This window comes from Triticum dicoccoides, chromosome 1A (assembly GCF_002162155.2).
Source record: "Triticum dicoccoides isolate Atlit2015 ecotype Zavitan chromosome 1A, WEW_v2.0, whole genome shotgun sequence".
NCBI lineage: Eukaryota > Viridiplantae > Streptophyta > Magnoliopsida > Poales > Poaceae > Triticum > Triticum dicoccoides.
Window position 1 is genome coordinate 496,118,299 of NC_041380.1, and position 72,089 is coordinate 496,190,387.

At 44.2% G+C, this 72,089-nt stretch overlaps 1 protein-coding gene and 1 non-coding gene across 2 annotated transcripts; one reads left to right on the forward strand and one right to left on the reverse strand.

Annotated features, from left to right (window-relative positions):
• Positions 1–43,317: 43,317 nt before the first annotated feature.
• LOC119282363 (kinesin-like protein KIN-10C) lies at positions 43,318–47,000 on the forward strand. The gene is made up of 13 exons (XM_037562615.1): positions 43,318–43,641; positions 43,856–44,021; positions 44,124–44,324; positions 44,421–44,592; positions 44,679–44,884; positions 44,956–45,260; positions 45,347–45,432; positions 45,744–45,958; positions 46,043–46,089; positions 46,205–46,226; positions 46,312–46,380; positions 46,468–46,506; positions 46,615–47,000. The coding sequence occupies exons 1-13, from the start codon at positions 43,466–43,468 to the stop codon at positions 46,657–46,659; spliced, it is 1,749 nt and encodes a 582-aa protein (XP_037418512.1). The 5' UTR covers positions 43,318–43,465; the 3' UTR covers positions 46,660–47,000.
• A 478-nt stretch (positions 47,001–47,478) lies between these two features.
• On the reverse strand, positions 47,479–47,551 carry TRNAK-CUU. The gene has a single exon. It is a non-coding gene; the product is annotated as a tRNA-Lys (tRNA).
• Between the last annotated feature and the right edge of the window lie 24,538 nt (positions 47,552–72,089).

Below are 72,089 nucleotides of genomic sequence, written 5' to 3' on the forward strand. Positions count from 1 at the left end.
TGATCGTGACCGATCCTCCAGCTAGTCAAGTGGAGGTTGAAAATCTTGAGGCTGCCACCACCAACACTACTGAAGCCACTGACGCTGTCATGGCTGAAGCTAATGTGGAGCCCTCACCAACAAAAGCACCAGAAGACAGCGAAGCCACTGATCCCGCCACTTCTATTCCTGAGTCTGCTGCCGGTCCCCAGTTCGACTACCATGTTGGGCACAGACCTCAGGTACAGAAGCCAATCCCAAGATTGCCAAGGTTCCCAGGTCCTACATCAGCACCTGGCTCTTTCAATATCAATGGCTTCAGACTAGACAACACATTCTTCAACAGCTCCAGGAACCCCTACTCCAGGGAAAAAATATCATCTGATCGGTTCTGGAGTTATCCGCAGCGAAGCTATTACTCATGCGTTCTGTACAACCAAGGTCGCATCTTCCCTCACAAGCGCCTTGACACTGAAGCAATAGCTGGTCTGCCCTGTCTGGAAGAAGCTCTGGATTGCTTCAAAGAAGTTGGACTGCTGCCATTCGTCACTGACCAAGAGCATTGGAATGAAGAGTTGCTGCTCCAATTCTATGCCACACTTCACATCCGCGGGTATAGCAGAGATCCGAAGACTTGGTTCCTGGAGTGGATGATAGGAAACGTTCATCACGAAGCCAAAGCCTTTGACATCATTGAGCTCACTGGTTTGCCCACTCCTGGCGATCTCTACGAGCATGGCTGTCAGCTTCATAGTGAAGCTATTGAGAGCATCTTTCAGAAAACTGAACCTAATATGAGTCAGATGCTCAGTATGATGAAGCCATTGCCCCAAGATGCTGCTTATCCCACGGAGTTCTTCGTTGAAAACCTTGAGTATCTGCCAAGAACCATTTATCACATCCTAAGGCAAACTCTCTGGCCAATCAAAGGACATTCTCCCCATGCCAAGCTGGAAGGTGCAATGAAGACTTTGGTCTTCTACATTCTTCATGGAAAATGCTTCAATACACAGGATTTCGTCATTCGTCAACTTGCTGCATCTGGCTATGATCTGTTTGGTTTGAAGTTCTACGCCCCCTGGGTAATGCGGCTGATCAAACTTCACTCTGCTATCTCATATCAGCCCTCGGCCCGCAACCATCGAATCTTTCCTGATGTGGATATGTCTGTTGAAGCCATCTATCCTGAGCCTGCCAAGGAACCTCTCAGTCTTCAGAATGCAGAGCATCAGAGTTTCACTCAGAACGCTGAAGGCATGGAAGCTGTAACTCGTGTGTATCCTCTGACTGGCACTACACGTGCACCGCATCCTGCTCTCACTGAAGCCACTGACAGTACAACTGCTCCACGACCCAAGAAGCGCACTCGTGTTCTCAATGACCAAGAGCTCCTTGTGGCTCTTCATCAGAAACAGGATAGGCATCATGACTGGCTAAAGCGTCAGATGCAAAGCCTCTTGGTGGATGTTAATCGCATTCGCAATCTTGCCACCAAGAACGCTTTTGTTGCCCACGAAACCTCTCGCCGCACATGGAAAGGGCTAGCGTTGATGTGTTCTGAAGATGATCTTCAAGAGGATGGCTTCACTGAGCGCTTCAAGTTTGATTCCACACCTCCTCGAAGGGCAGTGCTACGACGAACTCCATCCCTTGAAGACTCTGAGTTCTCTTCCTCTGCTGCAACTGTGCATGCCAGAGTGATCGAGGATGAAGACGATGATACTTCACCGCCACCTCCTTCAGCACGCTTCGACTCTGCTCCAAGCTCTTCAACACCGTCGAACACCACCAACGACCCTGCTGCTTCACCTACTCCTCCTGGGAACGAGTAGATGCTCTATGTCTTCAAACCTTTTTGGTCCTTACTGACAAAAGGGGGAGAGACATATGAGGTTGATAGTCTTCAAGCGGGTCCATATGGGCGGGTGCTTTATATTTTGCTTCGTGCTTACAACTCTCGTTTTGCTACATTTGGTTCTTTGAGTTGTAACACTTAAACTTGATGGTCGTCTGCTACTTATTTGGCACCTTGGGTTGCGATGATAAATTCCGCACTTAGATCATTCTGCAGACGTCCATTTTCCATTATGCATGTCATTAACTTCATATACTTTCACATGCATAGTGGATTGTCATCATAAGTTGAAGTGGATCTCCACAAGTACAACCTGCCATGTGCATTTGCATTCCAAAAGCAAATTCCTTATATGCACATCTTCAGGGGGAGCCCTTGCAACATATGAAGACAATTCCCTATCCTTTACAATTTCACAGATTATATTCCCCGTTGAAAACTTCAACTAGTTTGTCATCAATCACCAAAAAGGGGGAGATTGTAAGTGCATCTAGTGCCACCCCTAGTTGGTTTTGGAGTATTGACGACAAACCTAGTTGAGGGACTAATGTGTTTGTGAGAATTGCAGGATAACACAGGTAGAAGTCCCTCATTGATTCGGTTTTCCTACCAGAGATGACCCCTAAAAATGTATGAAGACATTGAAGTCAAAGGTGGTATATGAAGATATTCATATTCAAGACTATGACATGAGAAGACACCGCATGAAGCCTATGGAGCTCGAAGACTTAGATCCTTCGTAGTTCTTTTCTTCTGTGTTGAGTCATAGGAACCACTGTACTGTTAAGTGGGGTCCAAGAGAACCAGTCAGAATGACTGAAGTGATGCTTAAACAAAACCTATGTCTTCGAGTGAAGACTTTGAGAGCGAATCTTGTCCAGAGTCGGACAAGTCAGCTTTGCTTGTAGCCCAAGTAAAGTTGCCGTGTGTGTTTGAAATCTGACCGTTGGAACACGTGTCAGTTCCTTAGTGACCCAGGGTCATTTCGGACAAATCAGGTCGGGTTGCCTAGTGGCTATAAATAGCCCACCCCCTACAACCATAAACGGTTGGCTGCTCAGATTTAGAGTACGGCTTCTGTCGTTTGAGAGCAACCCACCTCGAAGCCTTTGAGAGAGAATTCCTTGCGAGGATAAAGCCCTAACCACCCAGAGCCAAAGAGAATTAGGCATCACTTAAGTCTTCTTGTCTGTGTGATCTCAAGACTTATTACACTTGAGGACTGTGCATCCTCCAGACGGTTAGGTGTCGCGTTCTGAGCATCCAAGAGACATTGTGGATTGCCGGTGAACGAAGTCTGTGAAGGTTTGGGAGTCTACCTTGAAGACTTACCAGAGTGATTGGGCGAGGTCTGTGTGACCTTAGCTCAAGGGGAATACGGTGAGGACTGGGTGTCCTGAGCTGCGTGTTCAGGACTGGGTGTCCTTAGGTTTAAATACCTAGCCGCCCTAACCAGACGTACAGTTGTCACAGCAACTGGAACTGGTCCAACAAATCATTATCTTCAACGAGTCATTGGTTTCATCCTTTCCTTTCTCCTTACTTACTGTTACTCCTTGTGAAGTCATTGTATGCCTGCACTATCTTTTGTCTTCACTGAGTGACTGTGTGATCTGATTAGCTTCCTAGTATCTTCTTACCTGATCCTTACTACCTAGCTGCTATTTGTCATTGTGCTTTCACTTCATTGAATACATGACTATGGTTTACCTAGTGTAGTCTACCTTCCGCTGCATGGTAATAGGTTTATTTCTATCGTTTGTCTTCGAAACTTCCATGTTTTGAAGACTTTCATAAAAATCGCCTATTCACCCCCCCTCTAGTCGATATAACGCACTTTCACCGGCCCCCCTCAGATCCCATCTAAGGAGGGGGCGGCAGCCAGGGGGGTTGCCTTGCCCCCCAAGGCAAGGGGGGCGCCCCCCTTTAGGGTTCCCCCAAAACCCTAGGCGCATGGGCCCTAGGGGGGGAGGCGCCCAGCCCACTAAGGGGCTGGTCCCTCTCCACATACAGCCCATAGGGCCCTCCGGGGCAGGTGGACCCTCCCGGTGGACCCCCGGAACCCCTTCGGTGGTCCCGGTACAATACCGGTAACCCCCGAACTCTTCCGGTGACCGTATGATGACTTACCATATATAAATCTTTATCTCTGGACCATTCCGGAACTCCTCGTGACATCCGGGATCTCATCCGGGACTCCGAACAACATTCGGTAACCACATACAAACTTCCTTTAATAACCCTAGTGTCATCGAACCTTAAGTGTGTAGACCCTACGGGTTCGGGAAGCATGCAGACATGACCGAGATGTTCTCCGGTCAATAACTAACAGCGGGATCTGGATACCCATGTTGGCTCCCACATGTTCCACGATGATCTCATCGGATGAACCACGATGTCGAGGATTCGATCAATCCCGTATGCAATTCCCTTTGTCTAGCGGTATTGTACTTGCCCGAGATTCGATCGTCGGTATCCCGATACCTTGTTCAATCTCATTACCGGCAAGTCTCTTTACTCGTTCCATAACACATCATCCCATGATCAACTCCTTGATCACATTGTGCACATTATGATGATGTCCTACCGAGTGGGCCCAGAGATACCTCTCCGTCACACGGAGTGACAAATCCCAGTCTCGATTCGTGCCAACCCAACAGACACTTTCGGAGATACCCGTAGTGCACCTTTACAGCCACCCAGTTACGTTGTGACGCTTGGCACACCCAAAGTATTCCTACGGTATCCGGGAGTTGCACAATCTCATGGTCTAAGGAAATGATACTTGACATTAGAAAAGCTTTAGCATACGAACTACACGATCTTGTGCTATGCTTAGGATTGGGTCTTGTCCATCACATCATTCTCCTAATGATGTGATACTGTTATCAACGACATCCAATGTCCATGGTCAGGAAACCGTAACCATCTACTGATCAATGAGCTAGTCAACTAGAGGCTTACTAGGGACATGGTGTTGTCTATGTATCCACACATGTATCTGAGTTTCCTATCAATACAATTCTAGCATGGTTAATAAACAATTATCATGAACAAGGAAATATAACAATAACCAATTTATTATTGCCTCTAGAGTCAATAATCTAGTTCACATCACCATGTGATTAACACTCATAGGTCACATCACCATGTTACCAACATCCAAAGAGTTTACTAGAGTCAATAATCTAGTTCACATCACTATGTGATTAACACTCAATGAGTTATGGGTTTGATCATGTTATGCTTGTGAGAGAGGTTTTAGTCAACGGGTCTGCAACATTCAGATCCGTATGTACTTCACAAATCTCTATGTCATATCGTAGATGCTGCTACCATGTTCCACTTGGAGATATTCCAAATGGTTGCTCCACTATACGTATCCGGTTTGCTACTCAGAGTCATTCGGATAGGTGTTAAGGCTTGCATCGACGTAACCCTTTACGCCAAACTCTTTATCACCTCCATAATCGAGAAACATGTCCTTATTTTCTCCAAGGACAATTTTGACCGCTGTCTGGTGATCCACTCCTTGATCACCTTTGTACCCTCTTGCCGGACATGTGGCAAGGCACACATCAGGTGCGGTACACAGCATAGCATACTATGGAGCCTATGTCTAAGCATAGGGGACGACCTTCGTCCTTTCTCTCTATTCTGTCGTGGTCGAGCTTTAAGTCTTAACTTCATACCTTACAACTCAGGCAAGAACTCCTTCTTTGACTGATCCATCTTGAACACCTTCAAGATCATGTCAAGGTATGTGCTCATTTGAAAGTACCATTAAGCGTTTTGATCTATCCTTATAGATCTTGATGCTCAATGTTCAAGTGGCTTAATCCAGGTTTTCCATTGAAAAACACTTTTCAAATAACCCTATATGCTTTCCAGAAATTCTACATCATTTCTGATCAACAATATGTCAACAACATATACTCATCAGAAATTCTATAGTGCTCCCACTCACTTCTTTGGAAATACAAGTTTCTCATAAACTTTGTATAAACCCAAAATCTTTGATCATCTCATCAAAGCGTACATTCCAACTCCGAGATGCTTACTCCAGTCCTTAGAAGGATTGCTGGAGCTTTGCATACTTGTTAGCATTTTTCAGGATTGACAAAACCTTCTGGTTGTATCTCATACAACCTTTCCTCAAGAAAATCGTCGAGGAAACAATGCTTTCACATCCTATCTGCAAGATTTCATAAATAATGCAGTAACTACTAACATAATTCCAACAGACTTTTAGCATCGCTACGTGTGAGAAAGTCTCATCGTAGTCAACTCCTTGAACTTGTCGAGAAACATCTTAACGACAAGTCGAGCTTTCTTAATGGTGACATTTACCATCATTGTCCGTCTTCCTTTTAAAATCCATCTGTACTCAACAACCTCACGACCATCGAGCCGTTCTGCCAAAGTCTACACTTTGTTTTCATACATGGATCCTCTCTCGGATTTTATGGCCTCAAGCCATTCATCAGAATCTGGGCCCACCATCGCTTCTCCATAGCTTGTAGGCTCATTGTTGTCTAGCAACATGACTTCCAAGACAGGATTACGTACCACTCTGAAGTAGTACGCATCCTTGTCATCCTACGAGGTTTGGGAGTGACTTGATCCGAAGTCTCATGATCAATATCATAAGCTTCCACTTCAATTGGTGTAGGTGCCATAGGAACAACTCTTTGTGCCCTGCTATACACTAGTTGAAGTAACGGTTCAATAACCTCATCAAGTCTCCACCATCCTCCCACTCAATTCTTTCGAGAGAAACTTTTCCTCGAGAAAGGACCCGATTCTAGAAACAATCCCTATTGCTTTTGGATCTGAGACAGGAGGTATACCCAACTGTTTTAGGTATTCTATGAAGATGCATTCATCCGCTTTGGGTTTGAGCTTATCAGCCTGAAACTTTTTCACATAAGCGTCGTAGCCCCAAACCTTTTAAGAAATGACAACTTAGGTTTCTCTAAACCATAGTTCATACGGTGTCATCTCATCAGAATTACGTGGTGCCCTATTTAAGGTGAATGTGGTTGTCTCTAATGCCTAACCCATAAACTATCGTGGTAATTCGATAAGAGACATCATGGTATGCATCATATCCAATAGGGTGCAGTTATGATGTTCGGACACACCATCACACTATGGTGTTCCAGGCGGTACTAGTCGTGAAACAATTTCCACAATGTCTCAATTGTGTACCAAACTCGCAACTCAGATATTCATCTCTATGATCATATCATAGATATTCTATCCTCTTGTCACGACGATCTTCAACTTCATTCTGAAATTACTTGAACCATTCAATAATTCAGACTTGTGTTTCATGAAGTAAATATACTCAGTATCTACTCAAATCATCTGTGAAGTAAGAGCATAACGATATCCACTGCGTGCCCCAGCACTCATTGGACTGCACACATCAAAATGTGTTACTTCCAACAAGTTGCTTTCTTGTTCCATTTTACTGAAACTGAAGCTTTCAGTCATCTTGCCCATGTGGTATGATTTGCATGTCTCAAGCGATTCAAAATCAAGTGAGTCCAAACGGTCCATCTGCATGGAGTTTCTTCATGCGTATATACCAATAGACATGGTTCGCATGTCTCAATCTTTTTAAAAAATGAGTGAGTCCAAAGATCCATCAACATGGAGCTTCTTCATGCGTTTTATACCAATATGACTTACATGGCAGTGCCACAAGTAGGTGGTACTATCATTACTATCTTATATCTTTTGGCATGAATATGTGTATCACTATGATCGAGATTCAATAAACCATTCATTTTAGGTGCAAGACCATTGAAGGTATTATTCAAATAAACAGAGTAACTATTATTCTCCTTAAATGAATGACCGTATTGCGATAGGCATAATCCAATCATGTCTATGCTCAACACAAACACCAAATAACAATTATTTAGGTCTAACACCAATCTCGATGGTAGAGGGAGTATGCGATGCTTGATCACATCAAGCTTGGAAACACTTCCAACACATATCGTCATCTCACCTTTAGCTAGTCTCCGTTTATTCCGTAGCTTTTATTTCGAGTTACTAACACTTAGCAACCGAACCGGTATCTAATACCCTGGTGCTACTAGGAGTACTAGTAAAGTACACATTAACATAATGTATATCCAATATACTTCTATCGACCTTGCCAGCCTTCTCATCTACCAAGTATCTAGGGTAATTCTGCTCCAGTGGCTGTTCCCCCTTATTACAGAAGCACTTGGTCTCGGGCTTGGGTTCAACTTTGGGTTTCTTCAGCAGCAACTGACTTGTCGTTTCATGAAGTATCCCTTTCTTGCCCTTGCCCTTCTTGAAACTAGTGGTTTTTAACTAACCATCAACAATTGATGCTCCTACTTGACTTCTACTTTCGCGGTGTCAAGCATCGCGAATATCTCAAGGATCATCACATCTATCCCTGATATGTTATAGTTCATTACGAAGCTCTAGCAGCTTGGTGGCAATGACTTTGGAGAAACATCACTATCTTATCTGGAAGATTAACTCCCACTCGATTCAAGCGATTGTTGTAATCGGACAATCTGAGCACAAGCTCAACGATTGAGCTTTTCTCCCTTAGTTTGCAGGCTAAGAAAATCGTCGGAGGTCTTATACCTCTTGACGTGGGCACGAGCCTGAAATCCCAATTTCAGCCCTCGAAACATCTCATATGTTCCGCGACATTTAAAAAATGTCTTTGGTGCCTCAATTCTAAACCATTTAACCTTACCGAACTATCATGTAGTCATCAAAACGTGTATGTCAGATGTTCGCAACATCCACAGACCATGTTCGAGGTCCAGCACACCGAGCGGTGCATTAAGGATATAAGCCTTCTACTGTCCGCATAATTGCTACTGTCAACTTTCAACTATATTTTCTCTAGGAACATATCTAAACAGTGGAACTAAAGCGGGAGCTTACGACATAATTTGCAAAGATCTTTTGACTATGTTCAGGATAATTAAGTTCATCTTATGAACTCTCACTCAGATAGACATCCCTCTAGTCATCTAAGTGATTACATGATCCGAGTCAACTAGGCCGTGTCCGATCATCAGTGAGACGGACGAGTCATCATCTGTGAACATCTTCATGTTGATCGTATCTACCATACGACTCATGCTCGACCTTTCGGTCTCTTGTGTTCCGAGGCCATGTCTGTACATGCTAGGCTCGTCAAGTCAACCTAAGTGTTTCGCGTGTGTAAATCTGGCTTACACCCGTTGTATGTGAACGTAAGAATCTATCACACCCGATCATCACGTGGTGCTTCGAAACAACGAACTTTCGTAATGGTGCACAGTTAGGGGGAACACTTTCTTGAAATTTTAATGAGGGATCATCTTATTTACTACCGTCGTTCTAAGCAAATAAGATGCAAAAACATGATAAACATCACATGCAATCAAAAAGTGACATGATATGTCCAATATCATTTTGCTCCTTTTGATCTCCATCTTCGGGGCTCCATGATCATCGTTGTCACCGGCATGACACCATGATCTCCATCATCGTGTCTTCATGAAGTTGTCTCGCCAACTATTACTTCTACTACTACAACTAACGATTAGCAATAAAGTAAAGTAATTACATGACGTTTATATTGACACGCAGGTCATAAATAAATAAAAACAACTCCTATGGCTCCTGCCGGTTGTCATACTCATCGACATGCAAGTCGTGATTCCTATTACAAGAACATGATCAATCTCATACATCGCATATCATTCATCACATTCTTCTTGGCCATATCACATCACATAGCATACCCTGCAAAAACAAGTTAGACGTCCTCTAACTGTTGTTTGCATGTTTTACGTGGCTGCTATGGGTTTCTAGCAAGAACGTTTCTTACCTACGCAAAAACCACAACGTGATATGCCAATTGCTATTTACCCTTCATAAGGACCCTTTTCATCAAATCCGATCCGACTAAAGTGGGAGAGACAGACACCCGCTAGCCACCTTATGCAACTAGTGCATGTCAGTTGGTGGAACCAGTCTCACGTTAGAGTACGTGTAAGGTCGGTCCGGGCCGCTTCATCCCACGATGCCGCCGAATCAATATAAGACTAGTAACGGCAAGTAAATTGGCAAAATCGATGCCCACAACTGCTTTGTGTTCTACTCGTGCATAGAAACTACGCATAGACCTAGCTCATGATGCCACTGTTGGGGAACGTAGCAGAAATTCAAAATTTTCCTACGTGTCACCAAGATCTATCTATGGAGAAACCAGAAACGAGGGGAAGGAGAGTGCATCTACATACCGTTGTAGATCGCTAAGCGGAAGCGTTCAAGAGAACGGGGTTGAAGGAGTCGTACTCGTCGTGATCCAAATCACCGGAGATCCTAGTGCCGAACGGACGGCACCTCCGCGTTCAACACACATGCAGCCCGGTGACGTCACCCATGCCTTGATCCAGCAAGGAGAGAGGAAGAGGTTGGGGAAGACTCCATCCAGCAGCACCACAACGGCGTGGTGGTGGTGGAGGAGCGTGGCAATCCTGCAGGGCTTCGCCAAGCACCGCGGGAGAGGAGACGGACTTGGGAGAGGGGGAGGGCTGCGCCAGAACCTTGGTGCGGCTACCCTCCCACCCCCCACATATATATAGGGGCAAGGGAGAGGGGGGCCGGCCCCCTCAGATCCCATCTGAGGAGGGGGCGGCGGCCAGGGGGGTTGCCTTGCCCCCCAAGGCAAGGGGGGCGCCCCCCTTTAGGGTTCCCCCAAAACCCTAGGCGCATGGGCCCTAGGGGAGGCGCCCAGCCCACTAAGGGGCTGGTCCCTCTCCACATACAGCCCATAGGGCCCTCCGGGGCAGGTGGACCCCCGGAACCCCTTCGGTGGTCCCGGTACAATACCGGTAACCCCCGAACTCTTCCGGTGACCGTATGATGACTTCCCATATATAAATCTTTACCTCCGGACCATTCTGGAACTCCTCGTGACGTCCGGGATCTCATCCGGGACTCCGAACAACATTCGGTAACCACATACAAACTTCCTCTAATAACCCTAGCGTCATCGAACCTTAAGTGTGTAGACCCTACGGGTTCGGGAAGCATGCAGACATGACCGAGACGTTCTCCGGTCAATAACTAACAGCGGGATCTGGATACCCATGTTGGCTCCCAAATGTTCCACGATGATCTCATCGGATGAACCACGATGTCGAGGATTTGATCAATCCCGTATGCAATTCCCTTTGTCTAGCAGTATTGTACTTGCCCGAGATTCGATCGTCGGTATCCCGATACCTTGTTCAATCTCATTACCAGCAAGTCTCTTTACTCGTTCCGTAACACATCATCCCGTGATCAACTCCTTGATCACATTGTGCACATTATGATGATGTCCTACCGAGTGGGCCCAGAGATACCTCTCCGTCACACGGAGTGACAAATCCCAGTCTCGATTCGTGCCAACCCAACAGACACTTTCGGAGATACCCGTAGTGCACCTTTATAGCCACCCAGTTACGTTGTGACACTTGGCACACCCAAAGTATTCCTACGGTATCCGGGAGTTGCACAATCTCATGGTCTAAGGAAATGATACTTGACATTAGAAAAGCTTTAGCATACGAACTACACGATCTTGTGCTATGCTTAGGATTGGGTCTTGTCCATCACATCATTCTCCTAATGATGTGATCCCGTTATCAACGACATCCAATTTCCATGGTCAGGAAACCGTAACCATCTATTGATCAACGAGCTAGTCAACTAGAGGCTTACTAGGGACATGGTGTTGTCTATGTATCCACACATGTATCTGAGTTTCCTATCAATACAATTCTAGCATGGTTAATAAACGATTATCATGAACAAGGAAATATAATAATAACCAATTTATTATTGCCTCTAGGGCAGATTTCCAATAGTTGTCGCTCTCTAGTTGGTCGCTTCCCAGTCCTTTGCTAGCCTTCACTTGTACTAAGCGGGAATACTGCTTGTGCATCCAATCCCTTAAACCCCAAAGTTATTCTAGATGAGTCCACCATACCTTCCTTTATGCGGTATCTACCTGCCGTTCCAAGTAAATTTGTATGTGCCAAACTCTAAACCTTCAAATGAACATTCTGTTTTGTATGCTCGAATAGCTCATGTATCAACCAAGGTTGTCCTTATCTTCCGTGTTAGGCCGGTTATTCTCAAGAGGAGTGGACTCCGCTCCTCACTCACGAGAAAATGGCTGGTCACCGGGATGCCCAGTCCCATGCTTTATGCAAACTAAATCAAAATTAATTGCAAACAAAACTCCCCCTGGGACCTGATGTATGTTGGAGGCACTCGTTGTTTCGATCAAGCCATGGATTGATGCTTGTTGGTGGAGGGGAGTATAAACTTTACCATTCTGTTTGGGAACCGCCTATAATGTGCTTAGCATGGAAGATATCGCCATCTCTTAGTTGTTATGTTGAAAATGAAAGTATACCGCTCAAAATACAATTTATCTCTATTTCAAAACCGAGCTCTGGCACCTCTACAAATCCATGCTTCCCTCTGCGAAGGGCCTATCCATTTACTTTTATGTTGAGTCATCACCCACTTATTAAAAAGCACTAGCTGGAGAGCACAACCGTCATTTGTATTCATCACTGTTAATTTATATTGGGTATGACTATGATTGGATCTCTTTTACCATGAATTACAATGTCTAGTCAGTTCTTGATCTTTAAAGGTGCTCTGCATTTATGTTTTGCGGTCTCAGAAAGGGCTAGCGAGGTACCATCTTGTTATATCATATTATGATTGTTTTGAGAAAGTGTTGTCATCCGAGATTTATTATTATGACTTGCTAGTTGATTATGCTATTGATATGAGTAGTTATGAGACCTGAGAATTATTGCAAATGTGGTTAGTTATGATCTATGCTAAAAAATTGAATACTGGCTTGACATAGTTACAACAACAAGAGCAAACAGAGTTTGTTAAAGTTTTTCTTTCTTTCTTTCAGTTTGTCAACTCAATTGCTTTAGGACAAGCAAGGGTTTAAGCTTGGGGGAGTTGATACGTCTCCGTCGTATCTACTTTTCCAAACACTTTTGCCCTTGTTTTGGACTCTAACTTGTATGATTTGAATGGAACTAACCCGGACTGACGTTGTTTTCAGCAGAATTGCCATGGTGTTGTTTTATGTGCAGAAAACAAATATTCTCGGAATGACCTGAAACTCCACGGAACATCTTAGAAAAAATAATAAAAAAATCCTCGCCAAAGATGAAGACCAGGGGGCCCACACCCTTCTCATGAGGGTGGGGGCGCGCCCCCCTACCTCGTGGGCCCCTGGATGCCCTCCGACGCCAACTCCAACTCTATATATTTGCTTTCGGAGAGAAAAAAATCAAAGAGAAGAAATCATCGCGTTTTATGATAGAAGCTGCCGCCAAGCCCTAAAACCTCTCGGGAGGGCTGATCTGGAGTCCGTTCGGGGCTCCGGAGAGGGTGATTCGTCGCCGTCGTCATCATCAACCATCCTCCATCACCAATTTCATGATGCTCACCGTCGTGCGTGAGTAATTCCATTGTAGGCTTGCTGGACGGTGATGGGTTGGATGAGATTTATCATGTAATCGAGTTAGTTTTGTTAGGGTTTGATCCCTAGTATCCACTATGTTCTTAGATTGATGTTGCTATGACTTTGCTATGCTTAATGCTTGTCACTAGGGCTCGAGTGCCATGATTTCATATCTGAACCTATTATGTTTTCATGAATATATGTGAGTTCTTGATCCTATCTTGCAAGTCTATAGTCACCTACTATGTGTTATGATCCGGCAACCCCGAAGTGACAATAATCGGGACCACTCCCGGTGATGACCATAGTTTGAGGAGTTCATGTATTCACTATGTGCTAATGCTTGTTCCAGTTCTCTATTAAAAGGAGGCCTTAATATCCCTTAGTTTCCAATAGGACCCCGCTGCCACGGGAGGGTAGGACAAAAGATGTCATGCAAGTTCTTTTCCATAAGCACGTATGACTATATACGGAATACATGCCTACATTACATTGATGAATTGGAGCTAGTTCTGTGTCACCCTATGTTATGACTGTTACATGATGAACCGCATCTGGCATAATTATCCATCACTGATCCGGTGCCTACGAGTTTTCCATATACTGGTTCTTGCTTATTTACTTTCCCGCTGCTACTGTTACAATCACTACAAAATACCAAAAACATTACTTTTATTGTCTTTACTTTTGTTGCCGCTACCACCACTATCATATTACTTTGCTACTAAACACTTTGCTGCAGATACTAAGTTTCCAGGTGTGGTTGCATTGACAACTCAGCTGCTAATACTTGAGAATATTCTTTGGCTCCCCTTGTGTCGAATCAATAAATTTGGGTTGAATACTCGACCCTTGAAAGCTGTTGCGATCCCCTATACTTGTGGGTTATCAATCTACTCCTTCTTTATAAAGATGTGGGTCATCCCAAAAGTAATTCCTCAAATCATAGAAGAACTTTTTCTTTTGCTGGTATGTGAAACTAGGTGGTATAAACTTAGAAACAATGTAATTAGCATAATCATCATACCATGGAGCAGTATGAGAAGCATTTATGACATTTAATTGCTCATCAAGAAAGCTATCATCAATATATAGTGGGTCATCAAGTACATTTTCTAACCTAGACAAGTTGTCTGCAACGGGGTTCTCAGCTCCTTTTCTATCAACAATATGCAAATCAAATTCTTGTAACAAGAGAACCCATCTAATAAGTCTAGGTTTAGCATCTTTCTTTTCCATAAGATATTTAATAGCAGCATGATCAGTGTGAATAGTTACTTTAGAATCAACAATATAAGGTCTAAAGTTATCACAAGCAAATACAACTGCTAAGAATTCTTTTTCAATGGTAGCATAATTTTTTTGAGCATTGTCTAGAGTTTTACTAGCATATTGAATAACATTTAGTTTCTTATCAACTCTTTGTCCTAAAACAACACCTACAGCATAATCACTAGCATCGCACATAATTTCAAAGGGTAAATTCCAATCAGGTGGCTGAACAATGGGTGTAGAGATCAATGCTTTCTTAAGTATTTCAAATGCTTCTACACAATCATCATCAAAAACAAATGGTATATCTTTTTGTAATAAATTAGTCAGAGGCCGAGAATTTTTTTAGAAGTCCTTAATGAACCTCCTATAAAATCCGGCATGACCAAGGAAACTTCTTATACCTTTGATGTCCTTGGGACATGGCATCTTTTCAATAGCATCAACCTTGGCTTTATCAACTTCAATACCTCTTTCAGAAACTTTATGCCCCAAGACAATACCTTCATTAACCATAAAGTGGCACTTTTCCCAATTCAAGACAAGGTTAGTTTCTTCACATCTCTGCAAAACTCGATCAAGGTTGCTCAAGCAATCATCAAAAGAAGATCCATAGATGGAAAAGTCATCCATGAAAACCTCACAAATCTTTTCACAAAAGTCAGAGAATATAGCCATCATGCATCTTTGAAAGGTAGCAGGTGCATTACATAAACCAAAAGGCATACGTCTATAAGCAAAAGTACCAAAAGGGCATGTAAAAGTAGTCTTTGATTGATCTTTGGCTGACACAGGTATTTGAGAGAAACCAGAATAACCATCTAGAAAGCAAAAATGTGTATGTTTGGACAATCTTTCTAGCATTTGATCAATAAAAGGTAAGGGGTAATGATCCTTTTTAGTAGCCTTATTTAATTTGTGGAAATCAATTACCATCCTATAACCTGTAATAATTCTTTGAGGAATCAATTCATCTTTATCATTAGGAACAACAGTAATACCTCCCTTCTTAGGGACACAATGGACATGACTTACCCACTGACTATCAGCAACGGGATAAATTATACCTGCCTCAAGGAGCTTTAGTATCTCCTTTCTTACCACTTCTTTCATTTTAGGATTCAGCCGGCATTGATGATCACGAACTGGTTTAGCATCTTCTTCCAAATTAATTTTATGTTGACATAGAGTGGGACTAATGCCCTTAAGATCATTAAGAGTATACCCAATAGCAGCACGATGCTTCTTCAGAGTTTTCAATAATCTCTCTTCTTCATGTTCTGAAAGGTTAGCACTAATAATAACAGGATATATCTTTTTCTCATCAAGATAAGCATATTTAAGAGTATCAGGTAACAGTTTAAGCTCAAACATGGGATCACCCTTGGGTGGAGGAGGATCCCCTAGGATTTCAACAGGTAAATTGTTTTTCAGAATAGGTTCCTGTTTAAATAATACTTCATCTAATTCCCTTCTTTCATTCATAAACATGTCATTTTCATGGTCTAGCAAATATTGTTCTAAAGGATCACTAGGAGGTATGGCAATAGAAGCAAGACCAATAATTTCATCCTTACTAGGTAATTCTTCTTCACAGTGTTGTCTACTAAATTTAGAAAAATTAAATTCATGAGTCATATCATCTAAACCGATAGTAACAACACCTCTTTTGCAATCTATGGTAGCATTAACAGCATTTAAGAAGGGACTACCAAATATAATGGGACAAAAGCTATCTTGTGGGGAACCAAGAACAAGAAAATCAGCAGGATATTTAGTTTTCCCACACAAGACTTCAACATCTCTAACAATTCCCATTGGTGAAATAGTATCTCTATTGGCAAGTTTAATTGTGACATCAATATCTTCCATCTCAGCAGGTGCAATATCATGCATAACTTCTTTGTATAAGGAATAAGGTATTGCACTAGCACTAGCACCCATATCACATAAGCCATGATAACAATGATCTCCTATTTTAACAGAAATAACAGGCATGCCTACCACAGGTCTAGGTTTATCTTTATCACGGGGTTTAGCAATTCTAGCAGTTTCATTACAGAAATAAATAACATGCCCATCTATATTATCAGACAAGAGATCTTTAACAATAGCAATATTAGGTTCAACTTTAACTTGCTCAGGAGGTGTATATGTTTTAATATTGCTTTTACGAACCACAATTGAAGCTTTAACATGATCCTTTATCCTAATAGGGAAAGGTGGTTTCTCAACATAAGAAGTAGGAACAATAGGATCATTATAAGTGATAGTCTTTTCTTCAACTTTAATAGGTGCATCTACTTTTACTTCTATGGGAGGATGATATTTAAACCACTTCTCCTTGGGGAGATCAACATAGGCAGCAAAAGATTCACAGAAAGAAGCTACTATCTCAGAGTCAAGTCCATATTTAGTGCTAAATTTACGAAAAATATCGGTATCCATAAAAGATTTAACACAATCAAAACTAGGTGTATACCCTGACTCCTTACCATTGTCGAGGTCCCAATCTTCAGAGTTGCGTTTAATTCTTTCAAATAAATCCCATTTGAATTCAATAGTCTTCATCATAAAAGAGCCAGCACAAGAAGTATCAAGCATGGTGCGATTGTTACCAGAAAGCCGAGCATAAAATTTTTGAATAAACATTTCTCTTGAGAGCTCATGATTGGGGCATGAATATAGCATTGATTTAAGCCTCCCCCAAGCTTGAGCGATGCTTTCTCCTTCGCGAGGCCAAAAATTATATATATAATTGCGATCACGATGAACAAGATGCATAGGATAAAACTTCTGATGAAATTCCAATTTCAATTGTTTGTAATTCCAAGACCTCATATCATCACATAGCCTATACCATGTCAATGCATCTCCCCTCAAAGATAAAGGGAAGACCTTATTCTTAACAACATCTCCGGATACACCTGCAAGCTTAAATAATCCACAAACTTGATCCACATATATCAGATGTTCATCAGGATGTTTTGTTCCATCTCCCAAAAAAGGATTAGCTAGCAGTTTTTCTATCATACTCGAAGGAACTTCAAAGCAAGCATTTTCATTTTAATTTTCATTTTCAGTAGGTTCGGTAGGTTGAGGAGCAACTCTTTGCTCTACTGGTCGGGGTGAAGATACCCCGAACAAGCCCCTCAGAGGATTACTTTCCATGGTAACAAGTGACAGTAAATTTCAGTACACTATATAAATTTTTCCTTACCAAATTCCACCTACCAAAGGCGCTTCACTCCCCCGCAACGGCTCCAGAAAAGAGTCTTGATGACCCACAAGTATAGGGGATCTATCGTAGTCCTTTTGATAAGTAAGAGTGTCGAACCCAACGAGGAGCAGAAGGAAATGATAAGCGGTTTCCACCAAGGTATTCTCTGCAAGTACTAAAATAAGTGGTAACAGATAGTTTTGTGATAAGAAAATTTGTAATGAGCAACAAGTAACAAAAGTAAATAAGGTGTAGCAAGGTGGCCCAATCCTTTTTGTAGCAAAGAACAAGCCTGGACAAACTCTTATATGATGTAAAGCGCTCCCTAGGACACATGGGAATATCGTCAAGCTAGTTTTCATCACGTTCATATGATTCACATTCGGTACTTTGATAATTTGGTATGTGGGTGGACCGGTGCTTGGGTGCTGCCCTTACTTGGACAAGCATACCACTTATGATTAACCTCTATTGCAAGCATCTGCAACTACAACAAAAGTATTAAGGTAAACCTAACCATAGCATGAAACATATGGATCCAAATCAGCCCCTTATGAAGCAACGCATAAACTAGGGTTTAAGCTTCTGTCACTCTAGCAACCCATCATCTACTTATGACTTCCCAATGCCTTCCTATAGGCCCAAATAATGGTGAAGTGTCATGTAGTCGATGTTCACATAACACCACTAGAGGAGAGACAACATACATCTCATCAAAATATCGAAAGAATACCAAATTCACATGACTACTAATAGCAAGACTTCTCCCATGTCCTGAAGAACAAAAGTAACTACTCACAAAGCATAAACATGTTCATAATCAGAGGGGTATTAATATGCATATAGGATCTGAACATATGATCTTCCACCAATTAAACCAACTAGCATCAACTACAAGGAGTAATTAACACTACTAGCAACCTACTAGCACCAATCCCGGAATTGGAGACAAGAATTGGATACAAGAGATGAACTAGGGTTTTGAGATGAGATGGTGTTGATGAAGATGGAGATGGAGATTGCCCTCTCCCGATGAGAGGAGCGTTGGTGATGACGATGGCGGTGATTTCCCCCTCCGGGAGGGAAGTTTCCCCGACAGAACAGCTCCGCCAGAGCCCTAGATTGGTTCCGCCAAGGTTCCGCCTCGTGGCGGCGGAGTTTCGTCCGAGAAGATGGCTTATGATTTTTTTCCCATCGAAAGACTCCATATAGCAGAAGATGGTCACCGGAGGGCCACCAGGGGGCCCATGAGGTAGGGGGCGCGCCCAGAGGGGTAGGGCGCACCCCCACCCTCGTGGGTAGGGTGTGGCCCCCCTGGTTAAGTTCTTGCGCTCAATATTTTTTATATATTTGGAAAACATCTTCCGTGAAGTTTCATGACTTTTGGAGTTGTGCAAAATAGGCCTCTAATATTTGCTCCTTTTCCAGCCCAAAATCCCAGCTGCCGGCATTCTCCCTCTTTATGTAAACCTTTTAAAATAAGAGAGAATAGGCATAAGCATTGTGACATAATGTGTAATAACAGCCCATAATGCAATAAATATTGATATAAAAGCATGATGCAAAATGGACGTATCAGTGGCTACGGAGGCTTCTGGCGGTGGAACTCCTGATCTATTGTGCTCCTCAAAGTTTTTAGGGTATATGGGTATATATGGGAGGAAGAAGTACGTCGGTGGACCTCCGGGCTATCCACGAGGCAGGGGGGTGGGCGCGCCCCCCACCCTCGTGGGCAGCCCGGGACTCTCCTGGTCCATCTTCGATACTCCGTGGGCTTCTTCTGGTCCAAAAATAAGTTCCGTGAAGTTTCAGGTCAATTGGACTCCGTTTGATTTTCCTTTTCTGCGATACTCTAAAACAAGGAAAAAACAGAAACTGGCACTGGGCTCTGGGTTAATAGGTTAGTCCCAAAAATAATATAAAGGTGCATAATAAAGCCCATAAACATCCAAACAGATAATATAATAGCATGGAACAATCAAAAATTATAGATACGTTGGAGACGTATCAGCATCCCCAAGCTTAATTCCTGCTCGTCCTTGAGTAGGTAAATGATAAAAACAGAATTTTTGATGTGGAATGCTACCTAACATATTTCTCTAAGTAATTCTCTTCATTTTGGCATGAATGTTCAGATCCATAAGATTCAAGACAAAAGTTTAATATTGACATAAAAATAATAATACTTCAAGCATACTAACAAAGCAATTATGTCTTCTCAAAATATCATGGCCAAAGAAAGCTATCCCTACAAAACCATATAGTCTGGCTCTGCTCTATCTTCACCACACAAAATATTTAAATCATGCACAACCCCGATGACAAGCCAAGCAATTGTTTCATACTTTTGATGTCCTCAAACTTTTTCAATCTTCACCCAATACATGAGCGTGAGCCATGGACATAGCACTATAGGTGGAATAGAATGGTGGTTGTGGAGAAGATAAAAAGGAGAATATAGTCTCACATCAACTAGGCGTACCAATGGGCTATGGAGATGTCCATCAATAGATATCAATGTGAGTGAGTAGGGATTGCCATGCAACAGATGCACTAGAGCTATCAATGTATGAAAGCTCAACAAAAGAAACTAGTGGGTGTGCATCCAACTCACTTGCTCACGAAGACCTAGGGCATTTTGAGGAAGCCCATCATTGGAATATACAAGCCAAGTTCTATAATGAAAGATTCCCACTAGTATATGAAAGTGACAACATAGGAGACTCTCTATCATGAAGATCATGGTGCTACTTTGAAGCACAAGTGTGGTAAAAGGATAGTAGCATTGCCCCTTCTCGCTTTTTCTCTCTTTTTTTATTTTTTTATTTGGGCCTTCTCTTTTTATGGCCTTTTTTTATTTATGCTTCTTTGGCATCTTTTTTTTCGTCCGGAGTCTCATCCCGACTTGTGGGGGAATCATAGTCTCCATCATCCTTTCCTCACTGGGACAATGCTCTAATAATGATGATCATCACACTTTTATTTTCTTACAACTCAAGAATTACAACTCGATACTTAGGACAAGATATGACTCTATATGAATGCCTCCGGCGGTGTACCAGGATGTGCAATGACTCATGAGTGACATGTATGAAAGAATTATGAACGGTGACTTTGCCACAAATACGATGTCAACTACATGATCATGCAAAGCAATATGACAATGATGGAGCGTGTCATAATAAATGGAACGGTCGTAAGTTGCATGGCCATATATCTCGGAATGGCTATGGAAATGCCATGATACGTAGGTATGGTGGCTGTTTTGAGGAAGGTATATGGTGGGTTTATGATACCGGCGAAAGGTGCGCGGTATTAGAGAGGCTAGCAATGGTGGAAGGGTGAGAGTGCGTATAATCCATGGACTCAACATTAGTCATAAAGAACTCACATACTTATTGCAAAAATCTATTAGTTATCGAAACAAAGTACTACGTGCATGCTCCTAGGGGGATACATTGGTAGGAAAAGACCATCGCTCGTCCCCGACAGCCACTCATAATGAAGACAATCAACAAATAAATCATGCTCCGACTTCATCACATAACGGTTCACCATATGTGCATGCTACGGGAATCACAAACTTCAACACAATTATTTCTCAAATTCACAACTACTCAACTAGCATGACTCTAATATTACCATCCTCATATCTCAAAACAATCATCAAGTATCAAACTTCTCATAGTATTCAATGCACTCTATATGGAAGTTTTTATTATATCCCTCTTGGATGCCCATCATATTAGGACTAGTTTCATAACCAAAGCAAACTACCATGCTGATCTAAAGACTCTCGAAATAATATAAGTGAAGCATGAGAGTTCATCTAATTCTTCAAAATAAAACCACCACCGTGCTCTAAAAAGATATAAGTGAAGCACTAGAGCAAACGACAAACTACTCCGAAAGATATAAGTGAAGATCAACGAGTAGTCGAATAATCATGCAACTATATGAAGACTCTAACATTTAAGAATTTCAGATCTTGGTATTTTATTCAAACAGCAAGCAAAACAAAAGTAAATAAAATGACGCTCCAAGCAAAACACATATCATGTGGCGAATAAAAATATAGCTCCAAGTAAAGTTACCGATGAACGAAGACGAAAGAGGGGATGCCTTCCGGGGCATCCCCAAGCTGAGGCTTTTGGTTGTCCTTGAATATTACCTTGGGGTGCCTTGGGCATCCCCAAGCTTAGGCTCTTGCCACTCCTTATTCCATAGTCCATCGAATCTTTACCCAAAACTTGAAAACTTCACAACACAAAACTTAACAGAAAACTCGTAAGCTCCGTTAGCGAAAGAAAACAAAACACCACTTCAAGGTACTGTAATGAACTCATTCTTTATTTATATTGGTGTTAAACCTACTGTATTACAACTTATCTATGGTTTATAAACTCTTTTACTAGTCATAGATTCATCAAAATAAGTAAACAACACATGAAAAAACAGAATCTGTCAAAAACAGGACAGTCTGTAGTAATCTGTAACTAACGAAAACTTCTGGAACCTCAAAAATTCTAAAATAAATTGTTGGACGTGAGGAATTTATCTATTAATCATCTGCAAAAAGAATTAACTAAATAGCTGTAACGCCCTTGATGCGGCTATATCTCCCATGTGTCGAAGCACGACTTAGAGGCATAACCGCATTGAAAGCAATGTCGCAAGTGAGGTAATCTTCACACAACCCATGTAATACATAAGGGAAAAGTATACATAGTTGGCTTACAATCACCACTTCACACAAATACATGAATAAAGCATTACACTCATCCAAATACAATCAAGGTCCGACTACGGAACCAAAATAAAAGAAGACTACCCCAAAAGCTACACAGATCCCCGATCGACCCCAACTGGGCTCCACTACTGATCAACTGGAAACGAAACAACATAAAGGACAAGATCTTCATTGAGCTCCTCCTTGAGCTTGGTTGCGTCACCTGCATGGTCTCATCGGCACCTGCAAGCTGGTTTTGGAAGTATCTGTGAGTCACGGGGACTCAACAATTTTACACCCTCGCGATCGAGACTATTTAAGCTTATGGGTAAGGTAAAGGTATGATGTGGAGTTGCAGCAAGCGACTAGCATATATGGTGGCTAACCTATTCGCAAAGGAGAGCGATAAGAGAAGGCAAAAGCACGGTCGGACAACTATGATCAAGAAGTGATCCTAGAACAACCTATGTCAAGCATAACTCCAACACCGTGTTCACTTCCCGGACCCCGCCGAGAAGAGACCATCACAGTTACGCACGCGGTTGATGTATTTTAATTAAGGTCAACTTCAGGTTTTCTACAACCAGACATTAACAAATTCCCATCTGCCCATAACCGAGAGCATGGCTTTCGAAAGTTCAAATCCCTGCAGGGGTGGCCCAACTTAGCCCATCACAAGCTCTCACGGTCAACGAAGGATATTCCTTCTAGTGGGAAGACCCTATCAGACTCGGAGTCTCGGTTACAAGACATTTTGACAATGGTAAAACAAGACCAACAAAGCCGCCCGATGCGCCGACATCCTGATGGGAGCTGCACATATCTCGTTCTCAGGGCAACACCGGATAGGTCAAGCTACGAGTAAAACCAGCCCTCAAGTTTCCCCGAGGTGGCCCCGCAAGCTGCCCATTTCGGACCAACACTTAGACAAGCACTGGCCCGGGGGGGTTAAAATAACGATGACCCTTGGGCTGGCCTAACCCAAGGGAAAAAGAGGCTAGGTGGCGAATGGTAAAACCAAGGTTGGGCCTTGCTGGAGGAGTTTTATTCAAAGCGAACTGCCAAGGGGTTCCCATTATAACCCAACCGCGTAAGGAACGCAAAATCCGGGAACATAACACCGATATGACGGAAACTAGGGCGGCAAGAGTGGAACAAAACACCAGGCATAAGGCCGAGCCTTCCACCCTTTACCAAGTATATAGATGCATTAATTAAATCAGATATATTGTGATATCCCAACAAAATATCCATGTTCCAAACATGGAACAAGCTCCAATCTTCACCTGCAACTAACAACGCTATAAGAGGGGCTGAGCAAAGCGGTAACATAGCCAAACAACGGTTTGCTAGGACAAGGTGGGTTAGAGGCTTGGTTCAACAATATGGGAGGCATGATAAGCAAGTGGTAGGTATCGCAGCATAGGCATGGCAAAAGAGCGAGCAACTAGCAAGCAAAGATAGAAGTGATTTTGAGGGTATGGTCATCTCGCTGAAATCCCGCAAGGAAGAAGAACGAGTCCATGAAGAAGACAAATGGACGTAGTCGAACGGTTCCTCACAAACGCGACGTTACCGGAACCAACCCGAAGAAGCAACACCGGAAAGAAGCAAACAACATAGTAAACAACCACCACATAATCATGGCATGATGCACAATCAAGTATGATGCATGTCCGGTTTAAAGAGGCATGGCATGGCAAAATGCACAAGCAATCCTACAACTTAAGTGGAGCTCAATATGCAACGAGTTGCATATTGACGGAACACCACATCAATTATTTAGTTCACTCTTGGTTAGGTACTCAACAAATTTAAATGTTGTTAAACAGGGCAAGAGGTGAGGCAAAAGAAAACTACACATTTAAGCATGTTTAAATGAGGCCGAAAACAACAACAATTCCGGTAAAACGCCATATGCATATTTTAAGGTTTGGTACTGTTCTGCCCTAAACCATATTTTATAGTTATTAAACATGCAAGATGATGCCACCATGTTAAACTAGGCAAAATTCTACCCCATTTGCATATAAAGTTTATTAAATTTGGAGCTACGGTTATTTAGTTATGAATTAAAGGATTTTAACATGGCATAGGGGCAAAATTTATGCAAACATCATTTTAAACATTTTAAACATAGATGAAAGTTGGATATTGTGAAACTAGATGAAATTCTAATCAGGTTACATATATAAATTGTTTAGATCCGATGCACGGTTGTGAAGTTATTAAATGAATGATCATGAAGGGGTTTTCTGCAAAACAACCATCTCAGGAATATTAGCTAAATTCGTCCCGAGGAAAAAATATTACATGGGCCGAATCCTGTTGGCGCAATAAGAAGAGGGGATTTGGAGGGCGGCTCACATCGGCCTTGAGGCCGAATCCGGCTGGCGCTGTGGAACTGGGCGGGGCGAACTGGCCTTGGCGGTGGAGGCCCATGGCGAAGACGAGACAGGGGAGTGCTGGCGCGGTCGTCGTCCTCCCCACGATGCGAGACGAGTTGGCGGTGTGGTTCTTCGACGAGGGCAGCATGGGATGAAGCTGAGGCCGGAGATCGGAGCGGGAGGCGGATCCGGGGCGGGGGACGCCAGATCCGGCGAATCCGGACGACGCCAGAAGCTGGGCAGCAGCGAGGAACTCCGAGCGGCGGCGCTGCGTATGACCAGAGAGAGAGCAAGCTATGAGGGAAGGAGGAATAGAAACAGAGGAAGGGAGGAGCTGGCGGCCGGGAACGCGACCTGGGCGACGTCGCGGAGCAGGGGTCGTCGGCGATGCGGTGGGCTCCGGTGGCCGGCGGGTCTTGCGGGAGCATCGAGCGGCGGCCTCCCTCCCGATCCAGATCGGATTGAGGAGGTGCAGCGGGAGCGAGCAGGCGCTGACTCGGGATCGGACGGGCTTCCCAGGGCCCGATCCGGGTCCTGGCGGGCCCGCGGGCTTCGCAGCGGCGCGGGGTGACCAGGGATGACGTGGAGGCGGGGGATTGGGCCCTGGGTGGCGGCGCTGGTGGCGGCTCGCCCGCTGGGACAGCGCCAAGTGGCGGCGGCGGGTTCAGGTGGCGCGGAAAACAAGGTGGAGGTGGGAGAAGGCTGGCGGCACGCTGAATACGAGGAGGGATTGTCTGGTGCCAAAAATGGAAGGGGCTGTCCATATATAGGTAGGGATGGCTAGGGTTTGGGTTTAGGGGGGTTTTGGGAGCGTTTCGGAGCCCCCGATGGCGATTTGACGGTCCAGAATGAAGGGGGTTTAGGTGGGCTGCAGGTGGGTTGTGAAAAGAGATTGGGCTGAGATGAGAGGAGAGGAGTGCAGCCCGGTAACTATTTCCGGAGACCGAAAACGTCCGACGTTTTGACCGGCTAAAATGTCACTATAGTTTAACGGTTGGGCTATCAAATTAACTCCGAATGCGATGAAACTTGACAGGCGGTCTATCTACACTATAATAAGACCACACGTCAACTTTCAACCCAATCAGAGAACATTTTCCGGCCACTTATAAAATAATATTTCGGACATGCCGCGGGCGCGTGCAAGTGTGGTTGGGCTCAGAACGGACAACGGACGGAACGAGGAGAACCCGGACGGATGCAAGTTTTTGAAAACATGCAGATGCAATGCAGATGATGACATGGCAAGATGCAACACGCAAGCGAATGACAAGGCAACAACATCGAATAATTGGAAGACACCTGGCACATCGGTCTCGGGGCGTCACAACACTCCACCACTACGAAAGGATCTCGTCCCGAGATCTATAATGGCACCAGAGGGAAAACGGAAGAGAAAGAGAAGAGGTAAAACTAAGTTGCTTCTTTGACAAACGAGTGAGACCAAATAACCTTCAAAAGGTTGAGCAAAATGAAAGAAAGAAATCAACAGAGAAGAACAAAGTTGAAAGCACTCCGCTAAGAAAGAGGAACAAGGAAGAATAAACTCGAACAGCACTCCGGTTGAGAAGGGATGCGAGACTTTATAAGATGAAAGAACTAGAAGAGAAGACACAACACTCCGGTTAGTTGAATAAGCACAGGAAAGAACACGATCCTGACAAAAACAGAAGACGGTTGAAGAGAGCAACATCACAATGCCTCCGGAACAAAAGTAAGAATGGAATGAACGAAGGGAATAAAAACGAGAGCACGCTTACAACAAATGCTAGAACGGAGTTGTTGGAAACCCAACAACGAAAAGAATAAGATTGGTATGGTCCTATGGAATACATCTCAAATTATGAGGTGACAACCTGTCACTCACGAAAAAAGAATTGGATTGATAAGAACAAGGGGACGAGAAACTTATTTCACCGGGAGGATAAATGAAGAAGTTGGATCATTTATAAGCACCATAAATAGCCACAATCCTTAGGGAAAGCTTTAGGTGAAATATAACCCAAGATAACTCCAATGAAAAGGTTGATGGATTTAAAATATCTCATTCTTGAGAATTTGTGACTCACGAAGGACGAAGGGAAATCATCAGGAATGACATAATACCACCTCCAATGGTACGGTAGAAATAATTGCACTCCGGATTAGAAGATGAAGAAAAACTTGAGCTCCTTAGAAAAAAATGTTGATGAACACTTCGAGAAGGAATTAAATCCTTGAAGAACCACCATGTTGAGCCTTCGTGAAAACTCCTGTGAAAAGAATGATCAAACGAAATGGAGGATGAAAAGAATAAGGTTGAAGCCTTGCAATGATTTAAATGAATATCCGTGGAGATGTAATTTTAAAAAAAGGTTGGAACTCCGAGAAAATAGAAGATGAAACAATTTAAATCAGGAATTTGATGAGCCTCCGGAATATGGAATTAATCACTTGGGTGAATCAAGAATAAGAATTATGTTATGCTCATCCTTCACCAATTAAATTGATGACAATCAATTGCTTTGGCATACTACTTATTCTCGTAGAAAGAATTAAGATAGATATATCACAAATTTGAGAAGGTCTTCAACGATCCACCGGAAGGATTTGAAAAGCACGAATGCATAGATATGATACACGAAGGAAGAAAACTCTTGAACAAACCACCATAAGAATTGAAAAAGAATGATTAAAACATGAAGAAACACCGGGAAGAATTAGCAATTAAACAAAGATGCTTGAGAGAGTTTAAATGCAAGTGAACGAAAAAAATCACGAGTTGATTAGAGGATATTTGAATGATGCACCGGTAAGATTTGGCGAACGAGAGCTGAAAGCTGAAAATGGATAAACCCGAAATGATGGCCTTCGGATAAACAAACTGAAAAAGCTCTTGAAATGCTCCGGATAGGTGAAAAGAGTTCTCACAATCAAAAACAATTATGAAAGGATGGCGGCAAGCTAGCATCATGAATCTTGAAAAGAATGGAGCAAGATTGAGAGAAAAATCTTCTTCGGTCTTCAAATACAGAGAATGACGATGAGAAACAACACCATAAATTATTAAGGCACACAGGAAGGAAGAATGGAAAAGTTGAGCCAATGATGAAAAGAATTTGAAAGATCTTGGAGAAACACATCTGACTGATGATAATTCATTCTTACATCAAACTTTAGAGGATTTGAGAAAAACTCCGGTAAAATAAGAAGAGTCAGGTAAGATCCTGGAGAAAGACCTGTGGGTTAGGGCCCACTCAAAAGATACACCGTTGAATGATTTGAAGGAGAGATTGCACCGGTTGAATTAAATGGCTTGAATGGGATAATAACCTCGAAATAGGTTGAACGGATCTTGGATTACAAGACGAGCCTTCTGAGATATCTTCAGGGCACCGGAACAAATGAATAGCAAGAAATGAATGATTATGAGGTACACCGGCATGAGAAAACATTGAAATACGGAAAAGAATATGATTACACCGAAAGCTTGAATTGAATCCACCAGAGAAGAAAAATGAGTGAGGAATGACGAACTAGAAGAGCATCTTCTTGTGAACCACCGGGTAGAACATTGATTGACAAGAAAGAAGAGACTTCACATGAATAAAAGGATGCTTGATTAGGAAATCCGAGTCCTTGAGGAAAAAGGGTGGGTGGGCGGGAAAAACAAAGGTAACTTGGAGATGGATGAAACAAACACCGTTGAGAAGAACTGATACTTGATCTTGCGGATGTTGAAATGATCGGATCCACTTGAAGAGAAACACACCGGTTGACAAGGATTGACATGACAATCTCGATTATCATGAAGGATTTGTATTCACATCGGAGTATGAGAACACCACTTAGACAAGGGATGGAATCAACATTTGACTTCGAAGCAACTCGAATACCACAACTCAAAGCAAAACAAAAGATTGTCTTGCAGAATAAGCCGAAACAAACATATGATAGAGATTTCGTCCGAAGTTTTCGTGGTGGGGCCTACACGGGCTCGATCGTACAGCACCATCATGTACAAGGCAGTGCACATGACATACGAAGCGTCCCCGAGTCGGCATAGCCAAGGACTCTTTAAGACACAACGAGACCACTGTAAAACCAACCGTGAATAGGCGGACCACTAGACGTCGAACCCCAATTTCATATCATACATCTGTCGGAAAGATATCCTAAGAGCTACTTGAATTCCCACTTATAAACTCCCGAAATTTTCTGGTTATGCAATCAGGTGTTGGGGATACAGGGGAAGCATAATATCTCACCCAAAACTAGCAAATCCTACATCCAGCTGTATCCATCCTTCAACACATAACCAAGAAACCTTCGGAAATCATTTACCTCAACCTTCGAAAAGCATCCGTTATACGAGTTATGGCAATACTCCCGAACTCCCGCCCCAGTACTGGGTGGCGTCGAGGTTATCTCACCAACAACTACATAAAAGAGATTTTCGATGTCGGCGAAACTAATCTCAGGTATTCCAGAACTACAACGATAAAATTGTGACGACAACACCTTGGAGCTCAACTCCCCGGGACACTGCCACAACCCCTAGATGACAGGAGGCACCAAGAACAATGTTCTCATCACAAAACCATCGGAACGATTCCAAGATACCCGCGTGATCCTAAATTTTTTTTAGTGAAATTTGAGAAGAGAAGAGTCAAAACTCTACGTCAGGATGCCTCACCAGAACGACGAAGGGACTGGGGAGTAAAAAGAAGTCCTAACTCTCTGATATATATATAATCCTAAATGACTCAAAACATTTCTAGACTCAATAACGCCAGCGATTCGATCAAGCAGGGGGCTCCTAAGGTCGGGGAAGGCTCTGATTACCAACTTGTAACGCCCTCGATGCGGCTATATCTCCCACGTGTCGAAGCACGACTTAGAGGCATAACCGCATTGAAAGCAATGTCGCAAGTGAGGTAATCTTCACACAACCCATGTAATACATAAGGGAAAAGTATACATAGTTGGCTTACAATCGCCACTTCACACAAATACATGAATAAAGCATTACATTCATCCAAATACAATCAAGGTCCGACTACGGAACCAAAATAAAAGAAGACTACCCCAAAAGCTACACAGATCCCCGATCGACCCCAACTGGGCTCCACTACTGATCAACTGGAAATGAAACAACACAAAGGACAAGATCTTCATCGAGCTCCTCCTTGAGCTTGGTTGCGTCACCTGCACGGTCTCGTCGGCACCTGCAAGCTGGTTTTGGAAGTATCTGTGAGTCACGGGGACTCAGCAATCTCACAACCTCGCAATCAAGACTATTTAAGCTTATGGGTAAGGTAAAGGTATGATGTGGAGCTGCAGCAAGCGACTAGCATATATGGTGGCTAACCTATTCGCAAAGGAGAGCGATAAGAGAAGGCAAAAGCACGGTCGGACAACTATGATCAAGAAGTGATCCTAGAACAACCTACGTCAAGCATAACTCCAACACCGTGTTCACTTCCCAGACCCCGCCGAGAAGAGACCATCATGGTTACGCATACGGTTTATGTATTTTAATTAAGGTCAACTTCAGGTTTTCTACAACAGGACATTAACAAATTCCCATCTGCCCATAACCGCGGGCACGGCTTTCAAAAGTTCAAATCCCTACAGGGGTGTCCCAACTTAGCCCATCACAAGCTCTCACGGTCAACGAAGGATATTCCTTCTAGCGGGAAGACCCGATCAGACTCGGAATCCCGGTTACAAGACATTTCGACAATGGTAAAACAATACCAGCAAAGCCACCCAATGCGCCGACATCCTGATGGGAGCTGCACATATCTCGTTCTCAGGGCAACACCGGATAGGTCAAGCTACGAGTAAAACCAGCCCTCAAGTTTCCCCGAGGTGGCCCTGCAGGCTGCCCATTTCGGACCAACACTTAGACAAGCACTGGCCCGGGGGGGTTAAAATAACGATGACCCTTGGGCTGGCCTAACCCAAGGGAAAAAGAGGCTAGGTGGTGAATGGTAAAACCAATGTTGGGCCTTGCTGGAGGAGTTTTATTCAAAGCGAACTGCCAAGGGGTTCCCATTATAACCCAGCCGCGTAAGGAACGCAAAATCTGGGAACATAACACCGATATGACAGAAACTAGGGCGGCAAGAGTGGAACAAAACACCAGACATAAGGCCGAGCCTTCCACCCTTTACCAAGTATATAGATGCATTAATTAAATCAGATATATTGTGATATCCCAACAAAATATCCATGTTCCAAACATGGAACAAGCTCCAATCTTCACCTGCAACTAACAACGCTATAAGAGGGGCTGAGCAAAGCGGTAACATAGCCAAACAACAGTTTGCTAGGACAAGGTGGGTTAGAGGCTTGGTTCAACAATATGGGAGGCATGATAAGCAAGTGGTAGGTATCGCAGCATAGGCATAGCAAAAGAGCGAGCAACTAGCAAGCAAAGATAGAAGTGATTTCGAGGGTATGGTCATCTCGCTGAAATCCTGCAAGGAAGAAGAACGAGTCCATGAAGAAGACAAATGGACGTAGTCGAACGGTTCCTCACAAATGCGACGTTACCGGAACCAACCCGAAGAAGCAACACCGGAAAGAAGCAAACAACATAGTAAACAACCACCACATAATCATGGCATGATGCACAATCAAGTATGATGCATGTCCGGTTTAAAGAGGCATGGCATGGCAAAATGCACAAGCAATCCTACAACTTAAGTGGAGCTCAATATGCAACGAGTTGCATATTGACGGAACACCACATCAATTATTTAGTTCACTCTCGGTTAGGTACTCAACAAATTTAAATGTTGTTAAACACGGCAAGAGGTGAGGCAAAAGAAAACTACACATTTAAGCATGTTTAAATGAGGCCGGAAACAACAACAACAATTCTGATAAAACCCCATATGCATATTTTAAGGTTTGGTACTGTTCTGCCCTAAACCATATTTTATAGTTATTAAACATGCAAGATGATGCCACCATGTTAAACTAGGCAAAATTCTACCACATTTGCATATAAAGTTTATTAAATTTGGAGCTACGGTTATTTAGTTATGAATTAAAGCATTTTAACATGGCATAGGGGAAAAATTTATGCAAACATCATTTTAAACATTTTAAACATAGATGAAAGTTGGATATTGTGAAACTAGATGAAATTCTAATCAGGTTACATATATAAATTGTTTAGATCCGATGCACGGTTGTGAAGTTATTAAATGAATGATCATGAAGGGGTTTTCTGCAAAACAACCATCTCAGGAATATTAGCTAAATTTGTCCCGAGGAAAAAAATACTACATGGGCCGAATCCTGTTGGCCCAACAGGAAGAGGGGATTTGGGGGGCGGCTCACATCGGCCTTGAGGCCGAATCCGGCTGGCGCTGTGGAACTGGGCCGGGGCGAACTGGCCTTGGCGGTGGAGGCCCATGGCGAAGACGAGACAGGGGAGCGCTGGCGCGGTCGTCGTCCTCCCCACGATGCGAGACGAGCTGGCGGTGTGGTTCTCCGACGAGGGCAGCATGGGATGAAGCGGAGGCCGGAGATCGGAGCGGGAGGCGGATCCGGGGCGGGGGACGCCAGATCCGATGAATCCGGACGACGCCGGAAGCTGGGCGGCAACGAGAAACTCCGAGCGGCGGCGCTGCGTATGACCAGAGAAAGAGAGCAAGCTATGAGGGAAGGAGGAATAGAAACGGAGGAAGGGAGGAGCTGGCGGCCGGGAACGCGACCTGGGCGACGTCGCGAAGCAGGGGTCGCCGGCGATGCGGTGGGCTCCGGTGGCCGGCGGGTCTTGCGGGAGCATCGAGCGGTGGCCTCCCTCCCAATCCAGATCGGATCGAGGAGGTGCGGCGGGAGCGAGGAGGCGCTGAATCGGGATCGGGCGGGCTTCCCAGGGCCCGATCCAAGTCCTGGCGGGCCCGCGGGCTTCGCGGCGCCGCGGGGTGACCGGGGACGACATGGAGGCAGGGGATTGGGCCCTGGGCGACGGCGCTGGTGGCGGCTCACCCGCTGGGACAGCGCCAAGTGGCGGCGGCGGGTTCAGGTGGTGCGGAAAACAAGGTGGAGGTGGGAGAAGGCTGGCGGCGCGCTGAATACGAGGAGGGATTGTCTGCTGCCAAAAATGGAAGGGGCTGTCCATATATAGGCAGGGATGGCTAGGGTTTGGGTTTAGGGGGGTTTTGGGAGCGTTTCGGAGCCCCCGATGGCGATCTGACGGTCTGGAACGGAGGGGGGTTTAGGTGGGCTGCAGGTGGGTTGTGAAAAGAGGTTAGGCTGAGATGAGAGGAGAGGAGTGCAGCCCGGCAACTGTTTCCGGAAACCAAAAACGTCCGATGTTTTGATCGGCTAAAATGTCACTATAGTTTAACGGTTGGGCTATCAAACGAACTCCGAATGCGATGAAACTTGATAGGCGGCCTATCTACACTATAATAAGACCACACGTCAACTTTCAACCCAATCCGAGAACATTCTCCGGCCACTTATAAAATAATATTTCGGACATGCCGCGGGCGCGTGCAAGTGAGGTTGGGCTCAGAACGGACCACGGACGGAACGAGGAGAACCCGGACGGATGCAAGTTTTTGAAAACATGCAGATGCAATGCGGATGATGACATGGCAAGATGCAACACGCAAGCGAATGACAAGGCAACAACATCGAATAACTGGAAGACACCTGGAACATCGGTCTCGGGGCGTCACAATAGCACTCTCCAATAAAAAATGGCAGCAATTCTTGTGAGGGCTAAAGTTTTTCTGTTTTTTACAGCGAGATCAACAAGAGTTTCCCCAAGTCTTCCCAACGGTTCTACTTGTCACAAACACTAATTAAAACATAAAAACTCAATCATAACAGAGGCTAGATAAATTATTTATTACTAATAAGGAGCAAAAAGCAAGGAATAAAAATAAAATTGGGTTGCCTCCCAACAAGCGCTATCGTTTAATGCCCCTAGCTAGGCATGATGATTTCAATGATGCTCACATAAAAGATAAGAATTGAAACATAAAGAGAGCATCATGAAGGACATGACTAGCACATTTAACTGTAACCCACTTCCTATGCATAGGGATTTTGTGAGTACACAATTTATGGGAACAATAATCAAGTAGCATAGGAAAGCAAAACAAGCATAACTTCAAGATTTTAAGCACATAGAGAGGAAACTTGATATTATTGTAATTCCTACAAGCATATGTTCCTCCCTCATAATAATTTTCAGTAGCATCATGAATTAATTCAACAATATAACTATCACATAAAGCATTCTTTTCATGATCTACAAGCATAGAAATTTTATTACTCTCCAAACAAGCAAAATTCTTCTCATGAATAATAGTGGGAGCAAACTCAACAAAATAGTTATCATGTGAGGCATAATCTATTGAAAACTAAAATCATGATGACAAGTTTCATGGATATCATCATTCTTTATAGCATACAAGTCATCACAATAATCATCATAGATAGCAACTTTGTTCTCATAATCAATTGGAACCTCTTCCAAGATAGTGGAATCATCACTAAATAAAGTCATGACCTCTCCAATTCCACTTTCATAATTATCATAATAAGATTCAACATCCTCCAAAATAGTGGGATCATTACTTCCTAAAGTTGACACTCTTCCAAACCCACTTTCATCAATATAATCATCATAAGTAGGAGGCATGCTATCATCATTATAAATTTGCATATCAAAACTTTGGAGACTAAAAATATCATCTTCATTAAATGTAGCATACCCAAGATTGGGACAAACATCAATTGCAGCAAATATATTATCAAAAACATCATCTTCATCAAACATAGCATCCCCAAGCTTGGGCTTTTCATATCATAAGCATAAGCACTCTCATCATTAATAGTATGGATAGCACCAATAGTATAGAAATTATCATCATCACAATGAGTAGTAGGAGTAACATCATTTGGGAGGGATACATTTTTACCTTTGATTCTCCTTTTTTTTTCTTTTTCTTCTTCACATCATGTGTGGGTTCAACCCTCTTTTTGGAGCTCCTTATTAATGAGATTGGTTGAATAAAAGGCTCCTCCTCGTTACCTGATTCATCATAATAAATAATAGGAGGATATTGGGAAGTCTCTTCCCTTTCATTAGTATTCTCTTCATCCTCTATTTGTTTTCTTTTCTTTATGTAATTGGCAATATAAGGATTTTCAATGCAATTCACCGCACAATACATGTAAATTTCTTCTAGATCAAAATTAAGAACTCTATAAAGGGCAAATTCTGGAATAACCTTAGTTATACGTTTCATTTCTTCATAACCCAAGAACAAACTAAGTTCATTATGATGTGCAAGAGAAATCAAGTCATCACAATTTTTGGACACGATACGATCATGAAACAATTTGCATTGGGTACTGAAATGATCATGTTCATTCCAAAGTTCACAAGTACGGCTAAGAAAATTTAAATTTTCAGCACAAACATCTAGCCTTTCTTGCAACCATTTAGTTTCTAAGTACTTATGCCTCTTGCAATATCTATCTTCCCTATTTGGTGTGTACTTGCAAACCCAATGCACTCCACAAAAATTGACATGTTTATAGGAGACATTTTCATCATAACTAGTGCAATCATCATTAGTACTATGGATATTCAAGGAGTTCATACTAACGACATTGCAATCATGCTCATCATTCAAAGATTTAGTGCCAAACATTTTAATGCATTCTTCTTCTAACACTTTGGCACAATTTACCTTCCCATCATACTCATGAAAGATATTAAAAAGATGAAGCGTATGAGGTAAACTCAATTCTATTTTTTTATAGTTTTCTTTTATAAACTAAACTAGTAATAAAACAAGAAACTAAAAGACTCGATTGCAAGATCTAAAGATATACCTTCAAGCACTCACCTCCCCGGCAACGGCGCCAGAAAAGAGCTTGATGTCTACTACACAACTTTCTTCTTGTAGACGTTGTTGGGCCTCCAAGTGCAGAGGTTTGTAGGACAGTAGCAAATTCCCTCAAGTGCATGACCTAAGGTTTATCAATCTGTAAGAGGCATAGGATGAAGATGGTCTCTCTCAAGCAACCATGCAACCAAATAACAAAGAGTCTCTTGTGTCCCCAACACACCCAATACAATGGTAAATTGTATAGGTGCACTAGTTCGGCGAAGAGATGGTGATACAAGTGGTATATGGATAGTAGATAATGGTTTTTGTAATCTGAAAATATTAAAACAGCAAGGTAACAAGTGGTAAAAGTGAGCACAAACGGTATTGCAATGCATTGAAACAAGGCCTAGGGTTCATACTTTCACTAGTGCAAGTTCTCTCAACAATAATAACATAATTGGATCACATAACTATCCCTCAACATGCAACAAAAAGACACTCCAAAGTCACTAATAGCGGAGAACAAACGAAGAGATTATGGTAGGGTACGAAACCACCTCAAAGTTATTCTTTCCAATCAATCCGTTGGGCTATTCTATAAGTGTCACAAACAGCCCTAGAGTTCATACTAGAATAACACCTTAAGACACAAATCAACCAAAACCCTAATGTCACCTAGATACTCCAATGTCACCTCAAGTATCCGTGGGTATGATTATACGATATGCATCACACAATCTCATATTCATCTATTCAACCAACACATAGAACCTCAAAGAGTGCCCCAAAGTTTCTACCGGAGAGTCAAGACGAAAACGTGTGCCAACCCCTATGCATAGGTTCATGGGCGGAACCCGCAAGTTGATCACCAAAACATACATCAAGTGGATCAATAGAATACCCCATTGTCACCACGGGTATCCCACGCAAGACATACATCAAGTGTTCTCAAATCCTTAAAGACTCAATCCGATAAGATAACTTCAAAGGGAAAACTCAATCCATTACAAGAGAGTAGAGGGGGAGAAACATCATAAGATCCAACTATAATAGCAAAGCTCACGATACATCAAGATTGTACCACCTCAAGAACGCGAGAGAGAGAGAGAGAGAGAAAGAGAGATCAAACACATAGCTACTGGTAGATACCCTCAGCCCCGAGGGAGAACTACTCCCTCCTCGTCATGGAGAGCGCCGGATGATGAAGATGGACACCAGAGAGGGATTCCCCCCTGGCAGGGTGCCAGAACGGGTCTAGATTGGTTTTCAGTGGCTATGGAGGCTTTTGGCGGCAGAACTCCCGATCTATTGTGCTCCCCGAAGTTCTTAGGGTATATGGGTATATATGGGAGGAAGAAGTACATCGGTGGACCTCCGAGCTGTCCACGAGGCAGGGGCGCGCCCAGGGGGGTGGGCGCGCCCCCCACCCTCGTGGGCAGCCCGGGACTCTCCTGGTCCATCTTCGATACTCCGTGGGCTTCTTCTGGTCCAAAAATAAGTTCCATGAAGTTTCAGGTCAATTGGACTCCGTTTGATTTTCCTTTTCCGCGATACTCTAAAACAAGGAAAAAACAGAAAGTAGCACTGGGCTCTGGGTTAATAGGTTAGTCCCATAAATAATATAGAAGTGCATAATAAAGCCCATAAACATCCAAAACAGATAATATAATAGCATGGAACAATCAAAAATTATAGATATGTTGGAGACGTATCAGCAGGAGGCGTGGGCGTGCATCGCGGCCAACGGCCGGAGCTTGGGCGGCGGCAAATGGCGTCGGGGAGAGGGGAAGAAAGAGGGAACGGGCGGAGGCTCACCCCAAGGAGGCCGTGGACGAGCTCGGTGAGGCCGGGAGGCGCCGGTGGTGGAGATCGACGGCGATGGCCGCGACAGCCGTGGGGGATCCCGGCGACGTGGGATGAGGCGATTCGACGGAGGGAGGCCCCGTGGCTCGGGATAGTGGGCGGTGACGAAGTGGACGAGAGCTGGGAGGCTCCTAGTAGGTTCTCCCGCGACGGCGAGCTCTTTGGTCGGGGTGACGACGACACAGCGGCGGTGGCGTCGGGCGATGTGGGGAGAGGAAAACGGCGCGGGGGGAGGGGGAGGAGGACTAGGGTTCGTCGAGGGGTTGGGGACGAGGTCCTGTAGCCGTCCGCGACCACAGGGGAGCACCGGTGTCGCGCATCAGTCGGCAATGGCGCATCCGAGCCGCTCGTGTGCTGACACGCACGAGGAAGGAGACGCTGGTCGTCATATGGTGTGGGATGGGCCAAGTCTTGTGCATTGCTGGGCCTAATTGCACAAAACCATTTTCCTATTTTATCTTTCTGTAATAAACTTGCTACTGTTTTCTATTTAGTTTAGATAGCAATTGGTTTTTGTTTAATATGAAACTATGCTCATAATTCAAGCACAATATTGTTAGGTGGCACAAAAAGTTCAGGGCCAAAAGAAAATATATAAATTTAGGTTTATATTTAAAGAGAAGAAAGATTGCTTCAGACGTCTATACCTGGATAGGAGTGCAGACAACATAGAGAAGTACAAGATGGCGAAGAAGGCTGCAAAGCGAGCTGTTGGTGAAGCAAGGGGTCGGGCATATGAGGACCTCTACCAACGGTTAGGCACGAAGGAAGGCGAAAGGACATCTATAAGATGGCCAAGATCCGAGAGAGGAAGACGAGGAATATTGGCCAAGTCAAATGCATCAAGGACGGAGCAGGCCAACTCTTGGTGAAGGACGAGGAGATTAAGCATAGATGGCGGGAGTACTTCGACAAGCTGTTCAATGGGAAGAATGAGAGTTCTACCATTGAACTGGATGACTCCTTTGATGAGACCAGCATGCGTTTTGTGCGGCAAATCCAGGAGTCTGAGGTCAAGGAGGCTTTAAAAATGATGAAAGGAGGCAAGGCGATGGGCCCTGATTGTGTCCCCATTGAGGTGTGAAAAGGTCTCGGGGACATAGCGATAGTATGGCTAACCAAGCTTTTCGACCTCATTTTTCAGGCAAACAAGATGCCAGAAGAATGGAGGCGGAGTATATTAGTACCAATCTTTAAGAATAAGGGGATGTTTAGAGTTGTACTAATTACCGTGGAATTAAGCTGATGTGCCATACAATGAAGCTATGGGAGAGAGTCATTGAGCACCGCTTAAGAAGAATGACAAGCGTGACCAAAAATCTGTCTGGTTTCATGCCTGGGAGGTCGACCATGGAAGCCATTTTCTTGGAACGACACTTATGGAGAGATATAGGGATCAAAATAAGGACTTGCATATGGTGTTCATTGACTTGGAGAAGGCCTATGATAAGATACCGTGGAATGTCATGTGGTGGGCCTTGGAGAAACACAAAGTCCTAGCAAAGTACATTACCCTCATCAAGGACATGTACGATAATGTCGTGACAAGTGTTCAAACAAGTGATGTAGACACTGATGACTTCCTGATTAAGATAGGACCGCATCAGGCGTCAGCTTTGAGCCCTTATCTTTTTTGCATTGGTGATGGATGAGGTCATAAGGGATATACAAGCAGATATCCCATGGTGTATGCTCTTTGCGGATGATTTGGTGCTAGTTGACGATAGTCGAACGGGGGTAAATAGGAAGTTAGAGTTATGGAGACAAACCTTGGAATCGAAAGGGTTTAGGCTTAGTAGAACTAAACCCGAGTACATGATGTGCGGTTTCAGTACTACTAGGCGTGAGGAGGAGGAGGTTAGCCTTGATGGCCAGGTGGTATCTCAGAAGGACACCTTTCGGTATTTAGGGTCAATGCTACAGGAGCATGGGGGTATTGATGAAGATGTGAACCATCGAATCAAAGCCGGATGGATGAAGTGGCGCCAAGCTTCTGGCATTCTCTGTGACAAGAGAGTGCCACAAAAGCTAAAAGCAAGTTCTACAGGATGGCGGTTCGACCCGCAATGTTGTATGGCGCTGAGTGTTGGCCGACTAAAAGGCGACATGTTCAATAATTAGGTGTGGCGGAGATGCGTATGTTGAGATGGATGTGTGGCCACATGAGAAAGGATCAAGTCCGGGATGATGATATACGAGATAGAGTTGGGGTAGCACCAATTGAAGAGAAGTTTGTCCAACATCATCTAAGATGGTTTGGGCATATTCAGTGCAGGCCCCCAGAAGCTCCAGTGCATAGCGGACGGCTAAAGCATGCGGAGAATGTCAAGAGAGGACGGGATAGACCGAATTTGACATGAAAGGAGTCCGTTAAGAGAGACCTGAAGGATTGGAGTATCACCAAAGAGCTAGTTATGGACAGAGGTGCGTGGAAGCTTGCTATCTATGTGCCATAGCCATGAGTTAGTTGCGAGATCTTATGGGTTTCACCTCTAGCCTACCCCAACTTGATTGGGACCAATAGCTTTGTTGTTGTTGTTGTTGTTGTTGTTGTTGTTGTTGTTGTTGTTGTTGCTGTTGTTGTTGCTGTTGTTGTTGTTGTTGTTGTTGTCGTCGTCGTTGTTGTTGTTGTTAGGTTTATATTTAAATGATTAATTTAACTACTGTTGGGCCATTTATTAATTTTCTAAGATTTAATTGGTGGGTCAAATAATGTTGGGTTCAACATGACAACGATCAGGGAATTTATAGAATATTGTGAACATTTTAATTTTACTATTTGAAGAAACAATTTATTTGGTTTTATTTTAAATATTGAAATTGTCTTTGATTTTATCAAGTGGTAATTTGGCTTAGTTAATCTTGATGACCTGGCACCATTAGTCTGGAGTTAGTGTAGCATGATTTTCCGGGTGTTACAAATGACGAACTGCGGTTTGCCTAGGCTCTTCCTGAAAATTGTTGGACGTGATTGCATTCCTAAACTTTAAGTAATTGAAGAATTTATTCTAAAAAAATCAAATACATCAAACAACAAGTTTTGGGCACCAAGTTTACATCATCTGCTACAAGTTTCTAATGCCCTAAAACTTTCTCCCTTCTGTCCTAAAACCTTTTTTGGTTGTCATAAATTCGGCCCAAACATGTGTACCTATAGTAGTACCCCAGGTCACGAGGCCTGTTAATTATCTGGTGTTGTTATTTACAGAATACATGTGGTTAGATTGAGGTCAGAAATCATGGCAATTGTTAAACTTTTATCGATGGCAATTCTATAACGTATATTTCTATTTATAAGCAAAACACCATGGCAAATTTAGTTTACTGACCATGGCAAATTTAGTTTATTGATCATGGCAAACTGATTTTATTTGATCATGTCAAATTTAGTTTATTTGGTTCATGGCAAATTTAGTTTACTAGTCATGGCAAATTTCATTTTTTAACATGCCCGCGACAATGCTTATGCTTTTGTTTCTTACTTAACCACGACAAATTTAGTTTGTTGATAATGGCAAATTTAGTTTATTGACCAAGGCAAATTTAGTTTATTGATCATGGCAAACTGATTTTATTTGATCATGTCAAATTTAGTTTATTTGGTTCACAGCAAATTTAGTTTACTAGTCATGGCAAATTTAGTTTTTTTAACACGCCCACAACAATCTTTATGCTTTTGTTTCTTAGTTAACCACGACAATTTTAGTTTGTTAATAATGGAAAATTTAGTTCATTGGCCATGGCAAAATTAGTTTATTGATCATGGCAAACTGATTTTATTTGATCATGTCAAATTTTGTTTATTTGTTTCATGGCAAATTTAGTTTACTAGTCATGGCGAATTTAGTTTTCAAATCGTGGCAAATTTTAGTTTACGTGAATTTCGCCGTGGCAAGTTTTGATACGAATCTACCATGGCATTTTTCTTGTTTATACTGGACTTTCAACTTTTTATGTTTTTTTTCACACACGGCAAATTCATCATACAAACAAGCGGCAATTCTTGATACGAATTTGCCATGGCAATTTTCTCGTTCATATTATTTGATTTTCAACCTTTTGTGTTTTTTACACACACGGCAAATTCATCATACCAAAACATGGCAATTCTTGATACAAATCTGCCATGCCAAGTTTTGATACATTTTCAAATCAGGGCAATTTAGTTTACATGATTTTTTTCTGCCATGGCAAGTTTCAATATGAATCTGCCACGGCAATTTTTCTTGGTCATGGAAAAATTAGTTTACGTGAATTTCTGTCGTGCCAATTTTCCTGTTCATATTTATGATTTTTTAACTTTTCTGTTTTTTGCACACATGGCAAATTCATCATACCAGAACATGGCAATTATGGATATAAGTCTGCCGTGCCTAGTTTTGATATAGATTTGGTTTTTTGATCATGGCAAATTTTAGTTTATTGGTTCATGGCAAATTTAGTTTACAATTCATGGCAAATTTATTTTATTGATCATGGCAATTTAGTTTAAATGATCTTTTCTGCCATGGCAAGTTTCAATATGAATCTGCCATGGCAATTTTTCTTGTTCATGGCAAATTTAGTTTACATGAATTTCGTCGTGGCAAGTTCTGATACGAATTTGCCATGACAAGTTTCTTGTTCATAGTTGAATTCCAAACTTTTTGTGTTTTTCAACACACATTAAATTCATCATACAAAACACGGCAATTCTTTGATACCAATCTGCCATGGAAAATCTCTTTGTTCATACTTGATTTTCAACATTTTGTGTTTTTTCTCACACACGGCAAAATTCTCCTTCAAAACACGGCAATTTTGATTAAACTTTCATGGCATTTTTAATTAAAAATGCAATTGCATTTTTATCTTTTATTGTCTTGTCAAATTTGTGTGTTCTTTTCACATGATTTTTTCAACTTTTTTGCGTTTTTTCACATGGCAATATTGATTTTTGTTGTCATGGCAGATTTGCCATATTTCATTGTGGGCATTATATATGTGTTCATAAACCTTTGCCATTGTTTAAAAACAAATATAACGGCAAATAGTTTGGTTAAACTCGAATGACATTTTCTGCTATTTTCAAAGCAGCTGATGGCACGTTTTTAGTATCTGAGCAAAATCTGGGCTTTTATTTGTACAGAAAAAGCCAAAAACTGGGCCTTTTCATTTAATTTGTTGTTAGTGGGCTTTTTGTTCCTCTTTTTCACAGGGAAAAGGGATCTGGTCTGATAGAGGCGTGTGGGGTGTGAGTTCTCTGTCAAACGAATTCGTATATGAGATCGATCCCGTTGTATCGAAGGAGTTGTGTGGTAGGATGCTTCTCCTGCCACACGTGTGGGCAGTTCTAATATTCGCCCACACAAAATCGTGTGGGCTGCCTGCGCGGTATGCCACACAGGATCGTGTGAGCGGGTGTCCATCATGCCACACGTGTGACAGTTATCGGCGTCCTTTATTTTTGCACCGCATAGATTTTGTATTTTATTAATTAAATTTACCATCAAAGTTTGGTACGAAATAGGGAATACAAGGGAGACTAATACACCAGGCCCGGGTAGAATATTCGAGGAGATGCTCTCACGAGTCACACGAGCTACTCGCGTGCTCACCGCGCCCAGGCGTTCCTCGTCAGACCCGCCTCCCGTGTTCAAATTCGAACCGCTTCCCCGGCAGCTTCACAACGGCCACCGTGCTCTTCGCCTCATCCCGATCTACTCCGCGCCTTCGACCCCGCCCCGTCCCGTGTACCGCGTAGCCTCTCCCCAATGGCGAGCGCCGCCTCCTCATCCTCCTCCTCCTCGCAGCCAGTGCGCGTCGTGCTGCGGGTGCGCCCGCTCCTCCCCTCGGAGGCCAGCTCGGCAGCGGTGCCCCCCTGCGTCTCCCTCATCGGCGACCACCCCGGCGGCGAGGTCACCGTCCAGCTCAAGGATCAGCACACCAGGTACCCACTTCTAGAACCCTCGGAGACGTTCCTGTTCTAATTTCCTAAAATTCGCAGCTCCCTTCCCTCCTGGTGCAGCCGCCAGGGAAATGTAACACGATTCGAGATCTGATTAACTCCTATTGTAGCTGCGCCGACGGCTAATTCTGCCTCTTTTGCTCGCCTGTTCCGTGATCCTTCCTCTGGTAATCCGATTTGTTCCTGATCCATGCAGCCGGAGCGAGTGCTACAAGGTGGACGCCTACTTCGGCAAGGAGGACAGGGTCTCCGACGTATTCGACCAGGAGGTCAGCGCCCTGATCCCGGGCATCTTCGAGGGCATCAACGCGACCGTGTTTGCCTATGGGGCAACGGGCAGCGGCAAGACCTACACCATGCAGGTGCCCACTCCATTCTCCCGGCCTTGCCCATAACCTGTTTGTCGAAATGTCGCACTGCCACACTGAGAGCCTATTTCTGAAACAAACCTTGTTGCCACGCAGGGCAGCGAAGATCTGCCGGGTCTCATCCCCTTGTCGGTCGCGACGATCCTGGCGCGCTGTACCGGCACGTGGTGCTCCGTCGAGATCTCATACTACGAGGTGTACATGGAACGGTGCTATGACTTGCTCGAGCCCAAGGCGAAGGAGATCATGGCACTGGATGACAAATTTGGTAACCTGCAGCTCAAGGGCTTGGCTTGGGTAATGTGCTGGCGCTTGGTCATCATCCTTGAGTCTACGTGTTTGCTGGAATGTACCTTAGGCAGTGCGCTTACTGTTGTCTTTTCATTGTTTAAGGTCCCCGTGCGATCCATGGAGGAGTTTCAGGAAGTCTACTCGATAGGTGTGCAGAGGAGGAAAGCCGCCCACACAGGCCTGAACGATGTTTCAAGTAGAAGCCACGCTGTGGTTTCTATAAGGGTCAGTAATGATACTGTCAAAGGGAAGCTTAACCTCATCGACCTTGCTGGTACGACCCCCCCTGCAATAAGGTGGATATAACGTATAAAGCTTTGGACATCCAGTTTAAGACATGCTGTGTTGGTTTCATTTCAGGAAATGAGGACAATAGAAGGGCTTGCAATGAAGGGATCCGCCTTCAAGAAAGCTCTAAAATCAATTCATCGCTGTTTGCATTGTCTAATGTCATTTCAGCTCTCAAAAACAATGAGTCACGGGTACCTTATAGAGAGAGTAGATTGACCCGCATTCTGCAAGATTCTCTAGGAGGCAATAGCCGTGCTGTGATGATAGCTTGCCTGGTGAGTTACTGCTCAAGATGTCTCATCCCACAGAGTATAAATCCATGCTGATTGCTTTTCATTTGTCACAGAATCCTGTGGTATACCAGGAGGCAGTCCACACAATAGGTATGGCTGCTCGTTCAGGACATATGGTGACCAACATGGCTTCAGCAAGCAAGGAACACACTCCAAAAGTAAAGGTGGACATGGAAGCAAAATTGCAGTTGTGGCTGGAATCAAGGGGGAAAACTAAGAGCACCCAAAGAATGAATGGACTTTTCTCCCCAACCGGATGGAGGACTCCTTCTTCCATGAGCCATGTGAAACAACCGCTATCTGCCCGGGTGTCTGGAAGAGCTAAAGCAACGGACCAAGACGGTGCTAAGATAAAAAAGTCAGTGTCTCCAATTTGGCTCTGCAAGTCTGACATAGACCATCTGAAATTACAAGCTCTGAGCTATTTTATCTTCTGTTGCACAGGGTACTTTTTGATTCAGCAGTCCATACAGCAGTTGAAAACACACCAAAGCCAAGCTCACGAGATGAAGCAAAGACAACTAAGAAAGGTGTGTTGTTTGAAATATGCAGATGAGTTTTATATTTGTGTTGGATATAGATTCTGAATGTACGAAGATCAGTAAGCCAAGAAACAAAAAGGAAAACTCTAATGAACACACAAGAGCAAAAAAAACATATAAAACGATAGCTGCACCAACAATGGACTTATGCAGAAATGAAACTGTCTAAATTACAAAAGGTAGCTATTCAATTAAAAGTAAGCGTGCACAATCTACTTGTCGTTTGCTTGTTGTATAACTTCGGAACTTGATCTATGTTTCCATTTTAGAGTCTGAGCCATATGACATGTTTTATGCAGAGGTACCCCCTTCGTTAACACCTTGCAAAGAGGACAAGTCTGAATCTCCTTTTAGGAAAGCTCTTTCTCCCATTCCTCCAAACATGATGACTCCTTGTAATGTCAATTACCCTCCATTGGAGCCCAAAACTCCAATAGGAGCATGTCACATAGTTGAGAAGAATCCAGATGGTACACCTCTTGATAAGTTTAATGCACTTGGATCTAACCTAAAGGTCTGCATGATTTTTCTCCTATTTCATATATCAGCAACCTGTTTTAGTTCAGTACCTATTTCTAAAGATCTCTATGTTACGCAGGAATCTCTTATTCAACAATATCTCGAGTTCTTAAATGTTGCGAACAAGTAAGTTCAAACTCTCAATTTTTTTATAGTTCATTTATGTAGTTGGCTTCTGTTAAACGCACAAGGCATCTTTTTATCCTTTCTAATTATTCACTCGGCCTATCCATGGGTGCAGGGAAGAGCTACAGCAACTAAAAGTATGGTCCTTATATTTCATAATAATCTAATGGATGGTATAGCGGCATGTCCTTTTCCTACTAATGTTTCCCATTTCTTCTTCAGGGAATTGGTGAAAAGAGAGCGGAGTACATTCTTGAGCTCCGGGAGGATTCGCCCAGACCATTCCAATCTGTAAGATTTCTGTACCATGAAATCCTTAATACTGAATGTGAAGGTCACCTGTATTTGTCAGCTTTTTAACATAATGTGATTTGGCAGCTTTCGGACTTGGGGAATATAGGTCTATCAACGAAACAAGTAACGCTTCTGCTGACTTTCTTTTCTGACACATTCTTGTTTTCTTTCTTGTACAATATATGTGCACAAACAGCGCTCTTAAACACTTGTCTATACTGCATCAAACAGATCCAAGACATCCTGCGGAAAACAGCCACAGGAATCTTCAAATGATCACTGGAATGGACTCTTGCCTGAAAACACAGAATGGACTGCCGTTTCTACCACCTTGGAGATGCTGGGTCATATTGTTCACCATCTGTGACCCAATGGATGGGGTTGTACCTGTACTGTGAACTGTCAGCCTGTCGTTGACATAGTTGTAGTTGTACTATTAACAGTCGGCCTGCTGCTGATGCTATTGCTAGGGCAATGGGTCTTGTTGCAATTTTCTCTTGTAATTTTCCCTTTGCAAATTTTCTCTTGTAATTTGTCTTCCTGAATGGTTTGTCTTCTTGATGTGATGCAAATTTTCTCTGGAATCTGATATATTGAATGGCTTGCATATTAGCTTCCATGCACGAGCAACTGAAAATGAGTTCTGCTTGGCAAACCGTGTGCGTGAACTATTTCGATGTGAAGATGATTTGCATGTTTCACAGAAGATTTTGAGCATTAGTTTTTTTGGGTGTCTACTAATCAAGCATTAGTTTGCCTGGTTTGCATATTTGTAAGAATCCATGGCATGATTGTGTACTTGTTTTGATGCATATCCCTGGATTTTAATTTGTAAAGATATACAGTGGTAAAAATGTGTCCCTGTGGATTGTATTCTCTAAACATGTTTAGGAAATCTTCTGAATATTGCATACAAAATCTTTTAGTATCAGTTGAAGCAAACAAATGTAATTCGTAAAGATATGTCGCTAGTTTTGATGCATTTGTAAAAATGTATCTGCGTGGATTGTAGTCCATACAAAAACTTTTAGTATGAGTTGAAGCAAGCAAAGCCAATGTTACCGAAAATAATGAAAACAACAAAAAATACACAGACGCCCACCGTGGGGCTCGAACCCACGACCACAAGGGTAAGAGCCTTGCGCTCTACCAACTGAGCTAGACGGGCTGCACGCAAATATTACATTTTCTACGTTTAGATTACTTAGCTAAGGCGTCAGCAATTTAGCCAAGATAAAGATTTTTTTTAACACCAAGATAACGTAATTTGATGTCCTTGAAGATGCAAATGCTTAAACTGAATATTGTTGGCATCTCAAAAGGAGTACGCACGGTATGTGCAACCGGAAGTAGCCTTGCCGTGTTTGCAAGGAATTTCGTAGACTAGACATACAGCTTGAGACATGAGCAAAACATCTATCCTCTGCTCCACAGCCCAGTTGCTGCCTCACAAATCTATTGTTCGAGTACATTCCTCACACGGAAAAACAATTCATATCGGTACTTATTTTTTAAACTCGGCAAAAGATTTGCCATTTTCATTTAATAAGAAAGAAGGTTTAGAGTTTGTTGCCAAAGGCCGAATTACAAAACACCACTCTTGCGGCATTGAATTAGGAAAATGCTTTGCTTCTGCGAGACACCGTCAATCACACTCTTCTTTGATTCTGGCGACAATAACTCCAGCCTTTCATTCTGTTCCTTCCGTATTTCGAGTAGCATGAGGGAGATGAGCATCCTTTTGGGCTGCGTCCTCCTGGTCGCGTTGAGGCTCCACCAATCTTTAACTGAGTTCATGTGACCCCACTCCAGAAGGTTTATGTCATGAAGGCCAAGCCAAACCTTGCTGAAACCCCAAACTCTAGCTGTGTATCTACATTGGAAGAGAAGGTGTGCCGCCAATTCTTGAACATGTTTACAGAGGGGGCAAAGGTTGCAATTAGGCCATCCTCGTCGCTGTAGCTAGTCCGCCATCCAAATCATGTTGTTGATAACAAGCCAAGCAAGAAACTTGGAGGGCCCCAACTCTTCCAGACCACCTGCACAAGTTTCGTGTCAACTAAGCCCCTGAACTGGACCTCTTAGGCCGACACAACAGAGTAGTGACCATTATTTGTTAGCTCCCAGGAGATGGTAGCCGCCCTATCCGGGTTGAGGTTGATGAGGGAGAGCTTTTCCCATAGATTGAAGAACCCGGTTAGATGATGAATGGATATGCCCGCACCAATGTTAATTAGGGAAACCCAAAAGTTGTTGTGAATTGTCTTTTGGACCGAGCAGTTCTTTCTTCTAGACAGCAAGAAGATGCAGGGAGCAATATCTATGGCCTTTAGCCCCTCAAGCCTGGTTGACTCCCAGAAAGAAGCACGAAGGCCATCACCAATCTCCACTTTGGTAGCGGCCACAAAAATGTCGCGGTCAGCACTGTTATAGGGGTTCCCTAGCCCCACCCAAGGCTTAATTGGATCCATCCATTCGAACCACAACCACCGAATGCGGAAGGCAACAACAAACTTTTTCAGATTTAAGATACCATTGAAGGAAATATGCCCTAGAGGCAATAATAAAATTGTTTATATTTCCTTATATCATGATAAATGTTTATTATTCATGCTAGAATTGTATTAACCGGAAACTTAGTACATGTGTGAATACATAGACAAACAGAGTGTCACTAGTATGCCTCTAATTGACTAGCTCGTTGAATCAATGATGGTTATGTTTCCTGACCATAGACATGAGTTGTCATTTGATTAACGGGATCACATCATTGGAGAATGATGTGATTGACTAGACCCATCCGTTAGCTTAGTACGATGATCGTTTAGTTTGTTGCTATTGCTTTCTTCATAACTTATACATGTTCCTATGACTATGTAACGCCTTCGATGCGGCTATATCTCCCACGTGTTGAAGCACAACTTAGAGGCATAACCGCATTGAAAGCAATATCACAAGTGAGGTAATCTTCACACAACCCATGTAATACATAAGGGAAAGAGATACATAGTTGGCTTACACTCGCCACTTCACACAATTACATGAATAAAGCATTACATCAACCAGATACAATCAAGGTCCGACTACGGAACCCAGAATAAAAGAAGACTACCCCAAGTGCTACACAGATCCCCGATCGTCCCAACTGGGCTCCACTACTGATCGACTGATACGAAACAACACAAAGGACAAGATCTTCATCGAGCTCCTCCTGAGCTCAGCTGCGTCACCTGCACGATATTATCGGCACCTGCAAGCTGGTTTTGGAAGTATCTGTGAGTCATGGGGACTCAGCAATCTCACACCCTCGCGATCAAGACTATTTAAGCTTATAGGTAAGGGTAAAAGTATGAGGTGGAGCTGCAGCAATCGACTAGCATATATGGTGGCTAACATACGCAAATGAGAGCAAGAAGAGAAGGAAAAAGCACGGTCGAACAACTATGATCAAGAAGTCATCCTAAAACAACCTACGTCAAACATAACTCCAACACCGTGTTCACTTCCCGGACTCCGCCGGAAAGAGACCATCACGGTTACACACGCGGTTGGTGCATTTTAATTAAGGTAAGCTTTAGGTTTTCTACAACCGGACATTAACAAATTCCCATCCGCCCATAACCGCGGGCACGGCTTTCGAAAGTTCAAATCCCCGCAGGGGTGTCCCAACTTAGCCCATCACAAGCTCTCACAGTCAACGAAGGATATTCCTTCTCCCAAGACAATCCAATCAGACTCGGCATCCCGGTTACAAGACATCCTCGACAATGGTAAAATAAGACCAGTAAAGCCATCCAGATGTGCCGACAAATCCCGATAGGAGCTGCACATATCTCGTTCTCGGGGCACAGGATGAGCCAGACGTCGGGTGGGCCAGCCCAGAGTTGCCCCTGGTAGCTCCGGACATCGCTCAGTTTGGACCAACGCTTAGAGAAGCACTGGCCCGGGGGGGTTAAAATAAAGATGACCCTTGGGCTGGCCTAACCCAAGGGAAAAAGAGGCTAGGTGGCGAATGGTAAAACCAATGTTGGGCCTTGCTGAAGGAGTTTTATTCAAGGAGAACTGTCAAGGGGTTCCCATTATAACCCAACCGTGTAAGGAACGCAAAATCCGGGAACATAACACCGATATGACGGAAACTAGGGCGGCAAGAGTGGAACAAAACACCAGGCATAAGGCCAAACCTTCCACCCTTTACCAAGTATATAGATGCATTAATTAAATAAGAGATATTGTGATATCCCAACAAAATATCCATGTTCCAACAAGGAACAACTCCAATCTTCACCTGCAACTAACAACACTATAAGAGGGGCTGAGCAAAGCGGTAACATAGCGAAGCAACGGTTTGCTAGGACAAAGGTTAGAGGCTTGGTTAAAAAATATGGGAGGCATGATAAGCAAGTGGTAGATGTCGCAGCATAGGCATAGCAAAAGAGCGAGCAACTAGCAAGCAAAGATAGAAGTGATTTCGAGGGTATGGTCATCTTGCCTGAAATCCCGCAAGGAAGAAGAACGACTCCATGAAGAAGACAAACGGACGTAGTCGAACGGGTCCTCACAAACGCGACGTTATCGGAACCAACCCAAAGAAGCAACACCGGAAAGGAGCAAACAACATAGTAAACAACCATCACATAATCATGTCATGATGCACAATCAAGTATGATGCATGTCCAGTTTAAATATGCATGGCATGGCAAAGTGCACAAAAAATCCTACAAATTAAGTGGAGCTCAATATGCAACTCCGTTGCATATTGATGAAACACCACGTGACTTATTTAGTTCTCTCTCTTTTAGGTACCCAACAAGATTAAATGTTGATTAAAATGGCAAGGGGGTGAAGCAAAATAAAACTACCTATCTAGTCAAGTTTAAATGAGGCCGGAAGCAACGGACAACAATTCCGGTAAATCCCCATATGCATATATTAGGTTTGGTACTATTCTGTCCTAAAAACAATTTTATAGCTGTTAAACATGCAAAGTGATGCCACCATGTTAAACTAGGCATTTTCCACCTCATTTACATATAAAGTTTATTAAATTCCGAGTTACGGTTATCTAGTTATGAATTAAATCATTTTAACATGGCATAGGGACAAATTTAACCAAAAAGCATGTTTAAACATTTTAAACATGGATGGAAATGACATATTATGAAACTACACAAAATTCTAAGCATCTTTCATATAAAGTTTGTTTTAAGATGATGCACCGTTTGTGAGTTATTATATGCATGTTGTGCAAGGGGTTTTCTATAAAACTGCAAAACCTGGGATAATAGCTAAATTCGCAAAGCCTCAAAAAAAATAGATACTGGGTCGGATCTGCTGGCCCAACAACAGGAAAAAAAGGGGTGGGGCGCCAGGGGTGTTCTCACCATGGGCTTAGCCCATTAGTTGGAGGGAAGGCAGCTAGGCCTGGCACGGCTAAGACCTAGCCGACGCTCGCGGTCAACGGGGACAGGATCGAGCCAGGGAGCTCGGGATGTGCGTGCGCGCGTGCAGGAGGCGTGTGGCGCTGCAACTGTTCGAGGCAAAGTAGGGGCACGGCGCTGGGGTCGTCCCACGCGGGAAGCAGAGGGAGGTTCGAGCATCCATGGCGGCACTTCTGCGGCAGCACGACCACGGCTTGAAGAAGAATGGGGCGACGGCGGTTCGAACAGAGGAGGCCGACCATGGCGTCCTGGTTGGGGACGAGGAGATCCTCGAGGCAGAAGCGCACGAGGCTCGGGCGGCCGGTGGCTCTGGTCGCCGGTGGAGCTTCGGTGGTCACACGTCGACGCGATGGCCATGGCGACGTCCCTGTGAACCAGAGTGAGAGAGAGAGGAAAAACTAGGTGAGAAAGAGAGGGATCCAGAGGGAAACGACATGGGGAGAAGGAGGCGTCGGGGAGATGTGCCTGGTGACCACGGCAACATCCTCCTGGACGGCTGGATCGAGGGGAGGCACTGGTTGGCTAGCTGCCAAAAACGAGGCGGAGAAGGTGAGAGGCGGCGATGGATCCGAGAAGGAAGCTGGTTGGCTAGGTGGGGAAGACGAGGAGGAGACCAGGTGGGTCGGCGGCGGCGCGAAGGAAAAGGATGGATGGGACAAGGCCTCCTAATTTTTAGGGTTGGACCAAATATATACATCAGGTGAAAAAGGTAAGGGGCTATCTGGAACCTCCGATCAAAATTGGATGGTCGCGAATAAAATAGCTAGAGAGTCCAAATAAGAAAACGGTGATGTTTTGTAGATGTTTGGGGATGATCCGGACACAACGATAGCGACAGTCCGGGTCGGGTCCGGGACAGCTTTCGGGCGCGCGCGCGAGGAGGGCCGCGGGCTGACGAGAGAGGTTAGGTTGGACCTGGCGGTAGGTAGTGGGCTGTGTAGACGGTCTCGAGCTGAGAGAAGAGAAGATAGGCAGGCCCGGCGACTATTTCCGGAGACTGAAAACGTCCGACGATTTGACCAACTATACTGCCGCTGTAGTTTAACGGTTGGGCTATCAAATGAACTCCAAATGCGATGAAACTTGGCAGGAGACCTACTAACACTATAACAACACCGCATGCCAACTTTCAACCCAATCCGAGAACATTTTCCGGCCACTTATAAAATAATATTTCGGACATGCCGCGGGCGCGTGCAAGTGTGGTTGGGCTCAGAACGGACAATGGAAGGAACTGGGGAAACCCGGACGGATGCAGGTTCTGAAAACATGATGATGCAATGCGGATGATGACATGGCAAGATGCAACACGCAAGCAAATGACATGGCAACAACAGCGAATAACTGGAAGACACCTGGCGCATCGGAATCGGGGCGTTACAGACTATGAGATCATGCAACTCTCGAATACCGGAGGAACACTTAGTGTGCTATCAAACGTCACAACATAACTGGGTGACTATAAAGATGCTCTACAGGTGTCTCCGATGGTGTTTGTTGAGTTGGCATAGATCGAGATTAGGATTTGTCACTCCGTATATCGGAGAGGTATCTCTGGGCCCTCTCGGTAATGCACATCACTATAAAGCCTTGCAAGCAATGTGACTAATGAGTTAGTTGCGGGATGGTGCATTACGGAACGAGTAAAGAGACTTGCCAGTAACGAGATTGAACTAGGTATTGAGATACCGACAATGGAATCTCGGGCAAGTAACGTACCGATGACAAAGGGGACAATGTATATCGTTATGCGGTTTGACCGATAAAGATCTTCATAGAATATGTGGGAGCCAATATGAACATCCAGGTTCCACTATTGGTTATTGACCGGATACGTGTCTCGGTCATGTCTACATAGTTCTCGAACCCGTAGGGTCCGCACGCTTAACGTTCGATGACGATCGGTATTATGAGTTTATGTGTTTTGATGTACCGAAGATAGTTCGGAGTCCCGGATGTGATCACGAACATGACAAGGAGTCTCTAAATGGTTGAGACATAAAGATTGATATATTGGATGACTATATTCGAACACCGGATGAGTTCCGGAGGTCACCGGATAATTATCGAAGTGTCGGGGGTTATCGGAACCCCCGGGGGAACTAATGGGCCAACATGGGCCTTGTGAGAGAGAGAGGAGGGGGGCCTTAGGGCTGGCCACCCCTCCTTGAGGAGTCCGAATTGGACTAGGAGGGGGGTGGCGCCCCCCCTTTCCTTCCTCTCTCCCACTCCTCCCTTCCCCCTCCTAGTAGGACTAGGAAAGGAGGAATCCTACTCCTACTAGGAGGAGGATTCCTCCCCTCCTTGGCGCACCCTAGGGCCGGCCGGCCTCCCCCTTGCTCCTTTATATACGGGGGCAGGGGGCACCCTAGAACACATAACTTGACATTGTTTAGCCGTGTGCGGTGCCCCCCTCCACCATAATCCACCTCGGTCATATCGTTGCAGTGCTTAGGCGAAGCCCTGTTCCGGTAGCTCCATCATCACCGTCATCACACCGTCGTGCTGACGAAACTCTCCCTCGACACTCAGTTGGATCTAGAGTTCGCGGGACGTCACCGAGCTGAACATGTGCAGATCGCGGAGGTTTCGTACCTTCGGTGCTAGGATCGGTCGGATCGTGAAGACTTTCGACTACATCAACCGCGTTATCATAACGCTTCCGCTTACGGTCTACGAGGGTACATGGACAACACTCTTCCCCTCTCGTTGCTATGCATCACCATGATAGATCTTGCATGTGCGTAGGAAAATTTTGAAATTACTGCGTTCCCCAACAACCATGGCCTCCCTGGAGCTTGGATTTGCACACTTGATCCCAGTTAATCTTGCATTTGCATGTAGTTACCTTGAGGCACCCCGCCGCCTGCCTTGGGGCATCAATCTTGTTCAACACTTTGACCGGAAGATTTTGCGTTGTCATGAAGTAAAAGGATGGATTTAACCAACACAACCCTTCCAAGGGAAGCTACATGTTTTCCCATCCAAGGGGCAAGCTGGGCAGTAATCTTATACTCAACCAGTTGGAAGTGGATCCATTTCAGTCTCTTGACTGACAAAGGTAGACCAAGGTATTTCATTGGAAAGGAAGAGAGGTTGGCCGGAAAAGGTTGGAGGATGTCAATGAGGTCCATGTTTTCACAACGGATCGGAGCGACAAGGTTGTTGTTGCAATTCGTGATCAGTCTAGTAAACTCTCCAAAGCGCTTCAAAGTGTCAACAAAGAACTTGACGCCGTCCTTGATGGGGCAAGAAAAACTGTTGCTTCGCCCATGTAGAGGGATGCCCTAATATCCATGGCTTGTCCACCGACAAGATGCAGCTTTCCATGCTCAGTAGCCTTTCGAAGGATGTGGCGTAATGGATCTATGGAAAGCACAAATAGGAGAGGGGAGAGTTGGTCCCCCTACCTCAAACCAGACCCAAGCTTTATTGGGGTACCAGGAACACCGTTGAGCAGAACACGCGAAGAAGCCATAGACAAGAGAGCCGAGACCCAGCCTAAAAATCGAGGGGGAAAACCAAGGTGTTGGAGCAAATCAAGCAGGAAGTTCGAGCTCATAGATTCAAATGCTTTTTTGATGTCCAGCTTGAAAAGAAGTGCCAGGATTTTCTTGCGGTGGAGTCACCGCGCGAAGTTGTGCCCATACATGAAATTATCATGGATGGACCTTCTTTTAGTGAATGTACTTTGAGCTTGTGAGACAAGGTCATTCATGTGAGGGGCAAGGTTGTTGGACATCAATTTGGCAATGACCTTAGCAACGACATGAATAAGACTAATGGGGCGGTAGTCGGTGATGTCCTCGGTGCCGTATTTCTTCAGAACAAGGGCGACATTTGCGGAGTTCAACCAACGAAAATGAGAGGCATGGAGACTCGCAAAGTGGATGATGGCCATCATGATGTTGTTGGACATATGCTCTAGAGGCAATAATAAAATGGTTATTATTGTATTTCCTTGTTCATGATAATTGTCTATTGTTCATGCTATAATTGTATTAACTGGAAACCGTAATACATGTGTGAATGCATAGACCACAACATGTCCCTAGTAAGCCTCTAGTTGACTAGCTCGTTGATCAATAGATGGTTATGGTTTCCTGACCATGGACATTGGATGTCATTTATAACGGTATCACATCATTAGGAGAATGATGTGATGGACAAGACCCAATCCTAAGCATAGCACAAGATCGTATAGTTCGTCTGCTAAAGCTTTTCTAATGTCAAGTATCATTTCCTTAGACCATGATATTGTGGAACTCCCGGATACTGTAGGAATGCTTTGGGTGTGCCAAACGTCACAACGTAACTGGGTGGCTATAAAGGCACACTACAGGTATCTCCGAAAGTGTCTGTTGAGTTGGCACAAATCGAGACTGGGATTTGTCACTCCGTGTGACGGAGAGGTATCTCTGGGCCCACTCGGTAATGCATCGTCATAATGAGCTCAATGTGACTAATGAGTTAGCCACATGATCATGTGTTACGGAACGAGTAAAGGGACTTACCGGTAACGAGATTGAACGAGGTATGGGGATACCGACGATCGAATCTCGGGCAAGTAACATACCGATAGACAAAGGGAATTGTATACGGGATTGATTGAATCCCCGACATCGTGGTTCATCCGATGAGATCATCGTGGAACATGTGGGAGACAATATGGGTATCCAGATCCCGCTATTGGTTATTGGCCGGAGAGATGTCCCGGTCATGTCTGCATGGTTCCCGAACCCGTAGGGTCTACACACTTAAGGTTCGGTGACGCTAGAGTTGTTATGAGAAATAGTATGTGGTTACCGAAGGTTGTTTGGAGTCCCGGATGAGATCTCGGACATGACGAGGAGTTCCGGAATGGTCCGAAGGTGAAGATCGATATATTGGACGAAGGGTATTGGAGTCCGGAATTGTTCCGGGGGTACCGGGTGACGATCGGCGTGTCCGAAAGTGGTTTCGGAGGCCCCAGCAAGCGTTGGGGGGCCTTATGGGCCAAGGGGAAGGGGCACACCAGCCCACTAAGGGGCTGTGCGCCCCTCCCACCCCATCTCACGTAACTTGGAGAGGTGGGGGCGCCTCCCCTAGGGCAGCCACCCCTCCCGGCTTGAGGGCAAGTTTCCTAGGGGTGGGGGCGCCCAAAACCCATCTAGGGTTTTCCCTGTGGCTGCCGCCCCTCCCCTAAGGAACCCTAGGGCGCCTCCTCCACCCCCTTCCCCCTATATATAGTGAGGGAGAGAGAGGGCAGCCGCACCCCTTCCCTGGCGCAACCCCTCCCTCCTCCAACTCTTCCTTCTCCTCCGTAGAGCTTGGCGAAGCCCTGCAGGAATACCACAAACTCCACCACCACGCCGTTGTGATGCCGGAGTTCTCCCTCAACTTCTCCTCTCCTCTTGCTGGATCAATAAGGAGGAGACGTCCCCGGGCTGTACGTGTGTTTAATGCAGAGGCGCCGTCCGTTCGGCGCTAGATCGGATCTTCCGCGATTTGAATCGCCGCGAGTATGACTCCATCAACCGCGTTCTTGTAACGCTTCCGCTTAGCAATCTTCAAGGGTATGAAGATGCACTCCCTCTCTCTCGTTGCTAGCATCTCCTAGTTTGATCTTGGTGACACGTAGGAAAATTTTGAATCATTGCTACGTTCCCCAACAGTGGCATCATGAGCTAGGTCTATGCATAGATTCTATGCACGAGTAAAACACAAAGCAGTTGTGGGTGATGGTTTGTTCAATTTGCTTACCGTTACTAGTCTTATCTTGATCCGGCGACATTGTGGGATGAAGCGGCCCGGACCGACCTTACACGTACGCTTACGTGAGACTGGTTCCACCGGCTGACATGCACTTGATGCATAAGGTGGCTGGCAGGTGTCTGTCTCTCCCACTTTAGTCGGATCAGATTCGATGAAAAGGGTCCTTATGAAGGGTAAATAGCAATTGGCATATCACCGTTGTGGTTTTGCGTAGGTAAGAAACGTTCTTGCTAGAAACCCATAGCAGCCACGTAAAACATGCAACAACAATTAGAGGACGTCTAACTTGTTTTTGCAGGGTTTGCTATGTGATGTGATATGGCCAAGAAGGATGTGATGAATGATATATGTGATGTGTGAGATTGATCATGTTCTTGTAATAGGAATCACGACTTGCATGTCGATGAGTATGACAACCGGCAGAAGCCATATGAGTTGTCTTAATTTATTTATGACCTGCGTGTCAATGAAAACGCCATGTAATTACTTTACGGTATTGCTAACAGTTAGCCATAGTAGTAGAAGTAATAGTTAGCGAGGCAACTTCATGAAGACACGATGATGGAGATCATGATGATGGAGATCATGGTGTCATGCCGGTGATGATGGTGTTCATGCCGCACCTCGAAGATGGAGATCAAAGGCGCAAGATGATATTGGCCATATCATGTCACTTTATGATTTGCATGTGATGTTTGTCATGTTTACATCTTATTTGCTTAGGTCGACGGTAGCATAAATAAGATGATGCCTCACTAAAATTTCAAGAAAGTGTTCCCCCTAACTGTGCACTATTGCGAAGGTTCGTTGTTTCGAAGCACCACGTGATGATCGGGTGTGATAGATTCTAACGTTCGCATACAACGGGTGTAAGCCAGATTTACACACGCAACACACTTAGGTTGACTTGATGAGCCTAGCATGTACAGACATGGCCTCGGAACATGGAAGACCGAAAGCTCGAACATGAATCGTATAGAAGATACGATCAACATGAAGATGTTCACCGATGATGACTAGTCCGTCTCACGTGATGATCGGACACGGCCTAGTTGACTCGGATCATGTATCACTTAGATGACTAGAGGGATGTCTATCTAAGTGGTAGTTCATTGAATAATTTGATTAGATGAACTTAATTATCATGAACATAGTCAAAAGGTCTTTGCAAATTATCTCGTAGCTTGCGCTTTAGTTCTGCTGTTTAAGATATGTTCCTATAGAAAATTTAGTTGAAAGTTGATAGTAGAAATTATGCGGACTAGGTCCATAAACTGAGAATTATCCTCATTGTTGAGCAGAAGGCTTATGTCCTTAATGCACCGCTCGGTGTGCTGAGCGTCGTCTGTAGATGTTGGGAAACATCTGACATACACGTTTTGATGACTACGTGATAGTTCAGTCCGTAATGCTAACGGTTTAGAATTGTGGCACCAAAGACGTTTTTGAAATGTCGCAGAACATATGAGATGTTCCAAAGACTGAAATTGGGATTTCAGACTAGTGCCCATGTCAAGAGGTATGAGACCTCTGACAAGTTTCTTAAGCTTGCAAACTAAGGGAGAAAAGCTCAATCGTTGAGCATGTGCTCAGATTGTCTGAGTACTACAATCACTTGAATCGAGTGGGAGTTAATCTTCCAGATGAGATAGTGATGGTTCTCCATAGTCACTGCCACCAAGCTATTAGAGCTTCGTGATGAACTATAACATATCAGGGATAGACATGATGATCCTTGAGCAACTCGCGACGTTTGACACCGCGAAAGTAGAATCAAGTAGGAGCATCAATTGTTGATGGTTAAACCACTAGTTTCAAGAAGGGCAAGGGAAAGAAGGGATACTTCATGAAACGGCAAATCAGTTGCTGCTCTAGTGAAGAAACCCAAGGTTGAACCCAAACCCGAGACTAAGTGCTTCTGTAATGAGGGGAACGGTCACTGAAGCAGAACTACCCTAGATACTTGGTAGATGAGAAGGCTGGCAAGGTCGATAGAGGTATTTTGAATATACGTTATATTATTGTGTACTTTACTAGTACTCCTAGTAGCACCAGGGTAAAAAAATACCGGTTCGGTTGCTAAGTGTTAGTAACTCGAAATAAAAGGCTGCGGAGACTAGCTCAAGGTGAGATGATGATATGTGATGAAAGTGTTTCCAAGGTTGATGTGATCAAACATCGCACGCTCCCTCTACCATCGGGATTGGTGTTAAACCTAAATAATTGTTATTTGGTGTTTGCCTTGAAGCATAGACATGATTGGATTATGTTTATCGCAATACGATTATTCATTTAAGGAGAATAATGGTTACTTTGTTTATTTGAATAATACCTTCAATGGTCTTGCACCTAAAATGAATGGTTTATTGAATCTCGATCGTAGTGATACACATGTTCACGCCAAAAGATATAAGATAGTAATGATAGTACCACATACTTGTGGCACTTCCATTTGAGTCATGTTGGTATAAAACGCATGAAGAGCTCCATGTTGATGGATCTTTGGACTCATTCGTTTTTTAAAAAGATTGATACATGTGAACCATGTCTATTGGTAGATATGCATGAAGAAACTCCATACGGATGAATCGTTTGGACTCACTTGATTTTGAATCACTTGAGACATGCAAATCATACCACATGGGCAAGATGACTGAAAGGCCTCGTTTTCAGTAAGATGGAACAGGAAAGCAACTTGTTGGAAGTAATACATTTTGATTTATGTAGTCCAATGAGTGCTGAGGCACGCAGTGGATATCGTTATGTTCTTACTTCACAGATGATTTGAGTAGATGCTGAGTATATTTACTTGATGAAACACAAGTCTGAATTATTGAAAGGTTTAAGTAATTTCAGAGTGAAGTTGAAGATCGCCGTGACAAGAGGACAAAATGTCTATGATATGATCATAGAGATGAATATATGAGTTACGAGTTTGGGACACAATTAAGACATTGTGGAAATTGTTTCACAACTAATACCGCCTGGAACACCATAGTGTGATGGTGTGTCCGAACATCATAACTGCACCCTATTGGATATGGTGCATACCATGATGTCTCTTATCGAATTACCACTATCATTTATGGGTTAGGCATTAGAGACAACCGCATTCACTTTAAATAGGGCACCACACAATTCCATTGAGACGACACCGTATGAACTATGGTTTGAAAAAACCTAAGCTGTCGTTTCTTAAAAGTTTGGGGTTGCGACGCTTATGTGAAAAAGTTTCAGGCTGATAAGCTCGAACCCGAAGCGGATAAATGCATCTTCATAGAATACCCAAAATAGTTGGGTATACCTCCTATTTCAGATCCGGAAGCAAAAGTGATTGTTTCTAGAAAAGGGTCCTTTCTCGAGGAAAAGTTTCTCTCGAAAGAATTGAGTGGGAAGATGATGGAGACTTGATGAGGTTATTGAACCGTCACTTCAACTAGTGTGTAGCAGGGCACAGGAAGTTGTTCATGTGGCACCTACACCAATTGAAGGGGAAGCTTATGATAGTTATCATGAAACTTCGGATCAAGTCACTACCAAACCTCATAGGTCGACAAAGATGCGTACTACTTCAGAGTGGTACATAATCCTATCTTGGAAGTCATGTTGCTAGACAACAATGAACCTACGAGCTATGGAGAAGCGATGGTGGGCCCGGATTTCGACGAATGGCTCGAGGCCATAAAATCCGAGAGAGGATCCATGTATAAAACAAAGTATAGACTTTGGAAGAACTACTTGATGGTCGTAAGGCTGTTGGGTGCATATGGATTTTAAAAGGAAGACGGACAATGATGGTAAGTGTCACCATTAAGAAAGCTCGACTTGTCGTTAAGATGTTTTCCGACAAGTTCAAGGAGTTGACTACGATGAGACTTTCTCACTCATAGCGATGCTGAGAGTCTGTTGGAATTATGTTAGCAGTTACTGTATTATTTACGAAATCTTGCAGATAGGATGTCAAAACATTGTTTCCTCGACGATTTTCTTGAGGAAAGGTTGTATGTGATACAACCAGAAGGTTTTGTCAATCCTGAAAGATGCTAACAAGTATGCAAAGCTCCAACAATCCTTCTAAGAACTGGAGTAAACATCTCGGAGTTGGAATGTACGCTTTGATGAGATGATCAAAGAATTTGGGTTTATACAAAGTTTATGAGAAACTTGTATTTTCAAAGAAGTGAGTGGGAGCACTATAGAATTTTTGATGAGTATATGTTGTTAACATATTGTTGATCAGAAATGATGTAGAATTTCTGGAAAGCATACAGGGTTATTTGAAAGTGTTTTCAATGGAAAACCTGGATTAAGCTACTTGAACGTTGAGCATCAAGATCTATAAGGATAGATAAAAATGCTTAATAGTACTTTCAAATGAATACATACCGTGACAAGATTTTGAAGGAGTTCAAAATAGATCAGCAAAGAAGGAGTTCTTGGCTATGTTACAGGGTGTGAGTATTGAGTAAGACTCAAGACCTGACCACGGCAGAAGAGAGAGAAAGGACGAAGGTCATCCCCTATGCTTTAGACGTAGGCTCTACAGTATGCTATGTTGTGTACCGCACCTGAAGTGTGCCTTTCCATGAGTCAGTCAAGGGGTACAAGAGTGATCCAGGAATGGATCACATGACAGCGGTCGAACTTATCCTTAGTAACTAGTGGACTAAGGAATTTTCTCGATTATGGAGGTGGTAAAAGAGTTCCTCGTAAAGGGTTACGTCGATGCAAACTTTGACACTAATCCGGATGACTCTGAGTAGTAAACCAGATTCGTATAGTAGAACAGTTATTTGGAGTAGCTCCAAGTAGCGCGTGGTAGCTGCATCTACAAGATGACATAGAGATTTTTAAAGCACACATGGATCTGAAAGGTTCAGACCCATTGACTAATAAACCTCTTTCGCAAGCGAGATATGAACAAACCCCATGGGTGTTGGATTCATTACAATCACATAGTGATGTGAACTAGATTATTGACTCTAGTGCAAGTGGGAGACTGTTGGACATATGCTCTAGAGGCAATAATAAAATGGTTATTATTGTATTTCTTTGTTCATGATAATTGTCTATTGTTCATGCTATAATTGTATTAACTGGAAACCGTAATACATGTGTGAATGCATAGACCACAACATGTCCCTAGTAAGCCTCTAGTTGACTAGCTTGTTGATCAATAGATGGTTATGGTTTCCTGACCATGGACATTGGATGTCATTGATAACGGTATCACATCATTAGGAGAATGATGTGATGGACAAGACCCAATCCTAAGCATAGCACAAGATCGTATAGTTCGTCTGCTAAAGCTTTTCTAATGTCAAGTATCATTTCCTTAGACCATGAGATTGTGGAACTCCCGGATACTGTAGGAATGCTTTGGGTGTGCCAAACGTCACAACGTAACTGGGTGGCTATAAAGGCACACTACGGGTATCTCTGAAAGTGTCTGTTGAGTTGGCACGAATCGAGACTGGGATTTGTCACTCCGTGTGACGGAGAGGTATCTCTGGGCCCACTCGGTAATGCATCATCATAATGCGCTCAATGTGACTAATGAGTTAGCCACATGATCATGCATTACGGAATGAGTAAAGAGACTTGCCGGTAACGAGATTGAACGAGGTATGGGGATACCGACGATCGAATCTCGGGCAAGTAACATACCGATAGACAAAGGGAGTTGTATACGGGATTGATTGAATCACCGACATCGTGGTTCATCCGATGAGATCATCGTGGAACATGTGGGAGCCAATATGGGTATCCAGATCCCGCTATTGGTTATTGGCCGGAGAGATGTCTCGGTCATGTCTGCATGGTTCCCGAACCCGTAGGGTCTACACACTTAAGGTTCGGTGATGCTAGAGTTGTTATGGGACATAGTATGTGGATACCGAAGGTTGTTTGGAGTCCCGGATGAGATCTCGGACGTGACGAGGAGTTCCGGAATGGTCTGGAGGTGAAGATCAATATATTGGACGAAGGGTATTGGAGTCCAGAATTGTTCCGGGGGTACCGGGTGATGACCAGCGTGTCCGAAAGTGGTTTCGGAGGCCCCGACAAGCGTTGGGGGGCCTTATGGGCCAAGGGGAAGGGGCACACCAGCCCACTAAGGGGCTGTGCGCCCCTCCCACCCCATCTCACATAACTTGGAGAGGTGGGGGCGCCTACCCTAGGGCAGCCACCCCTCCCGGCTTGGGGGGCAAGTTTCCTAGGGGTGGGGGCGCCCAAACCCATCTAGGGTTTTCCCTGTGGCTGCCGTCCCTCCCCTAGGGAACCCTAGGGCGCCTCCTCCACCCCCTTCCCCCTATATATAGTGAGGGAGAGAGAGGGCAGTCACACCCCTTCCCTGGCGCAGCCCCTCCCTCCTCCAACTCTTCCTTCTCCTCCGTAGAGCTTGGCGAAGCCCTGCAGGAATACCACAAACTCCACCACCACGCCGTCGTGCTGCCGGAGTTCTCCCTCAACTTCTCCTCTCCTCTTGCTGGATCAAGAAGGAGGAGACGTCCCCGGGCTATACGTGTGTTGAACGCGGAGGCGCCGTCCATTCGGCGCTAGATCGGATCTTCCGCTATTTGAATCGCCGCGAGTACGACTCCATCAACCGCGTTCTTGTAATGCTTCCGCTTAGCGATCTTCAAGGGTATGAAGATGCACTCCCTCTCTCTTGTTGCTAGCATCTCCTAGGTTGATCTTGGTGACACGTAGGAAAATTTTGAATTATTGCTACGTTCCCCAACAGATGTCACCTTTGACAGTGTTCCATCAAGCTTTGAAGAAAGCCCCGGTGAACCCATCCGAACCCGGGACTTTGTCGCCCAACATATTAAACAAGACAACCTTCACTTCTTCCTCCAAGAAAGGCTCATCAAGGCTCTGAAGATCACAACCAAGAGGAGGAAGGATGTCCTAGTTTATGTATATGCTGCACAAGGGCCCTTTCATAGCAATATTAGTGAAGTGTTGATGCACAATATTTTCCTTCTAGCCATGTTCAATAACCCAGCCATTGTTGTACTTGAGGTGTTGGATGAATCCTTTTTGTCTGCGATGATTGACCCCGGAGGTGGAAATATCGAGTGTTGGCATCCCCTTTCTTTCAGATTTGTGATTCTGGAGCTTTGTCGTGTTCTAGCCTTTTCCAGCACTGCCAAGCTAATGACCTTCCTCTTAAGTCTTTTCCGAAGATCTCACTCATCAGAGGAAAGTACCCGTTATTCTTGGGCCAAGTCAACATGGATAATAACCTTCAGGGCCATATGCAACTGGACTTTGGATTTTGCAAACAGTGTCTTGCTCCATTTTCCGCAGTTTCTGACTAGTTCTCTTTAGCTTGTGGAAGAGTCTTTGAAATGGCTCAACATGAGTAGAGTGTTCATTCTAGGATTCACTCCCTACATTTTGGAAACCGGGCATCTTGATCCAATGGTTCTCGAAGCGAAAAGACTTGGGCTTGTTTGGTCCATCGTTGTAGGCAAGCAAAAGTGGGCAGTGGTCGGAAAGTGATGATGAAAGGGCATGTAGAATGTGTGTCGCGAAATCTATGTCCCAACCATCATTAGAAAAGAAGATACCGAGTTTGCAAAGAGTGGGATTTTGTTCGTTGCTCCAAGTGAACTTTCTGTTTTGTAGGTGGAACCAGACCAGACCAGACGACTGCGGTCCACATTGGCATGGTTCTTGTCGGGAGCGATAAATGTGATTGAAATTGCCATTTACAAGCCATTTTGTACCCGAAGTAGGTTTTTGGGAGTTAAGCTCAAGGAAGAATGCATCTTTGTGGTTGTTGCGGGTAGGATCAAAGACCGTAGTGAGCTTGAATATTTTTGGGTCCGTGGAGTTCTTGAGAGCCATGGCCGCAGAAAAGGAAGTAGACTTCAATTTAAATACCGATGACTGATACGTCTCCAACGTATCTATAATTTTTGGTTGCTCCATGCTATATTATCTACTATTTTGGGCAATATTGGGCTTTATTTTCCACTTTTATATTATTTTTGGGACTAACCTATTAACCGGAGGCCCAGCCCAGATTTGCTGTTTATGCCTATTTCACGGTTTCGAGGAAAAGGAATATCAAACGGAGTCAAAACGAAACGAAATCAACTGGAGAAGTTATTTTTGGAAGGAAACCTACCGGATAGACTTGGACCCTACGTCAGAAGATGAAGGAGGTGCTCACGAGGGTAGGGGCGCGCCCACCCCCCTGGGCGCGCCCCCTTGCCTCGTGCCCCCCCTTCGGTCCACCGACGTACCCCTTGTACCCATATATACCTACGTATCGTAAAACTTCCAGAATGGAGAATAGATCTGGAGTTCCGCCGCCAGAAGCCTCTGTAGCCACCGAAAGCCAATCTAGACCCATTCCGGCACCCTGCCGGAGGGGGAATCCTTCTTCGGTAGCCATCTTTATCATCCCGGCGCTCTCCATGACGAGGAGGGAGTAGTTCTCCCTCGGGGCTGAGGGTATGTACCAGTAGCTATGTGTTTGATCTCTCTCTCTCTCTCTCGTGTTCTTGATTTGGCACGATCTTGATGTATCGCGAGCTTTGCTATTATAGTTGGATCTTATGTTTCTCCTTCCCCTCTACTCTCTTGTAATGAATTGAGTTTCCCATTTGAAGTTATCTTATCGGATTGAGTCTTTAAAGATTTGAGAACACTTGATGTATGTCTTGCCGTGGATATCCATGGTGACAATGGGATATCACATGATTCACTTGATGTATGTTTTGGTGATCAACTTGCGGGTTCCGCCCATGAACCTATGCATAAGGGTTGGCACACGTTTTCGTCTTGATTCTCCGGTAGAAACTTTGGGGCACTCTTTGAGGTCCTATGTGTTGGTTGAATAGATGAATCTGAGATTGTGTGATGCATATCGTATAATCATACCCACGGATACTTGAGGTGACATTAGGGTTTTGGTTGATTTGTGTCTTAAGGTGTTATTCTAGTACGAACTCTAGGGCTGTTTGTGACACTTATAGGAATAGCCCAACGGATTGATTGGAAAGAATAACTTTGAGGTGGTTTCGTACCCTACCATAATGGTACACCCCGGATGTAACTTTCCCTATTTGTACTCCAACTCTTGCCGTTTCCGGCGTTAAGTTTATTTATTTCCTCGGGTTCGGGTCTTTGTCTTCGTGTGTTGTTGTCGTTGTCATGCATCTCATATCATCTCCAACAGTTAACCGAGGGACCGAAAAGGCCGTGTGTGTTGCAGCCCAACACCCCTCCAATTTGGCCCAAAATCCACCTAACTCTGCTCCATCATCTAGAGCGTTCGATCACGATCGCGTGGCCGAAAACCGCACCTCATTTGGACTCTCCTAGCTCCCTCTATGCCTATTTATACACCTCTCCAAATCCGGATCTTTCTTCCCCCTCGAAACCCTAAAAAAACCTCCCGCGCCGCCGCCGCCGCACCAGTGGCGTCCTGCCACGTGGCGCGCCGCCACCCGCTCCCGCGCCGGCCCGCTCGGCCCGGGGAGAGCCCCCGCGGCCCAGTGGCCCGCGCCGCCTCCTTGCGCGCCCCCGCCGCCGCCTCCCTCGACTCCGGCGCCACCGCACGCCATCGCCGCCCGCCGCCGCCTCTCCACGTCGGCGCCGCGCGCCGCAACTCCTCCGCCGCCGCCAGCCCGTGGGCGCCGCCCCGGCCCCCGGCGCCCCGCGCCGTGGAAGCCGCCCCGCCGTCGACCTCGCTCCGGCCGGCGAGCCCGCCAAGTCCGGCCGCCTCCTCCGTCGAACCTCGAACGGCGCGCCCGGTGAACAGTGTTTGCGCGAGATCCGGATCCGGTGAACAGTGAAACCCTAGGTGAAATTTCGTCTAAGTCCCAGAATTCCTAATCCATGTTGCCCTGTTCGTGACCCCGTAACTTTGCATCCGTAGCTCCGATTCATGCATATGGCATATCAAAATGTTCATCTCAGAGTGTACATCATTTCATTCCATTGCATCATTTTCATTTGAGTTCATCTTGATGCCCGAAATGCTGTTAGAAGAGGGCTACTTGAGTTAATTGTCAGATCTGCTACTCCGTTTAGCACTTTTGTCATTTTTGCCATGATTATTGTGTGCATGATATGCCCTGATGCTCTACAGGTGTTTTGTTAAGAGTTTTGTCATCTTTCCAGAGGTGCAACCCATGTATTTTTGTGATGTGTGTGGTGACTAGTGCAATCTTGCAAAGTGGTGCACTTGCTAACTCTGTTTTCAGGGACTTAGTAATTTCAATAAGTCCTGGGGCTGTTTATCTCACGATGCCATATGTTCTTGTTGTTTTCTAGTGATCCGTGCCTCTTTTGAGGATGATCAGTAAGGGAGTTTTGTTAATATTGTAGTGCTCTATCCATCCATGTCTTTGTTTGCAATTATGGATCACCCTAGCTTGAGTCAATCGAGCTCTACTTTTGCTACTTTGTGAATCTGGGCAGATTGTCAACTTGTTTGCAATTTTGCCGGTGATGTTGTAGTTGATCCGTGCATGCTATGTTATTGTTCTTGCCATGTCTAGCTTGCATTTTGTGCCTTCTTGATAGATGTATGCTTTTCTTGCCATGACTTGCACCGTAGTGAGTGCATCAAGCTCGTAAACATGCCTACTTGAGTTATATTTCAGCATGTGCCATTTTTCACTAAGTATGAAAACTGATTATGTTTTTGCCATGTTCACATGCTTGCAATTGTATTTTATGATCCCTTTTGGCTCAAGGTCACTAAGGGACTTTTGTTAAGCCCTTTGAGTAGATCCATGCCATGCTTTACTTTGCCATGTTCAGATCCTGTAGCATGTAGTTTTGTTGCTCCGAAGAGTGCTACCTGATCTGAAATTCCAGACAAGTGTTAATTTCACTAAGTCTGAGATCTGTTTGCCATATGCATTTTTGCCATGCTTGTTTGAACCTGTTAATGGATGAACTGGCCGTAGCTGAGTGCTACACTTTTGTTAAGCATCTTGTGTGCATCCCTGCCATGTATTTTGTTGTCGTGTTTGGGTGCTGTAGCATGTTCATTTCGTTGCATTTAGATGCCTACTTGCTGTAAATCGTAGACCGGTGTCATTTTTGAAATGCTTGCCATTTCCAAACCGTAACTCCGATTCTGGCGTTCTTTATATCGTTTTCAAGCGATTTCATCTCATCTTTCCAGTGGCACACTTGGAATTCCAAGTTGAGGCCAGGTTCATGCATATCCTGTCATATCTTGCATTTTGCATCCCGCATCGCATTCCGCATAGCATATCATCATTGCATCATATTGCTTGGTCTTGCACATGGTTGATTGTATCCTTGTTGCTTGTTTGTCTTGTTTGGGTAGAGCCAGGAGACGAGTTCGCTAACGAGGAGCCCGTTGAGTTTGCTTTTGAGGATCCAGTCAACTCTGACAACTGTGCATGCAAGATGATCATACCCTCGAAATCACTACTATCTTTGCTATGCTAGCTTGCTCGCTCTTTTTCTATGCCATTGCTATGATGCCTACCACTTGCTTTCAAGCCTCCCAAATTGCCATGTCAAACCTCTAACCCACCATTGTCCTAGCAAACCGTTGATTGGCTATGTTACCGCTTTGCTCAGCCCCTCTTATAGCGTTGCTAGTTGCAGGTGAAGATTGAAGGCCGTTCCTTGTTGGAACATTTATTTACTTGTTGGGATATCATTATATTATCTTGTTATCTTAATGCATCTATACACTTGGTAAAGGGTGGAAGGCTCGGCCTCTCGCCTAGTGTTTTGTTCCACTCTTGCCGCCCTAGTTTCTGTCATATCGGTGTTTTGTTCCCGGATTTTGCGTTCCTTACGCGGTTGGGTTATAATGGGAACCCCTTGATAGTTTGCCTTAATTAAAGCTTTTCCAGCAATGCCCAACATTGGTCTTACCATTTGCCACCTAGCTTCTTTTTCCCTTGGGTTTCCGGAGCCCGAGGGTCATCTTATTTAACCCCCCCGGGCCAGTGCTCCTCTGAGTGTTGGTCCGACCGAGTAGACTGCGGGGCCACCTCGGGGCAACTTGAGGGTTGGTTTTACTCATAAGATGTCTCACTTGAGTGTGCCCTGAGAACAAGATATGTGCAGCTCCTATCGGGATTTGTCGGCACATTCGGGCGGTGTTGCTGGTCTTGTTTTAACCTATCGAAGTGTCTTGAATTACCGAGATACCGAGTCTGATCGGAACGTCTTGGGAGGAGGTCTATTCCTTCGTTGACCGTGAGAGCTTGTCTTGGGCTAAGTTGGGACTCCCCTGCAGGGATTTGAACTTTCAAAAGCTGTGCCCGCGGTTATGGGCAGATGGGAATTTGTTAATGTCTGGTTGTAGATAACTTGAACCTTAATTAATTAAAATGAATCAACTGAGTGTGTTACCGTGATGGCCTCTTCTCGGCGGAGTCCGGGAAGTGGACACGGTGTTGGAGTAATGTTTGCGCAGGTTGCTCTCTAGTGTCTCGCTCGCGCTTTGCCTCCTCTTCTCGCTCTCTTTTGCGAATAAGTTAGCCACCATACTTGCTAGTCGCTTGCTGCAGCTCCACTTATATTTACCTTGCCATACCTATAAGCTTAAATAGTCTTGATCGCGAGGGTGCGAGATTGATGAGTCCCTGTGGCTCATAGATTACTATTACACCAGATGCAGGGCCTGATGATTCCGCTCCAGGAGACGTGTATGAGCTCAAGTGGGAGTTCGACGAAGACTCTCAATGTTACTATGTTTCCTTTCCCGATGATCAGTAGTGGTGCCCAGTTGGGGGTGAACGGGACCGTGTCGCTTGTTGGGTTCTCTTTTATTTTGGCGTCGTAGTCGGGCCATGAATGTTTTGATGATGTGATGTTATTTATGTACTTGATTGACGTGGCGAGTGTAAGCCAACTACGTTATCTCCCCTTTTATTATCATATTACATGGGATGTTGTGAAGATTGCCTAACTTGCGACATATGCCTTCAATGCGATTATGTCTCTAAGTCGTGCCTCGACACGTGGGAGCTATAGTCGCATCGAGGGTGTTACAAGTTGGTAATCAGAGCCTTCCCCGACCTTAGGAGCCCCATTGCTTGATCGTTTTTAGCGGCCGAGTTGTGTCTAGAAAAATGTTTTGAGTCATTTAGGAATTATATATCGGAGAGTTTAGGAATTCTTTTACTTCCCAGTCTCCTCATCGCTCTGGTAAGGCATCCTGACGTAGAGTTTTGACTCTTCTCTCCTCAAATTTCACTAAATTTTTTTTAGGATCACACGGGTATCTTGGAATCGTTTCGATGGTTTTATGATGAGAACATTGTCTTGGTGCCTCCTGTCAGGGGTTTAGTGGAAGTGTCCCGGGGAGTTGAGCTCTGAGGTGTTGTCATCATAATTTTATCGTTGCAGTTCTGGAATACCTGAGTTTAGTACGCCGACATCGAAAATCTCTTTTATGCGGTTCGTTGGTGAGATAACCTCGACGCCACCCAGTACTGGGGTGGGAGTTCGGGAGTATCGCCATAACTTGTATAACGGATGCTTTTCGAAGGTTGAGGTAGATGGTTTCCGAAGGTTTCTTGGTTATGTGTTGAAGGATGGATACAGCTGGATGTAGGATTTGCTAGTTTGGGTGAGATATTATGCTTCCCCTGTATCCCCAACACCTGATTGCATAACCGGAAAGGTTCGGGAGTTTCATGGGTGGGAATTCTAGTAGCTCTAGTTCTTCTTCCACGGATATTGGCTTGAGATTGGGATTTCTTACCGATTATTCGTTCTTGATCCGTACCTTGTTGATTTATTTCTCTACCTTAATTCTACGTGGCTTCTCAATTTATGGATATGTGACCATTTCAAGAGGAATGCATCTGTTCATTTTGTTCGGATGTGAAGACTATATGTTGCAATTTTCATTTCGTTGGATTCAGCTTCAATATTTGTCTGTCTATGTGCTAATGGTCGTCAACCTCTTCAGGATGGCTCCTCCAATGCGCACAACTCCAAATCCTGATCTGCCACCACCTCCACCTCCTCCGGAGGCATGGCAAGCTGTGATGGCCGCAACCAATGCAAACACACAGTTGATCATGCAAATTCTTCAAGAGCGCAATCAAGGCAACCAAGGGAATCAAGGCAGCAATCAGAGTCACTTTGCTACACTCAACCAGTTCCTTGCTAACGGGCCAAAGACTTTCAGCAATTGTGTTGAGGCAACCGATGCTGACGATTGGCTTGTGGATCTGTGTAAGCATTTCGAGTGCAGTAACGTCAGGCCTGAGGACTTTGTTAAGTTCGCTTCCTTTCAACTCAAAGATCAAGCTACAGAATGGTTCCAGCAGTACAAGGACTCCAGAGGTGGACGTGTTATCACTTGGGATGATTTCCGTCGAGATTTCTGAGCTCATCATATCCCTCAGAGCGTGGTTAAAAGCAAGTGTGAGGAATTCCGCAATCTGAAGCAAGGCTCTTTGTCTGTCTATGACTACAACAAGTTGTTTCAGAAGCTCGCCCGCTTTGCCAAGCAGGACGTGCCTGATAAGAAGAGCA

What these genes read in the sequence shown, in the direction of transcription:
- LOC119282363 (XM_037562615.1), top strand. Translation starts at nt 43,466, where the DNA reads ATGGCGAGCGCCGCCTCCTCATCCTCCTCCTCCTCGCAGCCAGTGCGC. An exon ending in GACGGTGCTAAGATAAAAAA is followed by an intron (nt 45,261 to 45,346) that starts GTCAGTGTCTCC and finishes TCTGTTGCACAG; the next exon opens with GGTACTTTTTGATTCAGCAG. An exon ending in AGCAAAGACAACTAAGAAAG is followed by an intron (nt 45,433 to 45,743) that starts GTGTGTTGTTTG and finishes TGTTTTATGCAG; the next exon opens with AGGTACCCCCTTCGTTAACA.